The sequence below is a fragment of the Neolamprologus brichardi genome, chromosome 22 (assembly GCF_056152115.1).
Source record: "Neolamprologus brichardi isolate AB-2024 chromosome 22, ASM5615211v1, whole genome shotgun sequence".
Classification (NCBI taxonomy): domain Eukaryota; kingdom Metazoa; phylum Chordata; class Actinopteri; order Cichliformes; family Cichlidae; genus Neolamprologus; species Neolamprologus brichardi.
Window position 1 is genome coordinate 15,981,963 of NC_142124.1, and position 66,224 is coordinate 16,048,186.

The 66,224-nt window shown below is 40.2% G+C and overlaps 1 protein-coding gene across 5 annotated transcripts; it reads right to left on the reverse strand.

Moving 5' to 3' along the window:
* Positions 1–1,875: 1,875 nt before the first annotated feature.
* On the reverse strand, positions 1,876–59,859 carry syngap1a (synaptic Ras GTPase activating protein 1a). Of its 5 annotated transcripts, none has more exons than XM_006787908.3 (20): positions 58,556–59,859; positions 53,081–53,187; positions 42,310–42,398; positions 42,028–42,149; positions 37,490–37,643; positions 35,841–35,939; positions 35,461–35,721; positions 35,029–35,364; positions 30,903–31,047; positions 29,985–30,129; positions 29,362–29,598; positions 25,847–26,048; positions 24,836–25,026; positions 22,472–22,685; positions 21,498–22,076; positions 17,614–18,132; positions 17,357–17,518; positions 14,501–14,712; positions 9,885–9,957; positions 1,876–7,015 (listed from the first exon to the last, which is right to left on the reverse strand). In XM_006787908.3, the coding sequence occupies exons 2-20, from the start codon at positions 53,181–53,183 to the stop codon at positions 6,989–6,991; spliced, it is 3,870 nt and encodes a 1,289-aa protein (XP_006787971.1). In that variant the 5' UTR covers positions 53,184–53,187; positions 58,556–59,859; the 3' UTR covers positions 1,876–6,988. The 5 variants fall into 5 exon arrangements, with proteins under 5 accessions (XP_006787971.1, XP_006787973.1, XP_006787972.1 ...); XM_006787910.3 differs by having other exon boundaries at positions 35,461–35,700; positions 58,556–59,858; XM_006787909.3 differs by having other exon boundaries at positions 22,481–22,685; positions 58,556–59,858.
* Positions 59,860–66,224: the final 6,365 nt, after the last annotated feature.

Consider the following 66,224-nt stretch of genomic DNA (forward strand, 5'->3'; position numbering starts at 1 on the left):
TGGATTATGATTAGCCTAGTTGTGACACAAGGAATCTGCGAGTTTGCAGAGGACAAGTTCTGTTGTAGTGCATTTTGACTGAAAATAGTTTGGTCTTTATTCCTTTGTAATGACAAAGAAGCTGGCGAAGCTTCTGGCAGTATATCTGAAAGTTTAAAGCATTAAGAGGTATACATTTGGGAGGTATTATAGCAGCTTGAGTAGCATCACTAAATATAGATCGACTTTGAGACCAAGCTTGTCAACATTGTAAGATTTTATGACTGTGCTGAATGCAAAACTAAAATGTTGTTATTGTGGTATTGCACCAAATAAAACACCGAACTCTCATTGTAATTATCTTATACTGTGTCATACCACAGCTGCAGGCAGTTGGCTTAGCACAAAGACTGAAAATAAAAAGCAGAACTTCATTGATTGCCTGGCAGCACCAGTCTTTGTGTTGTATAAAAGCAACCAGTTTTCCCAATAACTGAATAAGTGCGCTTCCTAATTTGTAACACTTTTTCTTTAAAAGAAGCATTTGTTTATTCGTTTAGTGCCTTACTTGAGTACTTTAGGGCATCAAAACAAGATAAAACCATCTGGAATTTTATCGCCCTCTAAAGATGCCACAAAAAACATGTTTAGCACACACATTCAGCAGCATCCAAAATTATCAGGGGTTTGATATCGTTTTTCTTATGTTTATATTAATTCTCCAATTAACTCTGTGTCTGGACTCTCCTGGTGAAATATTTGGCTCTTTTTAGAAGCAACACGGCTGCTGAGAGTGAACCAAAACAGTAAAGCTGTTCAATAGAGTAGAGCTGTTGGTTGATATTCTCTGTGGGCTTGTCCTTCTGGATGACCTCTTTCACATTTCACTTAGACATTTCGCCTGTTTTTACTATGAAATATTGATTGGTACAGCTGTCAAGTTCATTTACTGAATCTTAATTTTGCTTATTTAAGACAAGAAATGGATTCAGACAGAGGACTGGCACCTCCTCCACAATGAGTGGGAGACTAAGAATGATCTGGGGCTGTGCGTGTGGATTTTTAATCAACTCTTTACTGAAAAGCTCAGAAAATGTACCCCAGGCTGTCCCCATAAAAGTCTCACCGTGACTTTTCTGTCTTTTCAAATGTGCTTTTATGGTTCTTAAATATTGAATCTTACAATTCTCCAAACTGAGCGCACAGTCAATTTCAGTATACATATCAGATGTGAATTCAGGTTTTTTTTTAATGTAGCACCAAATAACAACAACAACAGTTGCCTCAATAAATTTTCTAAAGTAAAAACTCTGCAGTTTTGGAGAGAAAACCCCAAAAATCTCCTCTGAGAAACACTTGGTGACAGTGGGAAAGAAAAACTCATCAACAGAAAGAAACTTCTGGTAGAACCAGGATCAGGGAAAAGAGAAGAGAAAAAAAAGAGCACGGGGAGACTGAATAAGACACACACAGAGAAGATACCGCTTAATGACATGCAGCAGTGGTATATAAACCACCACCATGTTTATGAAGTTTTTAGGGTCAAATACTGTAACCCCGTTTTTGTCTAAATTTAGAAGTAGGAAATTAGTGGCCATCCAGGCCTTTACATTTTTAAGACACCATAATTTAATTAACCAATTTGCGTCATCTGCCTTAACAGATAAATAAAATTGGGTATCATCTGGCTAGCAAAGAAAATATATGCAACATTTTAGATAATACTGCCTAAGGAAAGTAGGCATAAATGTAAAAAGGAGTGGTCCCAGCATAGAACCATGTGGAACTCCATGGGCAACTTTCATGTGTTAAGAAGATTCCCCATTAAGGTGGTTGGGATCAATCGTGTTACAGTTCAGTTTAAAAGTAACTTACTCAAGTACTTTAAATAACAGATTCTTGATTAGGGATTTAATAATTTATTTAAATCACTCAGAAAAATCACCTGAAAAATGAATACATTCCCTTTGTTCAAACAAAACAAATCATATCAATCAAGTATACTTACACTAATAATAATAATAATTACAAGCGCAATCATACCTACAATAACTACCATTATAAATAAAACTACCAACATTAAACATCCACCACACAACATCAGGGGACTGGAGGGTATGGCTTATCAATGGGGCATGGCTTATTTCAAAAGAAATGTCAAGTAAATTAAGGTATTACATCCACTAGGCCTAATTCAAGTCAGAAATCCCACTGACTCTATATTTGTGACACATTAGGTCAATTGTGCAGAATAATAGCTGCCAAGAAAAATATTTTGCTTCATTCTAAAATGCTATACATCCATTTTAGAAACATAAATATGTTGATGTTAAGTACCCTTATTTAAAATATACAACATATATAATCTCATTTATTATCATTTATTATCTTGCTGTAGCTGCAGCAAAGCGGCAGTTATTCTCCCTTGGGTCAACAAAGGTTCATACGACGTCTAAAATATGTCATGATTATGTAAAGATAAAGCACTTCTTCAGTAGCATCTTATATAATATTCCTCATCAAGTCTTGTTACAGTGGGGCATTTGTCACATTTTTTTTATTTGGACCAAGAAAATAAACTCCTCTTCCTCTTATGTAACAAACGCTAAAAGGGAAGGTGTAAATTAAACTATTTGTAAGAATGAGATGAGAGCAGAGAGCCAGCCCAGATAAAAGCAGAGCGGTTGCTTTAGCGTTAGCACAAACCCCTCATTTAATGCGCTCTTTGAACTTTGTGTTGCTTCGGCGTTGAAATTTGTGGTTCACTATTCTGTGCATCAAATCTCTGTGTTCCTCATAACACCTGAGAGTCAAATACCTGGAACACGCTCAATCTCATCCCACAATTCAAAAAACATTAGTATGATTGCAATGCTAATGGCACTTAAATACAATAGCAAACAGGACAGACTTTAGAAACGGTCCTGCGATGGCAACGGTTTCATACAGGAAATCCAAAAATAGAATTAAGCAATTAAACAAGCAAAATTATAACCAGTTTGTTAGCAGTAGCTTTAAAATAAAAGGAGGATTTTTAGCTTAATGGAATAAAGTACCCTCTCAGGTAACGTTACGAAACAGAAAAACAACCTTAAATTTCAAAGGGAGATGAGGGGAGGATTTCAGAGGTAGCACACTGTACCACTGCAGCTAATACAGAGAAAGTTTTCAATAATACATGGGTATACCATTTTATATATATATATTATATATATATATATATTCTTTAAAAACATTTTTCGCAGATTATGGATTGCAGCTTCTTGTAAAGTGAAAACAGAAGTGCAGTATAACATTTCAAAATACTGTATTGCAATGCAGGCCAGATAAATAAACGTATATTTCCAAAAGAAGACTGCTTAAAACTGCAATCCAGTATTTGTTGAAAGCACCACTGCTAGTTTGGTTACACAAAGTAGGCGAGCTATTAAGACGAATCTCTTGTCGTATTTCATCTGGAGCAAAAATGAACTTAACCAGCTCTCGTCCCACGAACGCAGCCGCAGCGCTGCAGTTTCTGGATTGCAGCATTAAGAGTTAGAATAATATAAGAATCAGATTCTTTTTTTAAACCACAACTTCAACATGCCTGAAGGCCTACCCTTGATTCGAATACATTTTACATATAAGAATAGATATACATGAAGCTATTTTATACAGTTCTGGTAACATAAACATTTAACTTTGTATCATTGATATTTATCTTGAAATAAAATGTCTTTTTAAAGGCAAAGAGGTTAGGATAAATGATATCAACCATGAAATTTGTAATGTAAATGTTTCTAACATACAGAGTTAACCAACACACTGCTTATTAATTCATCACCTGACTACAAAAAGAAAAAGACATTTAATATACAAAGTTTACAGCTTTTTGTATTGGCATTGTTATTTTGGGCCCTGTGGCACAGACTGTAAGGCAGTCAAATCCTATGCACATATACTACATATCCCTGCTTGTAAACGTCTTATTGTTCAGTTGGTTTCACTGTGTCCTCTCTCGTTTCTCGGATTTCTGACCATTTCTCACTATACTCCCATGTTGTATAATGCAAAAGGCTGAATGCCACACTCTTCTGGAAAAAAGCAGAAGAGTCAGCAGGTTGGATTAAAAAAGATGCCTTCCAATTAGAAAGCCGTGTCAAAGTAGTTTTCTTTTTTTTGTAAATTTTGTTTTTTGTACATCAGTATATCTGACAGCAAACCGACTTGCTCGTCCTTGCATTTAAAAAGCACATGCAGAACTGTTGCACACCTATGCTTCAGAGACATTAAACACAACAGATGAGTAACTCACTACTTGTTATATAAGATTTGCGTCCGGGTGCACGTCTCGTTTTAAGACCATGTTTGTTAAATTTTCTTTATTTATATTTCACTTTTCAAACCAGGGTTACAAAGTGTCAAGCAGCAAAATCAACACAAAAAAACACATTAAAAATAAGATACACATAAAAAAAAAAAAAACCCAGGCGTGATAGGCTGGTTTAGGCCAAGTTAGAACCACCACGCTCAATGAAATATTCCTAAAGCCTAAGGTGATGCTTTCAAATGGACATTTTGCATCGCTAAGAGCAAAAAGAAAAACCCCAAATAAATCCAGTTTACTTTGTAAGAGAAGCATCAGCCTAACACTGTTTGATAATCTCATCATGAAAACGGTTGCTGGCTAATTTTGTTAGTTCACTGAATTGCTAATTATTGCAGTTCTACTTGAAAAGAGCACACAGGCAATTAAGGTAACTAATTAAGCTCCTATGAGGTCAGGAAAACTGTGAGCTGTGTTAGTGTTATCTTTTCAAGACATTTCTGAAAACATATCATAAACAACAAGAAATTAAGTAGTAACATGAATTAGGATCTGCTGGAAGTTAGCACAACAAACGTCCCAGACCTTTAGGCTGTTTCCGACTTTATTAAACGTGGGGAGAAGTTAACCTTTGGACCATTAAGATATAGATCACTTTCTTTAAAATGGTAAACTAAGGCATCAGCCTTGGACAGGGGAGTTAGGTAGTTATTAGGAAGGAAAAACTGCCATGTCTCCAAAACTCCACAGTCCCAGTTTATAGCACAAACCCTGGGAGTCTTTAAAGACCTGTGTTTGAAAGCAGGATTTAGCCTCATCCAGGTAACTTGAGGCTTTGCCCTGGATTTCATTATTACAAAAGGCGCTAGACTTTTAACCCGTGTACATCACCTTGGCCACTTCTGCTGCTGACCTGCAGTCCAGAGCAGGTTATCTTTGAGATCAGAGATCAACAAATACAAAATCAGTAAAGTATCAACCAATTCACTATTCCTGGAAGATCCCTCAGAGCACATATTTGTACTCGTGGACTTTATACCAAATTATATTTTAATATTTGTTGCTCTTAGACCCTTGAACACCAGCTGCAGGAATAAAAGCTAAAACCATCCTGTAAGCAACAATATTGATTTAATGGCGTAACTATCAGATTTCCCTGTGACTCAGTGACAGAGCACTGATACTGCTTCAGATAGGTTAAACTTTCTAAATACAGCAGGTCTTTCCAGCCTCACTGAAAAAAGCACTTAAAGCGTACACACATTCATGCACCGCTTTTAACACTACTCTACAGCGCCTTTCTACTGTTTTGTCTGCAGCAGCTCTGTTGCTTTACATATTTTTCTAATATTATGGTTTTGCTTACTTTTGTAAAATCAGTCGCTCTGCTGCTAGTGGTCTCATGACTGCGATTGGTCAGATGCTGCTAATGCCACCCCTTTAACGTAAACGTAGCTAGACGGATAAACTCTGGGTGAACTTATTAAGTTGGTAACCACCTTGATGTGACCGCTGAGCCTGACTGCAAATGTTAGGGTAAGTGAAGCCAGATATCCTGGGTATGCTTAACTTGCTCCGTAGCACAGGACTTGGTTCAAGCACAGATGGCATCACTGACAGGATCATTTTCTCTGATCAGCCAAAGCCCCTCCAGACACACCAAGAAAGCTAACTAGTTCTCTCACACTGTATAAAACTGGTGAAGTGCATCTTTAAACCAAATGTTTACATTCTCCCATTATTTTTCTTTAATGCTGCGTTGAAACACTTTGTAGCACTGTTTTGAAATGTTAGATTTACTGTAGTTTATCACAATTATCACTATTAATAATACTATAAAGTTAATTTAAGCTTATTTTTGTAAAGTATTCTCCGTTATTGCAAAGATTTTAGTAGCTTTACGAAATAATTTTTCTGTACACTTAAAGTCAAGGCTTTACACTGCGTGCCAGGACAAAGTAAACCAACGAGAAGATTCAGATTGTACTTAAACACTTAAGGTGACTGTAGGACTTGTTTGGCATCTTTTTAGATGGAATGCATGTACTAAAAAGGATGCAAAAAAATCATGATAACCACCTTTTCTTTTCTTTTTTTGTGAAAATACTTTTGCAATGACAATATGTTACTATATGATTTCACCAGAGCCAAATAGTAAAATATGTCTTTGCTTGGGCCCTGCATCAGAGGATAACAGCTGGCAAATGATTCGACGCCGGTCGCTCGTCACAGGCGTCACCATGAAGGGATATTGTGCTTATAAAAAGCCTATTTTACATTTTGTCTGCAGCCACCTTAGCGAGAAGAAACCGTGCTGCGCGTAGGAGGGAACACCGTGAGTACATCTTTATCCCCCAGAGTTTTGCACACCTCTTCTTACTTTTTTCCCGATTAAATAAAGAAACTCAGTAGGTATAGTATTGCCATTGTTGTGGCACTGGCTCATAAGAAGATTCACTTCCCACATTGGTCCTCGTGCTAAGCTGATTGTCAAGTTCTGGTACAGGCTAAGTTTGAATATGTGCAAGATTTTTTTTTTTTTTGTCATTATTTATTTAAGAATGTGAGTTGACGCCTCCAGTAGTCCTGCTGGATCCACTGCAGAGCTTTGTCTTGATGGGGGTTGTTAGAGAAGGGTCTGAGTCAGTCTTCTTACACTGAAGTGACCATCATGAACTCTGGTCACTTTGGAACTGGCAGTCAGGATCCATATCCCTGGCTGATAGACTAAAGGGAGAGAAAAAGGGTCAAATTACTACTTTTCTTCATTTAAATCTTCATGAGGGTGGGAAATAGGATTTCCAGCTGAGAGTTAGATGACAAAACTGATACCACACATGTTTGTATAGCATATAAAAAGCTGGTTAGCTTTGTTTAGCACAAAGACTGGTAACAGCTAGTGTGGTTCTGTCAAAATCTGTTAGCTGGTAGGCAGTAGGTGCTTTCAGAGTGCAGAGACTTTTTCAGAGTCACTGTCAGTCTTTATAACTCAATGTACTCGATTATTATTAGGTCGTTACCACAAAGTAAGTACTTATATTTAATGCACAAGAGTTGCCAAAGCAAAATATAAAATGTTGGTTAGCAATTACCCCTAACTTGCTACTGGCGATCTGCTATAACAAGAGGTTATGTTACGGTATCAGCTGCTCTCAGGTCATTACAGCACTTCAGACCTCCTATTAGTGATGAGAATGCAAATACAGGGAAAAAGACTTAAAAAGGCTATTTAGTTCACAGGTTGCACTCCACAGTGGCAGTCACAGTCAGGTGCAGTACTGTGCAAACACGTCTTGAGCCACCATTCATTTCTTTATATTTTGCTAGAAAAATTGAGAAAGGGTGTAAACTTATTAAACTTATTAAATGGACATAAACCAAAAACAGAATGTACGATTCAAATGATCTTTAAAGTCAACACTTGGTAATGGCTGCCTTCATTTTTCAGCACAGCTGCCTACAAGAGTTCAGGCTATCTTGTAGTTTCTTAAGTAGTCTTCAGGAACTGTTCTCCAGCCTGCGTGAAGGACATTCAAAAATCTTTTTGGGATGTTGGCTGACTTTTGTTCTGTTCTTCAAGATGATCCCACATTGCTTCAGTGATGTTGAGGTTCAAGCTCTGTGGAGGCCAATCAGTGACTGAGGGTGTTTTATTGTCGTTCTATCCAGGTATGAATTTACTGCATTGGCAGTGTGGAAAATTAAGCCGCTGCCAATCAGATGACTTCCAGATGATATTGCATGGTAGATCAAAATTAGTATTTTTCTGCACTAATGATTCCATCAAATTTGAAAAGATCCCCAACACAACTAGCTGTAGACACAGACTGTTGTACCTCTCTTCTGACCGCCTCTGTAAACATTGATGATTACTTTCAGTCCAGTTCTTGTGTAATTTGGCATACCTCAGCCTTTTCTACCCATTTCCCTTCCTTAAGAATAGCCTCTTGGGTGGCCATCCTTCCAAAGACATCATTTCTGATAAGGCTTCAAATGCCTGATGAATCAGCTGAAGGACCAGATGCATCTCTCAGGTCTTGTCAGGTCTTTGCTGGATTTTTCCTGTTTCTTCAAGACATGACTTACTGCTCATCTGCTGTAGGTAGTTTATTTTTTAGGCCTGACACTTGTTCCCCCCCTCCACACTACACATCATGCCAAGATTTCAGCTAATAGCTCTTTGGCAATCACCTTGTTGGTATAAAAATACTGTTTTATGCCCATCAAACTGTGTTTTCATTGGCATTTTTTTTTTTTTTTGATTTAACTGAAGAAATTGGCACAAGTTGTGTATGTTAAAAAAAAAACCCATAAAGAACTGAGGGGTGACTCAAGATTTTGCACAAGACTGTAGCCACCAGAGAGGTTTGGACTGAAAGCAACTATTGCAAAGCAACCAGCAGAGGTTCCAGATCAACACATAACCTACTCTTCACTTTTAATCTAGAGTAAACCAAAACAATGCAGGGTCAGTTTCATTGATTTTTTTTAGTTTGATATTAGCTTTAATCCAAATCTGCTGTTAATACTTCAATGATGAGGCCTCTGAGGTGCATGAAAGACACCTTGGAAAAGGCCAGAGTAGCTGTTTTTCCCCCAGTTTCCAGTCTTGGTGTTAAGCTAAGCTAACGTTTGCTAGCAGCAGTTTCAAATCTTCTATAAAGATTTTTTTTCCATCTAATTCCCTTGAAGAAGGCAGACAAACATGTCTTAAACCATTTGTTTAAATTTCAGTTTCGGTCATGAGGAGGCTCATCGTAATTAGCACAACTCCCCCGATCTGAAGGAATAACATTTCTCAACACATTTATTCTTCTTCAGCGAGTATTTACCCCATGACAGCACTTTGAGCTAAAAGACTAATCCTACTTAGCGCTTAGCCCAAATGAAACTGTTTTACTAGGGTCTAAATTTGGTTGCAAGGTTTGATTGTTTTTCCTCATCACTCACTCACATTTGTTTGAGAAGTCTGGTGTAAAAACATTTACAATCTCACAGGAGGCCCATTGAAGATTTCTATGTGTGGTCTGTATTTTCCAGAGGCTATTTTTACTGTTTGCTCCTGACACCGAGAGCTTCAAAAGAAGGTGACAGTATATTTTTAAGTACAGCACATTTCGGCACTAACTCAGCAGCCGCGCGCAGCCTCTTCACCTGCGTCACCATTCAGCCCACATGGTGCATTCATGAAACCAAGCCCTGAAGGATTACTGTGATGCTGCTGGTGAGTCACAGTCAAGGTTTTCTAATGATGAATGCGTGTTTTTGTGGTAAATAACATTCGGTTACTGTGTTGAAGACGTGCTATTCCTTCACATAGACACACTCAGTACATAAACCCCAGGTGTTGATTTTGAGAATCAGCGCCATTCCCCCTTCAGGCGTGTGCAGTAAATGGTAAGATGTGATTTCAGATGTGACATATGTACTTTTGAAAGATGGGGATAAGCGGCGTGTATGACAGCTGCAAACTTTTCCCCTGCACTGGCTTTGCGGCAAATGCTCTGGATGTGATGCAAGAATGAAGCAAAAGTGTTTTAGGACATGACTGGATTAGCGAATAGGGATGATAAAAGAGGTAGACACAGGCACAAACCTGGTCTGTGAGGATTCGAGGCTTAATATCAGGAATGGCACCCCCTCTCAGCTCATCTTCCACAGCCATGAGTCTGACAACAGGGAAATAGAAACAAACATACCGGTTGACAAAAATAGAATAATGAAGCCGGTGTTCTTCAGTTTTACTGTAGGATTATGCGGCCATATGATGATATTAAGGTCTTGACATGTTTGTGGGCACATTCAGCCATCCTCAGAGCTGCCTGAAGCTGAATCAGAGCCTCCCGAGGCTCTGATTCAGCTACTGAGGAAGTTCACATTTAACTGCGGAGATAGAGAATTTGTGAAATGAGTGTGTTTAAGACGGTTAAGTGTACACCCATCTTTTCATATGGTTGCAACCCAATGAGATGACATGTTAGCTTTGTGCATTTTGTAAAAATGTAGCTTTCAGAAGGGAATTTATTGTGGTACACCAGCATCTCATTAGTTATAAACTCAACTTCATTCCAAGTAGTATTTGCCCCAAAGCTATCATCTTTGTTATTCTGGCCTGGTTTCCTCCTCCTTTTAATACTTACTACAGTAAAATCAATGAGTGTTAAATAACTTGACACATAACCACACCAGAGGTGTTTACATTGATATTCTAGTTTAATGGATGGGAAGTTTCTGGCATTAGTTATATTTAAATGTACCACATTTGGGAATTATGCCTAATTTGCTTTCTGTTCGAAGGTTTGAGATTATCTCGACTCTACTCTGTATGTAAACGGTACCCTGTGGAAACAAAAATCTGATGCCATTTAACCAATGTGGAGAAAGGAGAAAAACAAAATAAAACAAGAACAATAATGATGCTTTGTATGCGAGTCACATCTCAAATGGTGGAAAACTGCAAACACAAAATTAAAGAAAATACTGGCAGCTCCCAGTGCTTCTCCTCAGCCCCCTGGTAGATGCAATTATGATATCAATTTCAAAATCTCAGAATAATAATGAGTTTTAGTAGATGCACCTATGGTATCAGTTTTAAACTCTTATGTCACCTCGTTCTGTAGTTATGGCATTCACCAATACCCCATCAGTCTTTTACTGCTGATATATAGCAGCCGGATAGATCATAGTAGTCATACTAAGTGTTAGCAACATCAGGAAGAAGGAACATGAGAAGCCTGAGAAATACCAAGGGCTGAGAGAGGAGCTTGAGAAGATGTGGAGGGTGAAAGTAACAGTGGTCCTAGTAGTAATCGGAGCACTCGGTGTAGTGATTCCCAAACTGGGCGAGTGGCTCCAGCAGATCCCAGGAACAACATCCGAGATCTCTGTCCAGAAGAGCACAGTCCTAGGAACAGCTAAGATACTGCGCAGGCCTCTGGTAGAGGATAAAAGCTTGAAAGATAAAGACCACCCACAGGACAAGTGTGTAATTTTTACATATATACATTTTTTTTTTCTTTTTTAAGCACTACACTCTTCATACCCTTTCTTGGACTTATTAAACAGAGCCAGCTGCTGATTGGTGAATAAACCTCCGATTACAGGTTATGCACAGCCAATATGAACGGTCTCCCTCGCTGCATTAGTTTTTTTAATTTTCCTGCAGTTTTTGTGACGAATGACACATTAGGTGGGAACGGACCATTAAAGTCTAACCACTCGCACAGATGGGATGTTTTAGTCTAATGCACTAGTGGCACATCTATAATAAATCTGTTTCCTTCGTTCTTTAATGCATTTTGTTTCATGCAGTGCTCCCAAAATTTCAGCCTTGCATACTTGTGAATATACAGCATGTATGTATAAGAGTGGAGTGTACATAGGTGGACTACATCTTATGCAGAAGGTGCAATGTGAAACAGATACGACTCTGCAAGGTGGTGTCAGGGGAGCATCGGATGGCAGTGTGTAGGTTGACACACAATCGAGAAGAGGAAGTGAGTAAAGACAAAGATTAAGTGATGGAAGATGAAGAAGGAAGAATCCTGCACAGTGCTGAATGAAGAGTACAAAGGTGGTTGACATATTTGATGTGGAGATATCTAGAAGAGAGGGCAGAGCATTTATTGACCAGCGTGGTTAACTCAATTTTAGCACATGAGATGTCTAAGGAAAGTAGAAGACATGCACTAGAACCAGTTTTAAAGAACAAGGGCGATGTGAAGAGATGTAATAACTACAGGGGGTGGAATAAAGCTCATGAGCCATACCATGAAGATATGGGAAAGAGTTGTTGAAGCTAGGCTGAGAGGAGGCTTGGAGTTGGTGGCACTAACTATAAGACAAGTGGTGCAGGTGGAAGAGCTGAAGATAAAGGAAAGGACCAGAATGGACAAGATTGGAAATGACTACTTCAGAAGGATGGCTCGGGTTGAGCTTTCCAAAGAGGCAAGACTGACATGGTTGGACATGTGCAGAGGGAGGAATGTAGATCCATCGGATAGGAGACGCTGAATATGGAGATGCCAGGCAGGAGGAAAAGAGGAAGACCACAGAGGAAGTTCATGGATGTAGCTGAGGAGGACATGCAGAGTGCTGGGATGAGATGGAGGCAGATGATCCACTGTGGATAATCTTAATGGGAGCAGCTAAAAGAAGAATACTTGTGATTATACCATACTATGCATAAGGCTTGAGTGAACCCTCATTTCTTTATCTTTCGCTTTGAAGGAGGCCGACTTTGTCTTCTTTTTTTTTTTTAAAAAGTGATTTTTTTTTAAAAAGTGATCTTTATTCAAGCATAACTGAAACATAGAAACTCAAGGGATGAATGAGTGTTGTGTCTACACATCATAGACAACTTATCAAAGAACCAATTTGAAATGGTTTCTTCAGGAACGTTGTTACTAGCAGTGTGTTCTCATTTTTTTCTGTTGAATCTATGAAAAATGCCAAAGATTGCACCGTTTGAGAGGCATAGAATATTATCATTGAACCACAATGGTGATTCCAAAAAGAGCTTTGAGGAAAATCTCTCCTTGATATCTCCTTGACCAAAAAAAAGAGACATCAGGCCTAAAAAAACATCTACAGCAGATGAACAGTATCTGAAAGTCTCATCCTTAAGACATACAAAAAAAAATCCAGCAAAAAACTGACACAGGAAGTGAGAGATGCATCTGGACCTTTTGTTCACTCAAGCCTCGTCAGAAATAATCTGAATAGAAGAGTGGCTGTCAAGAAGCCATTCTTAAGGAAGGTAAGCAGGAAGAAAAGGCTGAGGTATGGCAACAGGTCTTAAGGAGTGATGAATGTAAATTTCAAATTTGAGATAAATGTCTACAGCCATCTATAAATATTCAGAATTTAAGATAGCGTTATTAGAGATTGCATGAAAACTGAGATACGTAATATTAGTTTTGAGGTGCCATGCAATACTATCTGGACATCATAACAGCAACAGCTTCATTTATTAGCATGACAATGATCCTAAACACACTGCCAATGCAGTAAAAGCCTACCTGGATAGAAAAACAAACAGTGGAATGCTGTCATAGATGGGCCTCCCCAGAGCCTGGACCTTAACATTATAAAGCAGTGTGGGATCATGTTGACAGAAAACAGAACAAAAAAAGCAGCCAACATCCAAAGAAGAGCTCTGAATGTCCTTCAAGAAGACTGTAGAACTATTCATGAAGACTACTTAAAGAAATGACATGAAAGCTGCATCAAGGGGTTCAGGAACTTAAAATTATATTAACTCTGTTAATTGCTACATCTATTTACCATTTTTCCAGGCAAAATATAAAGAAATGAGCAGCGACTGAAAACATTTGCACAGCGCAGTATCCACTGTATGTGCTGTGTAACATGCGTAAAAATAGGTGGATGAATACACAAAAGGTGACGATCAGTTGATTTTACACAAAAATTCCACAGAGTCAAAGCAGGGCGTTTAGCTTGGCGTAAAGAGTTTTCAAAAGTAAGTAAGTAAGCAAGAAATACATGATGAAATCCTCTGAATCCTATAAAAAAAAAACCCCAACAGAAATCTAAAAACTAATGCTAACGCTACGGTTAAGCTAATGCTAACTGTCTCCAATCTTCTCTCTAAACTCTCTGCAAGAAAGAAAGAGAACATGTTTCCCAAAATGCTGAACAATGATACATGTGGCATGACGCGAGCTGCATTTCAGTACTTAATGTTTAGTCATAGTTTGTGAAGGTCTTTGAGTTTAGTTTCGAATGGCATTTAATGCTGCTTCCTCCACTCAGCCGAGCGGCGTTATTCTGAGCTTCAGAACAGCTAGAGGCAATTTCTGGAAACCTAGAGAAGCTGGTGACCATCTTTTAACCACCTTTTAGAGCTTCAGTCTACAGCACGCAGTGCTTTTAAACAAAATGGACTGCTAATGACAGAAGTCTTTATCTGACCAGGTCCCATGAGTGTTGAGTGTAACCCATGCTAAAAGCACCATTTCTGTTTCATCGCACTCCACTTTACAGTTAGATATTTTATTGTGATGTTGGGCATTATTTTGAAACTTAGTGTTGACTTAAAGTTTTGGTTATTTCATGAATTTAATAACAACTTGTGCGAGCCAACTAAAAAATGTTTATCAGTGTGATAAATCTCATTAGCGCGATGAAGCCCGGCAGTAACTGGCACAGCCTCACGTCTGCCAGCCTGAGCTTGAACGCCACACTAATCACCTGTTGATGATGCCTTTGATTTGAGAGTCCTTCTCCATTTGCTGCTGCTTCAGGCGGCGCTCGCTGTCTTCCAGGCGGTTCTGATACTGCTGCAGGATCTTGCTGGTCTGTTGTTCCTGCGACAGAAGTCGCTGCTCGTATTCTTCAAGTTTGCGATGAGACATCTTCAGTCGCTCCTTTAACGAGTGAATTTCTTCTTCGTATTCTCTAACCTGAAAGAATGAATGAAATAATTGCACTTCACTCATGTCATTATTGGTATTCAGAAAAAAAAAATCCTGAATGATGAGTGATTTTATCCATGGAGACGACACTTTGTTGTTCAGTTCTCTTTTATGCTGAGCAACAAGTGGGATAAATGTGAAGTGGAGTAGTGTTGGGCTTTAATGTGCACCAGTTTCAATCTCTTAAGCACTGCATTGTTTCTAAAATAGGCGCAAGTGTGGGAGTTATTCATTATACAAAATGCTTTCTGCCAATACCCCTGCATAATTGTGCTAAAGCTCCAATCTGGAGGCAAGAGAAGCATGCATATGTATAAAAATCAGCTGCACTCTTTTTATATTTAGCCTATCTTCCATTTGAGGTCATCTCCTTGTGCACCTCTGGGCTGCTTCCAGCGTGGCTGCTATTTTTACAAGTCCTGTTCTGACCATTTGTGCATATGTGTGATTTCACAAGGGAACTCAAACTTGTGCACAGAGCAAATATCAAATTCTGCATCAGTCTGATTCAACTGATCCACACAGAAATGAAAGATCCTCGCACACCAGTTTGTCTTTTTGTTGATTTTCACTGTGTTGTACAATTTGTACCCTCAGGGCCAATCTGTCAGCGCAGTATCCTAAACATTATGAGGCATCTGAGGGAGAACATCTGGTCGACGACCTCAGCTGTGACAGGTGCCAGCATACAACAGTCCTCCCGCATGCATTGACTTTAAAAAAAAAAATGGCATTTTTGTGTTTGTTTTATTTTTTAAACGCAGCAACACAATATTCAGTCATCACCATGCTTTATAATAATAATAATAATGGATTTATATAGCGCTTTTCAAGGCACCCAAAGCACTTTACAATGCCACTATTCATTCACTCTCGCATTCACACACTGGTGGAGGCAAGCTACGGTTGTAGCCACAGCTGCCCTGGGGCAGACTGACAGAAGCAAGGCTGCCATATCGTGCCATCTGCCCCTCTGGCCAACATCAGTAGGCAGTAGGGTAAAGCGTCTTGCCCAAGGACACATCAACCAGGACAGAGAGGCCGGGGACCGAACCGGCGACCTTCCGGTTACAGATGCGCTTCCCAACCCCCTGAGCCACGGTCGCCCCAAAATTTCTTCACAAGAAATTTGAATCTGCACAGCTGCTTCTTCTAAATTAAACTTCAGTTAAAGGGTCCTGATCAGACACAATGAAGGAGATCCAACACACACCGCAGATGCACAAGTGGTCAGAATGTGACAGCAGTGATCAAAGTGATTCATGGCTACACAAGGATGACACCTTTACAGCCCTATAAAAAACTAAGTACATCTTTAAAGCTTCTATAGGAACTAAGTAGGTAAGCAGAGGGCAGGTGCTGCTAATCAAATGCACTTGATTAACTGACCTTCAACAACTGTGAGCTCTTCTAGAAAAGCAGAAGTTCTGGCAGTTTGCTGGTCTGGTGCATTCAGGTAATAGTTAACACAATGCCACAATCTTCCTCCGAGTGGACGTCCCAGTTATTTCATCCCAAGGTCAAATGGCAAAATGCTCAGTGAAATGACAAAAAACCCGAGAGATACATCTCAGACTTTACAGGCCGCAGTTAGATGTTAAAGTTTATGACAATAAAATTTGAAAACGACTGAACAAGTACGGTTTGTTTGGAAGGGTTGCCAGAAGAAAGCCTGTTTTCTCTAGAAAGAATAAACCACAATACTTTCACAACAAAACCCTTTGGACAGACCAGACCAAAGTGCAGATGTCTGGCCATAATGCCCAGCACTACGTTTTGCAGGAACCAAACACCAGCACAAAACACTTCATACCAGCTGTCAAGTACGGTGGTGGAAGGGTGATAATTTGTGCTGGTTTGCAACCACAGAGCCTAAACACATTGCATTAACTGAGTCAACCATGAACTCCTCTGTACACCAAAGTATTCTGGAGTCAAGTATGAGGTTATCTATCTGACAGCTACAGCTTGGCCCACATTGGGTCATGCAGCAGGACAATGATTGAAATGACTGAAATTTCAATAAATGACTACAGTGAGCATATGAGTGTGCTTGGTGTTTTCTTCTCTGGGGACACAGTGACCAGCATTTTATTTGTTGTGCATAAAAGCTGAAGCGGTTTTCAAGGCCAAAATGTTGTTTTCAGGATTTGGAAGTCCTTCTGAGTCCTTTAGAAAATGTGTTATGAAACAGTACACACCAGTTGTTCAAACAACCTTAAAACTAAGCTTTTATTCCCATAAGCCACACATTGAGCTAGATGTGTACTATAAAAAAAATATGAAAAACAGGGTTACGGGGCTATAGGTAAGGCACAATTTGGTGTGACGGTGCTTCCACATCACAAAACTATGACATCACTACAATGTGATCGGTCACTTGCAATGTCAAATCTGGACAAGCACTGGTTTTGGCAATGATATTAGATCAAACTCTATCAATCTATCCTTATTAAACTCCACAACACCTTAAATTTTCTTTATTTACCAAATGGAAATGAAGATTAACAAACACCAAACACTTCACAGAAAACTATGATGACCCCAGTTTCACACTTTTAGCTTCCAGTAATCAGAACATGTGAGTTATGTATATTATTTGAAGAGGAGTAGGGGGAAAAAAATTGCTAACCCTTTCCAGCCGCGACTCATCCATACTCTTTGAGTACTCTTTGAGTTGGCCCTCACGGTCCGGCCGCAGGCTCTCGATGTCAGCAGAGAGATGTGGCATGTTGGACACCCAGGCAACCGTCCGCTCATTCAGGGACGGGGTGTTCAAAGTGGACTGAGAACCCTGAAACAAGCACGTATTGGTCTAAGTAGTTAGATTCTGTCCCATGACATTTAACAGTGATTCTTGTATATATTTTTTTTCATTTTGAAACTTACCTGCTTATTGACGACTGGCTTGAGCAGATGCTGCTGTGGCGGCTGCAGCTGTGACTGCTGAGGCTTCTTGGTGCTTTTTGTGGGCGTGTCCGTTGCCTCCTCTGCGCCTGCCGGCGGGACTTGGTTCTCTTTGGCGGAGCTCGTCTGGTACGGGAGCCCAGGAGCCGGACTGTCTGTCACCGACAGCTGCCCGTCCTGCTGCGTCTGCACCGTCGGCTGCTGCGTCTGCTGCTGCTGCTGCTGTGGCTGCTGCTGAGCCTGCCGGGATTTTGGCTGACTGCCGCTCGAGTTTGTTTCAGAAGAGTTGAGGAGGAGGTTTCTGCTCTGAGGACGGACCTTTGGAGGCGTGGAAGTGGCCGGGGTGTTAATGGACCGCTGGGACTTGAGGTGCTGGGCGGCGATGGATGTCTGGCGGACAGGATGGACTGTGGTGGGAGGCGTGGCCAAAGATGCAGGCGTGCCTGTGCCTGTGGGTGTCTGAGATGTGACGCCCATCAGGTGCTGCTGTTGAAGAGACTCCTAAGAGAAAAAGAGAAATAAAGGCAAATAATTAATAATGCTCACTCAACCTTTCTGACTATTGAACAGAGGTGCATGTGAAAACACAAAAGCAGCTGATTGGACATCAGCCTGTCTTTAACCTTTACTTTGCTCTGTATTTAATGGCTACTACCTCAGTGCCACACATATTAATTGAAACCCAGGGTTTCTGGGTTCGGCCCTCAGGTGAGTATATAACCACCAAAAGCTGATGTTTCGTTCTGACACTGGAGACATAAACACACCCGCCCCAGTTAACCCGAGAGGTGTGGATGGTCACGAATAGCCATTTAGTGTTAAAACATCAGACGTATGCATATGACTAAACAGATAGATGGATAGAAGGAAAGGTAATGAATTCATAAAGCACTCTCCTGATTACACCATCTGCATTAATACGCAGGAGGCTTGTGATGTTTGTTCCATTAAAGCCCACGCATCAGGACAGAAATAGCTCAACTACATGACACCGTCATTAAACGCTATCATTTTACACAGATGTCATAGTAAACTTGTCACTGTGATGGATCAACCGCCCCAAAAAGCCAAAAAGTTCACTACAAGCCGTTTCATTTACATTTTTTGTAAAATGCGAGAATCTCTAAACTCTATTAAACAAATGGCAGTTTAACTTAATTGCTTTAACTCAAGTTTTCAATCTTACGACACAGACTGATTAATAACTACCTGCGTAGTATCTGCATTTCAACACTTTTTCCTGCCCTATTGACCGACCGCGAGTATCCAGCTCCGTCGAAATGAGGACACAGTGTGTGATGGATGTCAAGCGCTCTATAAAGTTCAGCAGAGCAGGCGAGTGAATGATACTTCAGTGCGTTGTCTGTAGCCTGTCAAGTACCCTTAGGTTTCTGTCGCATTTGCATATCATGCAGCTCAGGAAAGGGCCATTTAAAAGAAAACAACAAAAAAAACATTTGAGCTTTATATGCAATCTGACAACCAGTCTCAACACAGCGAAAACAAAAGTGCAAGGAGGACCTAATGGACTCCAACTGCTAATCTGAATTCAGTGACTCAGTCGAGGTGTTAAACTCACACTAAGAATAAATGGCAAGCCTCGAAGTATGTTAGGCAATTTGGCTGGGAATTACAAAAAAAACCCAACCAAAACAATACAGATCTTTTTTAACAGAACTTGGCTGTGGCCGTCCTCATCACAACATCCAAAAGACGCAGTAGTGATATTTTAAATCATATATTTAGGGAATTTAAAAAAAACAAAAAAAACAAACTTGTGCAACTGTTCTGAATCACCTCCTGTTGCTCTATATTTGCTAGGAAAGTGGGAAATTGGCGAAGCATTTATTCAAACATGTAAATACATGGAAATGCAATATATGAGGTAAAAACTGCTATATAAATTCTAATGACCTTAAAAGTCAGTGTTCGGTATGACCATGGTTATTCTTCAATGCAGCCTTAACTAATTGACAAAGCTTTATTATAATTTCTTTAAGTAATCGTCATGAATAGTTCTCCAGGTTTCTTGATGGACATTCACGGCTCTTTTTGGATATCTGCTGCCTTTTATTCTGTTTTATGCCCAGATCCATGACTGACAGTGTGCCATTGTGAGTTTTTCTATCCAGGTATGCTTTTACTGCATTGGCAGTGCATTTGGGATCATGCTGAAAAATAAGGCTGGTTTCCAGATAACATTGCACGTCTATCAATTTTAACCAAATCTGCAACACCAGTGGCAGAAATATAGCCTCAAACCATGACAGAGCCTCCACCATGTTTTACAGATGACTGTAGACCCTCGTGGTTGTCACTCCCCTGAGCTCGTCCATATATAATAACTTGAACCAAAAAATTACAAATCTTTTACTCAATCGGACCTGTTGTCATTGATTTTCAGTCCAGTTGTGTAATCTAGCATACCTAAGTCTTTTCTCCATGTTTCCTTTCTTTAATAATGGCTTCTTCACAGTCACCCTTCCACCGAAACTATTTCTGATGTTTCGGTGGAAGGGTGTAATATTTCCTTCAGGTACTGTGTTAACTCTCTGCTGGATATTTTCCCCGTTTCTTCAGATACTGTTCATTTTTTGCAAATAATTTTTTAGGCCTACCGCTTCTTTTTCTGTTGTCCTCTTGTTCAGTTTCCTCAGCTTTTTTAAGGACACACTGCACACCAAGCTAAGATATGCCAAGGTTACAGCTAATCAGTCTTTGGGAATCACCTTGTTGCAAAAATATTTTGCTTTTGTGCCTGATAAATTGCGTTATCTTTGGCATTTTTCACTGATTTAAATACAGAAATGGGAACAAATGATGTGTCTATAAAAACAAAGTAACAAAATGGCAAAATATAACATTTAAATTATTTTTTTGCTAAGTTATACATTGTGTGTAGAAAACACTGGTTTATCCCTTGAGTAAGGTGCCTTTTTATGCCTTAGTGATTCATAGTTTAGAGTTAAGTGAATCACAAAAACCAAACAAAACACTCCTCTGGTTTCTTTTTCACTCATTTTCAGTTCAGTCCTTGTACCTGACCATTTTCAAAGTCCAAAGAAAGCCTGGTGAAGTACTGTTCAAGACCATTTTTGAGAAAAAGTGAAAAAAAAAAAAAGTCTGGCTCCTTGGAAGCAAAATATAAAGAAACAAAGTGTTACCCCAGACATTTGCACATTGCTGTATTACAACACAAAATGATACCCGTTTTAACAAAAATAGCCAGCACAAAGGCATTGTTTATATAACTTTTATAATATATTTTTTTAAATTAATATATTCTTTTAAGAAACTAAGTGGTGCAGTACTATTTAATGCTTTAAATCTACTCTGACATCTCCAAGGAGAGCAGACGCAAAACATGCATGTAAAACAATGAAAACACTGATGACAACAGATAAACATGGCATGAAAGGAGGAGGTTGCAAAGTGGCTTGCAGATACAACTGTTGTCAGGCTAAAGCAGCTTAAATAGTAAGTCCTCTAAGAGATTTGCTTCATATGAGATCAGAAAAATCAAAAAGCATCAGATGAGACACCATATAATCTTTGAAAACTCAAAAAAAATCCTCATATTTAAAAATTTTCCAGTCTAATTTTTTTTGAGTTAATGACATACATTTGTTAAATCCCTTGAATTAAAGCCCAAACTCTGGACTTAAATCACGTATTATGGATTATTTAATTTAAAATCCACTGTAGCTGTCTTCAGAAGCAAACTGCAAAAATGTAGTCACTGTCCCTATACTTATGAGCCTAACTGTATATGTTTTGCTGTTATTTATGATAAATGATAAAGTCTTGAAAGCCAAAGAAACATCAAACTTTCTTATTCTATGTGTCAGGAAAAATTAGATTCCTACCTGAACCTGCAGCGACAGCTGGTGCCAGGCATAGTCATTGCTCTGATTCTGCCGGGTGAAATCATCACTGTAGCTGTGTGAGTGGACGATGCTCGGCTGTACCAGACTGCTCTGTGACCGCAGGGCGGACAAGTCCTCGCTGCGAGAGAAAGCACTGTTGCCAAAGGCCGGTGGGTAGTCGTGATGGCCATTCTCAGGCTCAGGGGCGAGGAGAAGAGGAGGGGGAGGCTGGGCCGACTGAGCCGGGGAGTTCTGGGCGGCCAGATGGAATAGCGGATTCTGGAAAGACAGGGGGAAGTGCATAGCCGCTGCCGCCTGCTGCTGTTGCTGAGAGATGGATTCGGTCGGGCCCCCTACATGACCCATCTGGCTTATTCTCAGACCAGAGCCCGCTGAACCACTCGGCAAATGCCCGCCCATACGAAGAGGACCGCCGAGGTTCCCAAAGCTGTGGCCGAGACCTGCGATGGAGGCCTGAGAGGAGGTGAGCATGTCTCCCACAGAGTTCAGGTTGGAAATGCTGTTCATACGAGAGTCCTGAAGGTCCATCATGGACACACTTTTGTTTACACTGTGGACCTGAGAGACAGAAGAAAACAATATAGCACCAAAGAGAAGCATAGGTACTAATAAATAGCTTTTTTTGGCTCATGGCAAAGAAAATATATGCCTATATGTTGTTTTTAGGATGACCATCTGTCAAGACCTATAGATGGGAAAAACAGCACTGGGACCAATCTGAAGCTCATAGATATGGTTACTAATGTGGACTGTCCCTTTTAAATAACGAACAACCAACCAATTTGTTGTCCGACATGGGACACCACTGTTAACAGGGTCTGATTTTCTCAGACTCTAATAGAGTCATTAGCGGTTTGTTATTTCTCCTGGGTGGTATGAACAAGTGTGGCAGTCTGGCATCCATGAAAAAAAAAAAGATTTTTGAAATTTATCACACATGCAAGGTGACTGACCCACAGTACCTTCGGATCAGGTTCTGTGATGTCCGAGCTGCTCGTGCAGTACGCAGGGCTTGATCGAGCCAGGGGTGGGCGGGTCACATAGAACACTTCCCTCGACGAGCGGAGGTCGCGTTCAGCGTGCCGCCTCATGTTCAGGTTAGACGTGAGGGATTCTACAGCTGACACTCCAGTAGTGGGGGACGGCAGGCGAGAGATGTCTATTGAACTAAAGAAAAAATAAACAGACACCTTACCAAAGCGCTCCATCAAGATATTTCTGCTCATTATCTTTGATTATCCCACTTGACTGTCAGGTGGCTTTGGCTCAGGTGGTAGAGCAGTTCAGCAGTCCAGCAACTGCAGAGCTGGCAAATTTTTTTCCTTGATACAAAGGAGGTATTTTAATATTGTAACCCCTGTTTATTGCTTGTATTGATTTAAACTGATATATATATAAAAATCGGAATAATCAGATAAATAGCTTAAATTCTTTCCAAAGTGTAGCAGTCGAATTTGAAATCTCACATTTGAAACTAAATAAAAGTGGGTTTTTCAGTAGTCAGTGATCCAGCAGGGTAGAATGGGTGACACACAAAAAGAACACTAGAATCAAAATTTCCACACCCCATCTGAAGTACAAAAAAAAAATAAATAAATAAAAACTGTATACGTAGGGAGTATTTATGGAAAAAGTCTTAGTTTTTGATTTTGGCGGACTGATTTTATTTTCCTACTAGACACTAGAGGCCTTGTAGCAAGTCATGCATTACAACTATGAGAGTACAGTATACACTATAGAAAAAAACAATTATCTAATCCGACGAATGATTTCTGTCAGTGTGATACCTTTTGGGGTTAACGCTGGCAGGTGTGTCATTCCTGATGTTGACTTTCCAGGTGTTTCATCACTGTCCTCTTAAATTTACAATGAGCAGATTTTAAATGAATTTTTACAGTTTACAGCTTCATTTTTACAGTTTTAGTTCTGGTCTCCTCCCTAACAAATAAAATGTTTGGTAAGGTGAATTTAATTGCAGTCATTGTGGAGGAATTTGGGCCCACTCTTTTTTTTTACGATGCTGCGTTGAAGTTTGCAGGCATTTCTTCATGCACGGCTCTTTTAAGGTCTCATCACAGCATTTCAGTCTGATTAAGGTCTGGACTCTCTTAGAGATTCACTGCTCTGCTTAGTGTTCATTGTTATGTTGCATGACCCAATTTCAGTCAAGCTTTAGCTGTCAGATGGTCTCGTTTTCAATTCTAGAATATTTTGGTATACAGACGAGTTCATGGTTGATTCACTGACTGCAAGGTGCCCAGGACATGTGTCTACAGGACAAACCCAAATCATCACCACTCCACTGTCGTGCTTAACAGTTGGTATGAGGTTCTTTTTGCAGAGATGCTGTGTTTGGTTTTCTCCGAATGTGGGGCTGTGCATTACATTTAAACATCTCATTCTGGTCTCATCAGTCAAAAGGACATTTTCTTGTTCTTGTTCAATCTTTTTCTAATTGTACTGTCATGAATTTTAACATTTAACATGCTAACTGAGGCCTGTAGAGACTGAGATGTAACTTTTTGTTTTGTTCTTTGTGCAGAGAAACTAAAAAAAAATCTGACTTTTGGGTGAATCTATTAACACATCCACTCCTGAGAAGTTTCCAGCATTGCGTTTAACACACACATGAATGCTCCAGACCAACAAACTGTTATAATGTCTACTTTCATAAAGCTGATCACACTTGCTGATAATCAATCAATCAGGTACCTTTGATTAGCAGCAGCTGACTGCTACTTACCCTCCTGTGTAAGCAGTAAGGGTGTACTTATTGCACAGAGTTGTGTGCAAATGTTCTTTTCACATGACTGCACTTTGCGTTTAACAAACACAAAATATGCGCCACAAAATGTAATCACTGTTATTCACGTTAAAGGGCCATTTAAACAGGCAGTCATGGCACAACAGTCTCTTGACAATCTGACAGCGCTAGCATGAATGAAAGCACACAGGGAAAAAAGCTTAGGCAGGGGAGTCTGGGAACAGATGGTGTCCACATTTACTGATTGATAAAATACTTTAAAAGCCTGAAGAGGTGCATTAGCATTAGCATTAGAGGCTCTTAGAAATACACCCGTGTTGTCCTGAGCTAATAAAACTCTCTTATTATGTATTCTTGGCCTTTTTATGTGTTGTTGCTAATTACACCCTTGTGAAACTGTCTTTATGTGGGTTGAGTGAGCATAATATATATTGTCTTGATAGAGTCACAGCGGGGATTGATCCTGCTGTGGCTTTGTTCCCTTTGGGTGTATGCAAATATATTTTCATGTCCAGAATCGCTGACAAGAAAAAACACAAACACAAGAAGGTACCTGTTTAAGTCACGCATCATAAGACTTTGGAAATCAGAGGACATAAGACGATTGAAGGACGGGCGGGAGAAGAGTCTGTCCTTCGGTCGGTCCGGTTGGTGATTTGTCGGCATGTGAAGCTGCGGGTTCCTCAGAGCGACGCTGATGTCGTTCAGCAGTCGAGGCAGGGGTCCAAGTTTGAGTATAGCATCCTGCAGAACGGACAGGTTTTCAAAATCAAGAATAGACAAAAAGCTCAAATGGTTCCAAACAGCAGTTCCCACACTCTTTTTTATTTTCCCACTGCAGGCTATTTTATTGACCATGTTTTAGCAGCACTGCCAACTGGGAAAAAGATCCAACTGGAAAAAAGATGAGATAAAAAGGTAAAAGGAATTATCTTGTGTATTGATGAGCTAGGTTTTAATTCATTATACTGCTGGTGAAGGCTTGACAGGGAGTGATTTTAGGTGCAGAGACAGGAAATTGCCATACAAATATCTTGAAGCTATAATAAATATTTATTAGAGATTCAATGAAACTGACTCATATTCTACTTTATTAAACATGCAGCCAGTCCACACATCACATCAGTCTTTTGGGGGTTTTTTAATCGTGTGTTCCAGCTTTCATTTATAACGTGCATCCTTTCACTCAGGGGTCTTATTGACAGCTCCATTCAGCTAGCTAACTATCAGGAAATTGAGCATTGCACAATTCCTGACATGTTTACGGATTCAGAGGGCCACCATAGGGAGGTGGACAGATGACAAGTCTTGTAGGGCTAACACACAAAGATAGACAACAATTCATGCTCATATTCACACATATGGCCAGTTCACTTAACCCCATGCATGTCTGTGGACTGTGGGAGGAAGTTGGAGTTTAATAATAAAACAAATTACATCTCAGTTTTTAGAAAGCTGATTGCTCTCCTGTGTTTGTCAGAAAACTATGGTTCAATTTCAACTAACAACAATTTTCAAACAGACACTAAATGTTTATTTGAACTCATCGAGTTATTCCACCTACCTTGCTAAGCTGGCCCATGACTTCCCACAGTAAGCTGTGGAGCATGGATAACTCTCTTCCGAGGTCAATGTAGCCCTCGAACCCTCCTGCGTTTCCTCCAGTGTCCAAATTGGAAATCTCATAGAGAAACTGCTGCATGGAGCCCCACTCCATTTCCAGGAACTCATTCATGAAATACATGTATTCCTCCTTGGGTCCAAATCTGCACACACATCACAGGCAACATTTGTAGGACACGTGAAGACAAGAGAAGAATTTGGAAACACGCTGCGCGCTCTGTTAGCGGATCTAAAGCGTAGGGTTTGAGCTGTTACAGTTTTATATAAAATACACTCAAAAGGCTCGTTGACTTCCTTGTTGTTCTGCAATTCTGATATTAGTGAGTGTGTTACAGCACGCTGCACCAAATAATGTGCAAATCACTTAACTCTAATGTTTAAATAAATGCAAATGTTGTATTTTATGTTAGCAACATGTGTCAAAAGAGCCAGGACAGGGGTATGTTTACCACTACATTGCATCACTTTTTCTTATAACGGCACACTGTGAGCATTTGCTAACCATTTTCCTATTCTTGCTTGATGTAGGAATTCAGCTGCTCAGCAAGTCAGAGTTCCTTTGTAGCATTTTTCATTTTGAAATGCATCAAAATGTTCTCAGCGGGTGACGAGTCTGGACTGCAATCGCCGGTTTCGCAACTGGATTCTTGTACTACAGAGCCATGCTGCTCTAATGCTCTAATACATGCTTAATGTGTTTTGTCATTGTCTTATTGTAAAAATAAATACATTAATAATATTCAAACAAACAAAAACTAGACCTTCCCTAAAAAGATTATATCTGAATGGTAGCATGGGTTTGCTCCCAAAAGCTGCATGTAGCATTCAGGAAGCTTTTACAGAAGTGTACTATTTCACCCCCATACCATCACGGATGCTGGCTTTTTAACTTTATACCAAAACCAAGACTCTCTCTTTTGGCTTCTTTCATAGTTTCCAAAAAGAAGTTTTTAATCAGACCACATGACACTTTTCTTCTTTGTCTCATTTATGTTTTCCCTTTAATTGGTGCAGTTAATGACGGATTAAGACACCTCAACATGTGTATCAATAAAGATGTGGTTTAACGAACATTGCAATTGGTTCCGAGTTTTTCGAGCGTAGCTCCAGTAAGTAAACTGGAAGTTCTGGAAGTGGGCCGGAAACAAGACGGAAACCCCTCCCTTTAGGAAAGGAAAAAAAGGGTTACCCTTAAGAGGCAACCAAGGGGGAAAGAGCTAACATGTGTTTGTGGATGCATAGATGTTTAGAGCAGGGGTATCAAACATAAGGCCTGAGGGCCAGAATTGGCCCAGCAAAGACTAAAATCCAGCCCAATGGGCACCTATGGAAAATGTCAAGGAAAGCATAAATTTTGGACTTTTACATGTATTTTAATAGGTTTTACAGCTTTATCCACTGATAGAGACCATCCCAGGTTCTCAGAGTGATTTAGTAGAGATAAAAAATTAAATGAGAGAAAAGTCCAAAAATTTAAATAAAAATTTTCCTGGAGGTCTTTTGTTATGTTTTGTATTTTACAGTGTGTCCACATTTTTTTCTTTTAAGTGATTTTTAAATTTTCTGTTTCATAATTATAGGGCAGTCTGGGGAATTAACTACTAGAGCTTTTTCTGTAATTTTTCATATTTATTTCTTACATTTTAAGCTCAAAGAGGCATACTGATTTATTTTTATTTACTACAGCATTATCTCGTTATCGTGTAGAAAAACTGAGACGTGCTGTTGAAATTGCAGTGCTTGTTCTTATATCAAGATATATCAGGGATTAAATCTGTAGTTAAACTTCATTACACTGACAGAAAGGGGAGTTTTACTGGTCTTGAATGAAAGTGCGCTGTATGTGGCGCACGATATAAAATGAATTTGACATCCCTGGTTGTTGAGTGTAGTGACAGAATCACACAGTTTTTAATGTTGTATTAGTTGGTAACCTTAAACCTGACAGAAGGAGATTTCCCTCGTTTCTCTGAACCTTTTAAAACATTTTATACAGTAGACATATTAAATACCTAAATTCTTATTTTAACTCAACAAACGCTACTGTTAAATGATTTTACTTTGTATCTTATTACAAAAGTATTCTGATCCAGCTTTGTTTATACCATGTTACTGGCATCAAATTTTAATAAGTACAAGAACTGAAGATATTCTGCTTGAGCCACAAATCGCCTGATTTTCTGTACGCTCGGTCCAGACTGGTCAGCCTTACGTATGTCGTATTACGAGCCTGCCTGTTTCATGGATGCACAACAAAGCACACCAGGCAAATAGTCGCTCACACACTCACAGCCACACGCTATAAGCAACCAGGTGTCACTACAGTTTGGCTGTAGCCATTAGCACGTTCTTCACTCTGGGCGAGGAAATAAAAGTTCAGCAAGTAAACAGCGAGGGATCATCATAAAAATGTTCAAAACAACAAACATAATTACACACCTAATCAAACCCCCGGTGAACTTAGACATCTTAAAGACACTAATGAAGGCAAAGCAGCTAAAGCTAATGCTATCCTGAGCATTAGCTTTAGCTAAGGCAGCCACAAGCTAGCACTCTCGGTATGAGCGAAGGATCAAAGCAGTTTTGAAGAAAATTATGGAGGCAGGTGAGGAGGAGAGAAGGGTGGATTTTTATTGTTATATGAATATGTTGCACACACATTTTAAAAACTTATAACAGGAAACCTAGTGTGTACTTTAAGACACTCCAAATTAATGGCCTTGGGAACACTAGCATGACAGCTCAACTGCACCTTTCTGATCAAGTTCACCTGAAAATATTTGTACTGGATTAGTTCATAACTAAGGTCTCTTCAAAGATACTTTTATATAAAATGTGACTGGCTACTTTTGATGTTTTATTATATGTACGTGTGGAATTAAAAACTCCGAGTATGACTGGAAGAAATTACTTTCATTATCTCAGTGCCACCAAAGTGAGTCCCTTTTATCAGAGTGTTGTTTTGATTTTTTTTTTCTGTAACTTGTAACGTGCCAATCCTCAAGGTTAAGTTTAATCAGTTAATTGTTTCAGGTCTGTAACTGTTAGAAGGGATAATTAAGAATAAGCCTGAGTTTCATCTTAAAAGTTATTTTTGGTATAACAGGTGTGACCTTGAGAGCACATCCTAAACAGTTCTTTAAAGCAGTCAAATAAATTACCACTGTGTGCGATTTTGATGTCTTAATCACAGGGGCCTAGTTACGCCAGGGGAATTCGTTATGATGTTCAAGACAATTCTTTAAGTGCAGAGCGGTGGCTCAGAGTTCAACGTCGGTGAGTAACAGCTTATAACCTGGCAGTCAAAACTGCAAATCTCTATTTGCGTGATGTCAGTCTGTGACTCCCATCCCACCTAGCACAAGTGTCAGACGCCTGCAGATTTAAAACTGAACTGAATCAAATGAGTGTAACGTCACAGCTGGCGTAAGAGGGCAGGTGAATACAGACACTCACTTGCTGAAGCTGGCCAGGTTCTGCATCACCTTGGCTATGAGCGTGAGCGTGCGGGACGTGCGTTCAGCGGGATACTCCTGCATTAAGTTGAACAGGGAGGGTGACATGATGGCTGGGCACATGAAGCGGAGAAACAGAGAGGAGCTGATGAGGCTGTCAGCGAGATCCTCTCTTCCGCGCTCAGCACATCTGGCTCTCCATGAGGCAAAAACTTCTTTCAGCTCCCGGGGAAATATGCTGAAACAAGAACATGATTTTATTTCCCACTGTCAGGGAGAACAGCAAGACAAAATGCTATAGCTTATGCAAAACCCTCGGGAATTCAAGGTCAGGAGACTTAAAACATACAGAAAAGAGCAGTTTTCCTTGCTCAAAACAATGTATTTGTTCAGGGTTTATTTTAATAATTCAGTTTCTTTTCCTCAGTTTAATACATGTTTAATATCCTTTTAAACTGACTTCTACTTAATTCTGCAGCTTTCAATGAAAGTGAGAACATGACTCGTCTGGGCAAAATGGACGGCAGACTGAAAGATTCAGTCCTCTGTTACTTTCAGGCACCAATTAATACGCAATGAGAACAGTTCTGCACATACAGAGCTTTCTGAGGGCACAAGACTGACCAGAGGGAGTTGATAATCTTGCAGAGTAGGAGCTCGCAGCACATTCGAAGGTTGGCTTGATGGTCAGCGAGGACTGATGGTGGGACACGCATGGGGTCCACCTCGCAGTTCTCCTCAGACTCATATAAGGCTCGAATAAAGTCACCTACAAAATGTAGATTACACAGTCTTTACCTTTATAGGAAAAAAAACCTATATACAAAAAGAAGCTGCAATGACAACTGAACCTGCACACAACTGCACATACTGTACTTTTTTTTTTTCCTTTTCCCTAGAAAATGGCGCAACTAAAGTAAATAAATGTAAAACTGTGAATATAACACTGCTTTAATAATGGCTGAATCTTAAAAACATAAATATAAAATATGCATAGTTTTTACTTTACAGATTGTTTTATAAATGCAGAGGAGTATTTCAAGGATTAATAAAAGTGGTGCTGCACGCACACACAGAGATGCACAGCTTAAATTCTCACCATTCTTCATTTAAATAATCAAAAATAGGATGAAAGTGGAGATGTCTAAATGTGTTTGATTTTAGCTAGTTTTTATAAAAAGAAAATCAGCTAGTCTAACTAGACTTGCATTAGTTACACTTGTCTTACACCAAAAAAGACATTTGCATTTAATGTTGTGCCACAGAAATCCTATTAAAATATCATTTGTCTTTGCTGATGTGACAGACTATTTTTCATAGAGACTGCATTTCTGAAATTGAGCCATGACAAACGGGAGTAATTGTGCATGTCACAAAAACAAGCACAACATCAAACAATGGCACCATCGGTTACACTAAATGCCAGATGCTACTTATGCATGAACTTGGCCTATTTTAGTAAAAAGTAAAAAGGTATTTACTTAGAGCTTCAAGCACACATACCTTCATTCAGTCAGCAGGGCACTGATATAGCAGCCTTACCTATAGCCTCCTTGAGGTATCTGTGACCTATCAGTTTGAGGTACTCTTCCACGGCCTTTGTAGCGAGTGTGTTTTCCCGAAAGATCAAGTGCTCTCGCTCCATGAATCGATCCACCTCACACATCGCCATGTCTGACAGGAACTCCTGAGAAGAGATTACACTTACAGTACAGCTGAGTACACATACAGTTAAGTCTATAAGACACTTTTGTTTCGTAGTTTTGCCTCTGTACACCACCACAGCAGATCTGAAATCAAACAATCATACTGTGCATGCATTGACCATTAAGCTTTAATTCAAGGAGTTTAACAAAAGTATTGCTTGTCAATTAATGATCTAATTACTTTTTAGGCTCTGAAAATGCCTCATATGCCAATCAGGCATAACATTATGACCACCTGCCTAATATTGTGTTGGTCCCCATTTTACTGTCAAAACTGCCTTAACCCATTGAAGCATGGATTTCGCTAGACCCCTAAAGGTGTGCTGTGATATCTGGCACCAAGATATTAGCAACAGATCCTTTCAGTCCTTTAGGTAGCGAGATGGGGCCTCCATGGATTGTCCTTGTTTCTCCAGCACACACCCACAGATCTTGGATCTTTTGGAGGCTAGGTGAACACCTCAAACCATTCCTGAACCATTGTTGCTTTGTGGCAGGGTGCACATCCTACTGAAAGAGCCATCAAGAAATACCATTTCCTTGAAAGAGTGTACATGGTCTGCAACAATGCTTAGATAGGCGGTACATCCACGTGGATGGGACGACCCAAGGTTTTCCACCAGAGCATTGCCTAAAGCGGGGGTCGGCAACCTGCGGCTCCGGAGCTGCATGCGGGTCTTTAGTCCTTACACTGCGGCTCCACATGGTTTGGGAAAATAAATTACATGTATTTAGCTGAAGTGTATTTTTTGTATTAGTTCTTTTTAAACTTGTAGTTCTAAATTGGAAGATTATTGTGATATTGAAATATAAAAATAAAATTATATTTTATTATTTTTCGTCGCTCAAAATAAGCGTCACACTCGCGGAAGCCGGTATACCCGCCAAAACGCTGTGCATTTACTGAGACTTTCAACCCCAGATAGGCCAATTATGGATCTTTGGATCCACATTATGTCAGCAGCTCCACCGCGAACTATGTTAAAAACAAACACCGCTCACGCCTCACAGATGACAGCTTACAGTCCTGCGTAAAGATGAAAGTGACTTCACTGTGCGCAGAGGTTCAGGAGCAGAAGTCCCATTGTAAACATATCACGGCAGACCCGACGATGTTTCCATGAAGATGCTTTTCAGCATCTCTTTATCGACCACTTTTCACACACGGTTGCTGTACGCATACAGCCGGCTGTAGCTTTTCAGCTCACAGCCCGACAACACAACAGCAAAGAGAGCACAGACTTTAAGGCGGCGAGGCGTGATTGCGGGTGCCGCTCAGGTGCATCCGACTCCCATGCAGTGGCACTGCAGACCAAGCCCCGCCACACACATTTACCATGTAAAATAAATATAAGTAAATAAATAAATATTTATGCAAAATTTTGCAAATATTTATTTTTCATTTTTTTAGTAGCATAGTGCTTTATTCCAATTATTTTTTTAATTCAGGTCAAGGCTCTGCTACGCTCCAAAAGCCCAAAGGCGATATAAGGGTGGCAGTACACAACAGTTTTTGTTTGCTACATGGATCATTTTAGTTCAGCTGGGTGTCTTTCCTTTTTGTTATATTTCTTTAAGAGTTCAAAATGTGTTCATTGCATAAATAAAATGTAATTTTCTCTGTAGCACTTCATGGATTTCATAAGCAACACTCTTTAGTTGTTCACACAAAGCATAAAGGTAAAAAAACAATATATACAGTGTTATCTTCATTTTAGATGTCAAAAAGTATTTGCGGCTCCCAGTGTTTTCTTTTGCGTGGAAACCGGGTCCAAATGGCTCTTTGGGTGTTAAAGGTTGCTGACCCCTGGCCTAAAGCATCACATTGCTTCAGCTGGCCAGGTAAAAGACCACACGCACCTGGTCATACACATGAGGTGAAAGAACACATGATTCATCAGACCAGGGCACGCTCTTCCATTGCTCCGTGGTTGAGTTCTGATGCTCACATGCCCATTGTTGGCGTTTCGACAGTGGACAGAGGTCAGCATGGGTACCCTGACTGGTCTGTGGCTATACAGTGTATCCTAGAAATGTATTATCAGAACCAACATCAACATTAACATTACAAATAACTGACACTTGGCTGCCCATGAACCTGCCGCTGGTTCATCACTGTTCTTTCTTGGCCCACTTCTGTAGATATTGACCACTGCAGACTATGAACACCTCACAAGTGCTGCAGCTCTGGAAATGCTCTGACCCACTCATCTAGCCAAAACAGTTTGGCCACAGTTTGTCAAACTTGCTCAAATCCTTATGCTTGCTCATTTTTGCAGCTTCTAACACACGTAACAACTAAAGTAAATAAATGTAAAAGTAACACGTAAAGTACAAAATAATCACTTGCTCTCCAATATATCACACTCACTAATGGGTGCAATTACGAAACCATAATTAGTGTTATTCATTTCACCTGTCAGTGGTCATAACAGTATGCATGATTGGTGTATAAATATATGAGAAAAAATATCGGTAATTCCTTTTTTTTTTGCCTGTCCCGTTTGGTTCTTTTGCCATCAGAATTGTTATCTAAAGGCAAAGAAAGATGCCCAACGGATTTACTTTACCAAATGGACCATCCCAGCCTTGCCGTATTGGTCTATTTGATTCACCTTTGCATTTATTGTTTATTTTATTTTCATTTGCTGAACACGGGACAGACTTGACTGGGGAAAAGGGAGAAAGAAAGAAAGAAAAAGAGGAAGAGGGACGGTGATAAAGGGCAAAAACCAACAAAACAAACAGACAAAAAATACATATATCAATCACCTGGATCACCTGTTGAGAAAGAAAAAAGAGAAAACAAGCAAAGAAAAAGAGAGCAATATAATAAACAACATCATCGCAATGATCTATGTGAATATAACAGTAAATCCTAAATATTAAATATTATTGTGCAGCACGTAAGATCGACAGCGCACAGTGTGCTTTGAGGTAGAAGCCAAAAAGGGTGTAGTTTGTGTGTGTGAGCACCCGTGTGTACACCTGTGAGCATGAGCGCGCTTGTATCTAAAAGGCTCCTTCATGTAATGATCTGCTAGAGGGTGTAGGGGGCCATAGCCCCGTCCTCCAGGGCATGAAGCAGGCATGGAGGAGATCAAGGCTCCAGACATCCAGAGGCCCCAAGAGCAAAGGAGACCAAGGAAGACCAACAGAGGGGCAGCCGCGCCACTATCCTGGAAAGAGCTGAGGAGAGCCCCAGATGAGGGGTCACTCAGCAGCCGCGGAGCAGAAGCCAGGGGGGGTTGCAGTGATGTGCCCGTGAGCTCCACCGGCAGCCAGCTGTGCTAGAGTGACCGAGCCCCAGGCCGAGAGGCCGAGGGCACCCCACCCCCGAAGGAGCCCGAGCGAGCCCCAGGCTCCAGGCCCCGATAAGCAGCCACCAGGAGTGAGCCGGTGGGTACCTGGACGCCCATCCCCGGACACAAAGAACCACCAATGCACCGATGTCTGAGGGCGTCTGCCACTGGCAGGGGGAGTGGTGGGGGGAGATAGGCCTCCATACCATGGAGGGCCTGAGATGTCCCTAGAGATACCCAACCTGACACATAGACACAAACCAACAGGCACACACAGATACAAACATCCATTCCCACCCTCACGCTCTCATATACAATTATTCAGCACTCACCCAACGTGGAGACAGACATAAATAGACACTGTACACACAATCACACTGTAATATCTGTAATTCCTAAATCGTTCATTTAAATGTTTTTTATAAAATCTCTTGAATTAAAGCTCAAAGTCTTGATTGTTGATTGGTTTAAAATCCACTGAGCTGGTGTAAAGAGGAAAAAACACAATAAAAAGTGCCACTGTCCAGAAACCTTTGGACCTAACCGTACTTCTGTAAAAATTCTTGCAAATTAAAAAATACAAATCAAACAGAAAAGAGGGAGACAAGAAAATAAATTATTTAAAATACACCAACAAGCCATAATTTGACCTCTCTTTACCTTTGTCTTCCCCGTGCTTTGAAGGATGTGCACCAGTGCAAATGCCACCTCCTCTTTGCTCTTCACACTCAACAGAGGCTCCAGAACCCCACACAGTGTTCGGTAGTTGTTGGTAATGTACTCCGCAAACTCCTTGTACAGCTCCATCGGGAGGATGTTCATTGTCTGGTAGCGAGACTTGATACGTAGTGAGGCGTTGATAACTTTGGTACTTCCAACACCGCCACTTTTGGCCAGAACACTGGACTGAATCACCGGGTACCACTGCTCGACGAACTGCCTGCCGGTGATGCTGGATATGGGGATGCTAACAAGGCCAATGTATGTGCTTTTTTCCTAGATTTTTAAGAAAAAACATGTTTATTTCACGTATTTATTGCAAATGTTTAGACGAAAAGCATTGAAAATGACTTCACGAGACACTTCTGTTACCTTGCGTCTTTTTTTGTCCGTTTCCTTGTAGAGGTGCAAACGAAGGCTACGAATGGTAGGCAAATTGTTAAATTCAAAATGCTCGCCCCAGAAGACTGTGTCGGTGCGGGGCTTGCTGGTGGTGCGTGCATACAGCATGTCATCCAGACACAGCTCACAATAATAGCGTTTCTTAGCTGGAAGGTCTCGCGCTTCGATGATCCACAACTTGAGGACATTATCCACCCGTCTGCTGTTATCCTGAAAGTGAAACGAGGAGTTCTGTTACTGCATTATAACAGTCCTTACTTAAAACTGTCTCATAATGTTGCAATGTAGTCGATCCTTTTCAGTGAGAGTGTAATACTAGGATGAAATATAATCTGTTCTACTGAATCTACCTTGTTGGGTTTGACAGCTCGTTGCAGGTTTTCGATCCATTTGTCTCTTTCTGAAGCTGAACGGCAGGCAAAACATTTTGTCCCTGAACTAGTCGTTACCTGTGGATAAAACATATCACTTTTTTGCGTTCATGATCAAGAAAGATTCCTTATAAAACTATAGTTAGCAATGATTTTTATTTTTGATCATCTTTAGTGTTTTTCAATTAACTTAGTTCAGCTCATAGGACTTTTTGTTGGAATCTGTAACAGTACTTGTCATCGAGAAAGGGGCAAAAAACATTGTCAAGGCTACCAGTTGGGCACCCTCTTTCACTGGTGTTCCACTGACAGCGCCATGACACCACCAGAAAGCTCAACTGCAATACCTGGCACCCCAGGTATATGCCCGTTCTGCTTTTACCCCCCATGGCAGACATTTTTTTAGCCCAGTTAGAGTCCTTCCTCTTCTTCCAAAGCCTTTTGCTGCTTTGCTCAGTCGCCTCTGAGTGACTTGATAACTTGTTGGAAGGCCTGTCCTTGATCCCCCTCATGCTCTTCAGGAAACTGGCTCACCTCATGGCCAGAGTTCCTCTGCATCCCACCTCTACAGGGGACACCTGAGTACGCCAGCTGTGTTGTTCTGCCTAGTTACCTCTCAGTGTTTCAGGTTTTTAGCCACATTTCTACACTAAGATTAGCCCAAAGTACATAAAAGTCTCTGCATGCGCACACACTGAGCTCTGCAACATCACAAATGGACTTTTGTGTCATTTTCTTATATTATTTTTTTTATTTCTCTCTAGTAACAGTTTTATTACATAACAAACTGAAATAAACACAACTATGTCAATCAGGTTTCACTAATTCTAATTTGGGATTTTGCAAAAACTGCCTATATTTGGCTTTTTAATACATAGCTGCACCCCCACGTGGTCTTACTTGTACATTATTAGCAGCTTTATAAACATCTAGAGTGGCCAAGACCATAAGGTAAATAATTTTATTTATACGTCTATAATAAAGCAATCTTTTCTCTGAGTACGTTCTGCTATCTAAGCTGAGGTCTAACATCTAGGCTGTCTGATTTATCCATAAACAGATGCTACATCTTACACGGTCTCCATCAGTTTCTAATAGTAAAATTAGCCCTCGTATCAAAACATATCGATTCTCCTGCAGCTGAACTGGCATGCTGTTGATGGAGAGAAAAACTTGCGCAGATCTGATCATTTCTGACTCACTAATTTGTGCTGCTCTTAAATCATATATCGCATCGGGTCACTTGTGAAAAGTATTTGCTGTCCATGCTTATAGATCACTTGCAGAACCTTACACTCCATTGGCACATTTTTGCAGCCTTGAGGTACTTAGTCCAGTTAGTAAATCTGGTCCTGTGTCTTCAAATCACTTCTTTTGTTTTTGTGCTTTCTGGTAACTCCGAACAGACCAAACTATCAATTCTGAGTTTCCAATTTTATATAATTAACTCAATTATTAAAGCACTAATTCCATAAACCACTGGGCCACCTCATTTATTTTTCAAGTGAGGTGTGAAGTGGCTTTGTAGTGGCACCTGAATTGCGACATAAATACAGTGAGATAAAACAAATCCAGCAGCAGGGAGGTGAAACCACAGAGAGGGAAAAGGTTAAACAACCGCAACGCACCTCAAAGCAGTACTCTTGTCCTAAAATGCTAGAATGGACGGGTTTGATTATGGCGTCTTCATCCAAAACTAGGTCCAAAGCCTCTGCGGCACTGCTAGGAGAAAGGAGGGACTCATGGGAGTGGGATTCTTTGAAGCTCTGCATCAAGCGAGTCCTAGAGAAGAAGAGGAAGATATTGACTTACTTTCAGAATTTAGATGTGATTATGGTGGTGTTTTCACACAATATGAGTCACTGTAGCTCAAACATCCTCATGTGTCACTCCTGCAATTTCAACACAATTATTTTAGATGTGATCCTTTTATAATGAGTTTATGGAAAAAGTAAGCCACACCAGATTTTCAGTTCTTGCGTTTTCAGTTTGGTGTATTGACTTTGCTCATGTGACTCATAATGTGTATTAGGAAACGGCCTATAGCAGCCCAGCTCGTGGTGTCGTCTGAAAATGCAGATATACCTTTAACTAAACTACAGTAACAAAAACTCAATTTAAAGGTCGATATTACCGTCTAGTAATGTAAATTCAAGTGCTGAGAAGCAGCTCAGCAGTGTGCACTCTAGTGCAGGTATAAAAACGCAGGGAGGATTATGGCTTGATCATGGAATAACCTTTGAAGAGGGCAGCTCTGTCAAAGAACAGAAAAAGTGGTGGAACTGAACGCAGAAATGTGAAAGAAGCTGTCTTTAACAGGCAACAGAACTGGGAAAAATGGAGCAAGGAAAGGGATTTTGTTGCTCACAGTAATGGGAAAAGGAGGAAACCTAAATATAAACTATTGTTTAACTTGCTGTGTGTGTTACCATCTCAACTAGTGAGTGGGCGCCTGTCCTTTTGGTTTAACTGTAGCTTTTCAGGCTGCAGCAAACAGAGACTGAATGAGAACCATTAAATTGATTTGCTGGCAGACAGACATTAGAGATGTAGAGGGCTATGGGCTGCTCTATAGTCACGACTGGAGGCTCAGTTTAGACTGAATGGTTAAACATTTTATTTTTAAATTCTGTAATTAAAAATAACACTCCTCGCTTTCTAGTTAGACGAGAACTGGAATTAACGGCTAATTCCAAAGATATGGAAATAGATTTCCCAAAATGTCAGTCTATTCCTGTAATGTTTTCCAAAACTGGCTTTGGTGAAAGAAAAAAAAAAGTAAAATACAGTGTTTATAAAATCTTATTAAGCAAACACCAAACTGCTCTCCTAACCATTGGCATTTGCATTTTGATGTGGACAGGGATCTATTTAAAAAGAATGGGGAAAAATAATGTATTTGTGAACAAACCTTAGTCAGAAAGTGACAATGGAAGCTTTTCAAAATTAACTTTAAAGTACGATTAGCAAAAAGATATGGGGTCTAATTGCACCAAAAGTATGACTCAGCATGTAGTGGTGCTTTGAATGCACATACTTAGGGCAGCATTAGTTACGCAGGTCACACACATTTCATTTGATAGCTGTTATTGCAGTTACTACACATCTGCAAGCCACTTTACAACCCACCTACATCCCAGCTTTTCCTTTCATGTTGTATCCGGCCTAATCAATGTCATATCTGCAGTAACTGATGCCTGGAGTAGCAGTAACTGGTCCATACAGGAGTCTTGCTGCACATTATATACCCTTATGGATGATCCCAGAGCAGAATCACGCTGCTATAAATATAAATTACTGCAACAGGAAGTAACAATCTTCTGACTATCCTGGTCCTGACTGAATGGATAATGATGCAGTAAAAGGAGAAGAGAAATTTAAGGCTGCATTTTAATACTGATCAGAAAAGGAGTGAATCATCGTGTTAAGGGAGCTGACGGTGCCATCGCAGAACGCAGGACATGGTAAACCGACTTGGCAGCAAAGGCCGAGCAGCTGCGTTGGAAAGCTAGAGTGTGAAGTTGAATGCTGTGGGTTTATTGCAAAGTCAACTTAACACTACTGAGTGAATTAAGCGTGTGTGGGCAGAACGCGGAGCAGGCTGTGAAGGCAGCTGTCTGAGGCAGCGGTGAACGGCTGTGGTTAGAGGGGAAAGGCAGATCGACCGAGGCAGACTTTAACCCCATCGCCATTTAGCTCCCTCCACCACCTCTTCCTTCACTGCTGCCCCCACAGAAACCCTCGGGTTAATGCAAAACTTGCTTTAACATCTGAACCGGCAATCTGAATTTTACAACAGAGGATCTCTACGCGCTTTGCAAAAACGACACACTGATTACTTCTAGGATCGGTCAGCCACACCTGCCCTAAATGCGTCTGTTACAGCATCTCCTTTAGTGAGAGCAAAGTGTAGTGTCAGCATTAGATTTTTACCTTCTCCCTCTCTACATCTTTGTACTTCCCATATGTGCATCGTGACTGGATTGTGTGAGGACTGCATAAAATTTTGATCACAATGCAAGCGAGAATCCATCGGGATGTGACCTCAGTTCAGAATGCAAAACAAGAAAAAGCTGCGGTGAAAGCCTCTAGAGCTGCAAGCTATTGCATCCCGACAAGAAAAATCACACTAGTGTCTCCACTGCAATGCCCAACGGATTTCAACACTACACTCATTTCAGCTCTATTTTCCTGACTTTGTGCTGATGAAAAGCAGTGATTCTAATTGTATATATGAGCAGGCTTCTCATAGAGACATCTCAATAAAAAATACATGAGTATGAGTACATATTTAAATAAATGTGCATCTAATTAAGCTGCTATTGTTTAATCTTTTTGTGCAGACATAAAACAAACTGAACTAACAAACCTTTTCCGTGTTGTGATAATACAAGCCTTCACCCCCTATTTATTTTCTGTTCATCTGTAATAAATCGCAGCTCAGAGAGCATCGTTGCAATGATTGGATAGACTGCTCTTCTATTAATATCACTCAAATGAAGATCTTTCGTCACTGGCTGAAACCATCTGTGAAGGTATCGCTAAAGGCAGCGTCCTTCTTTCAACGGGGCTCTGCTTTTGTGGCTGATAAGGAGCTACAGTGGGAGCGAAAGCAGTCATGAGCTCCTCGGAGATTCATACACATTCTGCTTGAGTCACTTGAGGACAAACGTGTCCCTTTAAAAGCACAAAATAGATTTGTGATGAAAGGATTAATGCATATCTCTAATCAGGGTAACACAAATCTTAATGATTGCATGTGAGCATGACATGTGAGTAATAATCCGAAGCGCAGGTATAGCTGATTTAAAGACACCGTTTAAAGAAACGCCCTAAGAGAAGAAAAGAGCATTTCAATCAGTGATAATGGATTTAATATTATCATGCATAGAGACCTATCATAGAATAGCCAAATAATGATGTCAGCATTGATGTAGCCAGTTCAGTGTTTATACACTTTTTGTCACCATTAAAGTTAAAACAGTCCCTTTTTTACCCATGTTGCCTAAGCTATATTTGGAAGCTTTAAAGCCAGCGTGCAGACCCATTACTTTTTTCTTTTATTGATCTGTTGTCCTCCATAGGCCTTTTTCACAGCAGACATCACAGCTGGAAAAGTGCAAATACAAAAAAATGAAAATGAATAAGTGGCACACTTGAATAGAAGAGAGTCAAAGTTAATCTTACTGGAAATAACACTGACTTCTCCAGCTGTGATAAGTCAGATGCTTGCTGCAAAAAAGGCCCGTATAGATTAATCATTTACAGACGAATGGTTCTGGACGAGTGTTCGGACCAGGCGCCTGACAATAAAATGTATTTTCTGTTGGTTAGAGCTTGCTAACATTTTGGCAACTGGTCATTCATACCAGAGTAAGTAGGACTGTAACAACAAAATCCCTGAGTTTACTGAAATGAATCAGCTTGTCGGTCGGCTTGTAACAGGCAATCTTAAAACCAGGTACTGACATTAGCAACTCAACGAAAAGAAGGAAAAAAAAAAAAACCCACAGCTTTCAGGAAAAAAGTTAAGAGGTTTTGCCATTGTGATGTAAAGTAGCCACTGAAATAACACACAGTGCAAAAAAACAGGATTGTCAGACACCCAAGAAAGAACAGATTCTGATTGCTGATGGTTTAGCTCCCAAGCTCAGTGCATAAATGTATCCACTATCTTAGTGATGGCTATGATACAATTGAGCTCGTTATAACCAGGACGTTACTAATTCCACACCTGCTGGCGATATCTGAAGTCTATTTTTTTCCAGATTACATCAGCTAGCAGAAAACAATGTAAATGTTTACAGCCTCTGGTTCTTTATACTCAGTTGTGGTTTGTCTGTGTATCTTCTGCATACTTTAACTTCCTTCAGCATTCAAATTCATGCTCTAATCTTTTTTTTATCTTTTGTTTTTGTCATAAAATCAGTGAAATGGCAAAGGAGTAACTTTCCAGGTACTGCGAGTGCCTTTTGTCTCTGGATTACAGACCATTGCCGTATCAAAAATTCTCTTTCAAACTGCAGCCTTGGCCTCCTCTGACTTTTCATTATGAATATTGGATGAACTGTGAGCACATCGTCGCTCTGAGGTAACAATATTTAAAATCTGGAATGGAGAGCAATGGACAGATCACAAACTGGAAATATATATTATGATTACTTACCTTTCTTGGTCAGCACTACGAAACCGGGGCAAAATCATCTGTCTGAAGCTGCTGGTCCGGTCAAGTTTGGGCTGACTTTTTGCCCTCTTGATGGAACCCTTCAACCTTCGATTGAGAAAGCTCTAAAGATTAAAACAAAAAAAGAAAAACAGGAGGAAAATAAGTTATGGTTTTACAGTGAGAAGTTTACAGAGGAGCTAGCTACCCTGTGGGGTTTTCTACACAAGCATAAAGCTTACATCACATACTTGAGCATGCATTGTATGGTTTTATTGTACTTACCGGCTGTCTGAAAGGCTGTGGGGTTGTGTTGGGAGGAGTTTCCATGCTTGACTGTCTTGCAGAGGCAAAACTTGCCCTGCGAGATTGGTCTATGAAGAAAAAGTGCCAAACAAAAGCAGCAAGAATAACAAATAAGAAATGGAAAAGACTGAAACCTTCAATAAATGCAGGAGCATAACTTGAACACAATAATTATTAAACGCTGAGACTTTGTGGGGATATCAGGGATTGAAACCAGTAAGAATTTTGTAATTTTAAACTTACATCTACTTAGTTCAAGCCATTTAAATTGATCACTTATCATGTCTTTACATTGGGTTGTATTTACATACACTTTCAGTTCAATATTTATGTCAACCAATGTTAAGGCAACTCCAGCTAGTACAATCTGGCAGCCAGCTCTGAGATAAAGAGTTGGATTATCACATTTTTACTTTTTTCCAGGCTTAAATATTTTATGTATCAAGTCTGCCAAAATAGAGGAAATTTGCTAAGAGTTAAGAGATCTCAGTGGAAATTAACTGTGTTGGCAAACTACTGTACTCAAACACGATAGTGAAATTCTGCATCAGCATGATACTGTGAAAGCAACTAAAGGAATGATGACTTTGATCCTGTAATAATGAGAAAGAAGAAACAAAACGCAACAAAACATCAGTAAAATCCTGCATAATGCTTGAATCAATCAAGCAGTTATGATTTTAATGATTTTTTTTTGTCCTTTTTTAAAACTAATTTTTATCCTTTTATTGTTACATTTTGTTTCATTCTCTCTGAGGTCACAAGACAGTCAGTTTTCCATTAGTTAGAAACGTTTTACTGCTTTCACAACAAACGTCCTACTCATAGCTTGCATCATTACCTTGCAGCTGCCACTTCAGTCCCATCAAGAAGGGAAAACATCATCAGAAAACACTGACAGAACACACATTATTAGCAGGCAAGATACCAGCACAGAGAAGTTCAAGCTGAAGAACACCAGCAACAAGAACATACATCTACAGCCCCCCGAGAAAAACACAAAAAACAACACAGTGTCTGAAAAACAACTGCATGCCCAAACAGATATTCGTCATCAGAAGGGAAAACTTTTTATATCTAATGCCAGTGGAAAATGACGCAAAAAAGGAAAAAGAAACCCTGATGTGAGAACTATATTCGGAGGAAGACCCACACTCTGATGAGTCATCTTGAAACCCATGGTCTTGGTTTGACTTTAGGCTAGTAGCAACTGAGGAAACATGGTGATGGATCTATAAAAGTATATGCATCTATCTTTGAGACTTTCTCTGCACGAGTGTGTGTGTGTCTATGTGGTGACCTGGAAGGCGATTCCAGTGCAGAGGAGCGTGAGGGTCACAGAGTACGAATATATCCATCCCACATTATCCCCATCTTTAAATATGAACGACAGAAATCTGAGCTATTCATTAACTGTTCAATTTCCTCAAACACCAAGTTAAAATAGTAACTGTGGGAAAAACTGATCTCACGATAACACTCACATAACACAGAATCAATAACCAGTTTGTTGGATTTCATCAGACCGCAAGGCCAAAATGTTTCTGTGTTTGCTGACACGGTCAGATTAAACTGGTCAAATTAAGATGCGTCAACTGTTTCCTTTACTTATGTCCAACTAATACCAGTTTACCGTTAGGACTATATGGAACTATATGATATTGGTTTTAGCACCACAAATAAATGCACTCTCTCCAGAGATTATAATTAATGATATAACACCTTACCACCCACCATAAAATGTGACGCAGCACTAAAAAAAAAAAAGCCAGTCAAGGATACAGATCGAGAATCCCAGCTGTGCACAAAAACAGCCAAGCAATGAGGCAATCAAGAACAACCAGACTTTCCAATATTTCCTCTATTTGCTCTTTCTTTGACTGCAGAATCTCAATCAAATTACATCTATAGTCTGAAAAAAGTGGGTTATTGAACAGTTTCTGATACATAAACTGGAAATAAACAACAATCCAGTGAAATTTCCATCTTTAGCCTGTGAGGATAACAGTGTGTGGATTGTGATAGACTACTGGTTTTACAATAAACCATCAGAGTTTTTAAATAAGAGGCTAAATCATTTATACATGTATTATAAGTGGCTGTCTATTTACATCGTTGCTAACCAAAATTCAAGGAATGGACACAGTCTGACATCTACGAGTTAAAAAGACTTAAATCTGTTTTTTGCATGTTAATCCAGATCAGGATTGTCAAACTCAATTTATATTGTGGGCACATACAGTCCACTAGTGTGTGTGTGGAGTCTTTAAAAACAGAAAAAGCTGTAAAACATGAAAATAGTTAAGAGTTCAAAATCTATGCACTTCTTTGCATTTTCCAAAGCCTTCAAGCATACCAGAGTCTTTGCCAGTAAAGAAAAAAACAGTTTGGACGTTAGCTGGCTTTTTCTGTGCTGCGTAACCTAGCTAGTACCTAGCTGTTCCTGTAACACATTTTATATAGTTGACATAATAATGTCACCATCTTTAATTCCATTGGCCACTGTAATCATACATAGGGCAGTCAAGACATTAGATTTTCTATCTGTAAGTTAAATATCAGGCAATGGCTTATAACTGGTTAGCTTTAGCTAAAAGAAATAAAACAAGGTCGCTCTATTCAAAGGTTACAGGCCATAGCTAGCAAAGACTCTGGAACATAAACCTCAATAGAAACCACAACATTCAGTTTTTAAAATCTAAACAAATTACTTAATCTATATTTTGTTAATCTGATCCCAAAATGCACCTTCCCCAACTTCCCTAACATCTCCAAAGCTATTTTAAGGCAGAATAAAGCTAGCATGTTTCCCTCTCTCTGAGTCAAGCAGATAAATCACCTCCTGCCTATTGCAACAATCACATCATACATATGATATCACTTTATATATATATAGTCTTCAGATAATAGGCTGCTTGTGTACCTTTATCTTATGTGCAAACCTTTGGGAGCACAATCTATATTTAGCCTTTCCTCATGTCCCCAAGAATGAAGGTTTTTCTTTAAAAAAAAAAAATAACAAAAAAGCAATCACATTTTCAGCTACACACTTTTCAGCCTTTCACAAGTGGAAATGAGCCATGTCAAAAGCTACAATACGGCCCTCAAGTGAGCCCAGGTTGTACAATACGGTCATATTCCATTTTATATGCATGCATTCTTTTAAGCTAGCTTCAGAGCGTCCATATGTTTCACAGCACATAAGGAAACGTGATCGTGTTTCATGTTCACAGTCGCTCTGCTGTTCTATTTTTGTCTCTGATTGATCTGCTGGAGCATTTTATTTATTCATTTATTTATTTATTTATTTATTTTTCCTTTAGAAGTTACCCATTACCCACGGGAGCCCTTTTTTCTTCCCTTTGCAATGCAAAATCAAGACACTCTGTCATCCTATGATTTCCTCACTCCCAAAGCCTCTAAATAGGCGACTCTCCAGGTTCTATTCTGAATCCCAGCTAATTGTTTGGTATCCATGGAAACAACTCCAAGGGCTTCTACTTGAACTGCAGAAGATACGGGCACACAACTGCACAGTAAAGATGATGAAACACACCAACACGCAGCACAACGCATCTGTTTCTCCGCGTGAGAAAAATGCTCAGACCCGTCGGCCCGACCACGAGGGATGGGCGGGAGCGGATATCTTCCTCGATCGTTGTGGGGACGAATCCCAACTCTGCCTCGTGTCTCAGCGCGAGAGCAAATGGATCAAATGACCAAGCAGACAAATATTTAGGTTGTATTGTCACCTGCCACTGAGAAAGTCACCTGCAGCATGCAGTGATCTAAGGAAACGTGACATATTAGAACACATGGATGCGTTCGCATCGGCTATTCTGAATGTAAATTGCTGTCAGGACTGAGTGTGTGGGTGGCAACAGCCTCTAGCTAACTGTGATACAGAGAGAGAAAACAGAAAGAGGAAGACTGTGAGTGGGTGTTGGAGAAACATACTCAACCTTTAGCATGTATATCTCTATTAATACATATCTGGAAACTTTGCTTTTATAGAATCATTTGAATAAAATCATTTTCAGGTAATAATCCCCCCCCCAATCAGGTGTGAAAGCTGATGTATATAATAATGAGTTATCCTTGAAACTGACTGATCACGACAGCAATTTAACAATTATGATTTTTCTGCAGATATCTACAAAAAACAAAAAACTCAAGACTCTGTTGATTCCAGAAAACACACTTGTGAAATCTAAAAAAAAAACCTAATAACCCACCAGTTCACCAAATCTACCAAATCAGCATTAGCTGAAACAATGATGCCGTCACAACAGGCAACCTCACTAATCCTGCGTCTCATGCCACCTTACATAATAGGACACTTCAAAAAACACTGGACCGTAGCATTACTGGTGCTCAACAAGACTGAGGGGCTGCAGCCATGCCAGAGCCTCTAATTCTCCACAGAAGGTGATTTGAGGTAAACACTAACATTACCACGCTTTCACTCATAATGACAATGCTATATTGTCAGATGTTTGCATCCTAGGATGATAATATTAGCTATAATGAGCACTCTAATTAGACACTAGACAACTGTTCCCCCTCACTGAATCTGTTTTCTTGCTTTTAGCCTAAATAGAGGATGGGATACACACCGACACACACACACAACTTACTCGCTGCTAATTAGAGCTAACTCCAATATACAGTGAAGCTCATTAGTTTTAAAGGTATTTGATCATAAACCTTTCTATTTCTGATGATGATACCTGCATGAAAAGTTAGGGGACTGTCAGAGTTTAGTAGTCACTTCCCTTAGATGAGGAAAAAAGAAAATTCAGAGGCTCACCAAAGGCAGCTGCAGTAATTACAGTCTGTGGAGCTCAAATCTTCACAGCAATCAGTGTAATGAGAGGCATAGTGCTAGCATGTTAGCTGAAGGCTGGTATCAGATCTGCGCAGGTACCCTGAGATGAGGTATTCAATCAGTATCAAGCAAAAAACTGAGTCTTTACCTAAAATAATACCATAATTAGTTCTTGGTTTTTGGCTGTAATCAAACAAAAAAAGAAGAAAAAAAAAAGACAGTCCTAAGACTCAACGTGAGCAGGTTTTCACACATATTATAAAAGCTGTTAATAGCCCCTTGCAGTTTCATTCGTTCATAATGTTATTTTAGAGTTTGTGTCTCTAAAGCGCACAACTATGACTCAAAAATAAATAAATAAACCAGTAAAAGTATGGCTCAAATTCCCATAGCAGAGGAAAATGTAGGTTTCAGGGTTATTTAGTCGAATGTAAACACAATGCAGAAAACATATTGTGCTCGATTTATGTAGGTTAAATAAAGTCAATAGGTTTATAAAACGACGTCCTCTTTGTTATAAACGTTTTTAAAAATCAGTTTAAGACAATTAATGTGCTTTTACTTTTAACACCTTTCCATAGTTTCTCCCTCTGACAGGAGAGAGTACATAATCACTTCTGTTCGTTTGTTTGTTAGCAGTCCCCGCAATTTCTAACTTCACAGCAATATACCAGGCCTTAGGGGACACGAGTACCTAGGTTGGCTGAGCTTGTCCTTCATTGTTAGCACCCAATGAAGGACACCTTGAAAAAAGCATTTCTTGAAACCATATCGAGTAATATGTCATATGGAAGGGCATGGAGAGAGCTGTGCAACACACTTTTTATTTTTTCAATATGACGCCCTACAACGTCACAATATCAGCATAACAGGCAACCGTGAGCATGCTGTAATAAAAACATCATAAAATAGTATAGCTCTTGGCCTTCAGGGAGAGTCTCTTGTTACTGTATCTCTATTTTCAAGCAGGTTAAAAATCCACATTCATGCTGCTATGTTAGACGGCGTCTGAGGCCTACGTCTTTCCACGATGTCAGCGTCCGGTTTGTCCCGGAGTGACAGTGTTTCCAGTTCACACGCACCAAATCTCGTTATGTGTGGTCTGAAGCATATGACAACAAGGAGGCTCCGGTGACTCACAGACCGGGCCTGCTGGGGCAGATGTTGTTTTCATGTCATATGGAAGTCTCCGTAATTGCCATATTCCAACGAGTAAATACTGCCATGTCAACAACCAACCCGTGATTATGCCATGGGAAGTTGCTCTTTTTATGACAGCTCCGAGTACCCATAAGGTAAGCCAAACTGTCAAGGTAGCCGCAGTTAATCCTACCCTAATGGTAATGTGACAATAGGCTCAGCAAACTATGGATTAAGATTTCATCACTGTCTATTAAGTTCAAGTGAATAGAAGTTTTGTACATTTAATAACTTAATATATGTTTTACAATGTCTGACAGTTAACCCTTTAGACAGGTCATGACATTCACTATCATAAGCTCTGAAATTGTTCAGATTGTCTATAATATGATACACAACTTCATAATTCAGTGAAACAGCTGGCTGGTATTTTATTACAGGGTGAGCATGCTGATTGGCTGAGGTCTTTCTGTGTGGCGTTTCTATGTTCTCCCTGCGCCTGTGTGGGTACCTCCTCCCTAAGACGTGCATGACAGGTGAACTTGTGATTCTGTACTGGCCGTAGGTGGGGATGTGAGAGCGTGCGCTTGCCTGTCATTCAGAGTTAGCCCTTCAGGGAGTATCCTGGCTCTATGACAGCTGGGACAGGCTCCAAGGAAGAAACAGTCTGGATGTCGTTGCATGTCCCGTACATTTATATGCATATTGGATTTTCCAGCTACATCAGTGATAACCGTCTTTAATCCAGGTTACAGTGAGATTTGCACATATACAAACATATTCAGTACAGTGCATAAGTCTTGAGCCATCCCTCATTTCTTTACATTTTAACTTTGTCGTAGTTTTTTTAAAGTTTTTCTTTTGACACCTGACCATTTTCAGATGAACTATTTTTTTGTTTGTTAAGCCACTTAATGCTGACCTATGAATCACTCATGCACAAAAAGACGCCTAACTCAAGAAATGAACCAGTCTTGTGTTGAAACAAGCAACTTAAAATAACCTATTTTAAATTGTATCTTTACGCACTTTGTTTTAATTAGCCTTTTTTTTCCCTTTTTTTTTTTTAAAAGGTCTTAGGCGAATATAAGAAAAATGTCAAGTTTGACAAGCATCAATTTTCACCAACAAGGTGATTCTCAAAGAGCCATTATCTGAAAACTTGGTGTATGTCAGAATGGTGTGCAGTGTGTCCATAAATCAATTCAGATAACTGGACAAAGAGGACAAAAGAAGAACTGTCAGGCCTAAAAAAAAAACCCCTAATCTCTAGCAGATCTGAGACATAGATCTGGACCTTCGATTGAGCCATGTACTGTTCCCCGAAGCCTCATCAGACATGGTCTCAGTGAAACGATGGCTGTGAAGAAGCCATTCTTAAAGAAGGGAAACCAGGAAAAAAGGCTGAGGTGTGTCAAATTTTACAACAACTGGACTGAAAATCCACGAGAACAGGTCTGATGGAGTGGTTCAAATCTACATCAATACAAACAGAAGAGCTCAGAAAAGGCGCAACAATGAGTGTCTACAGTCCTGTATAAAAAGGTGGAGGCTCTGTCATGGTTTGGGACTGCATTTAAGCCAGCGGTGTTGGGGATCTTATTAAAATTGTTGGCACCCAGAAAAGTGCTGTCAGATTTTGATCCAACATGCAGATCAAAATCTCCCCAGAGCCTGAACCTCAGGATTATTGAAGCAGTGTGGGACCATCTTGATTAAGAACAGAACAAAAGGCAGCCAACACCCAAAGAAGAGCTTTGAATGTCCATCAAGAAGTAAGAATAACTATTTCTGAAGACTACTTGAAAAAATTACAGGAAAGCTGCCTGAGAGAGTTCAGGCTGTGTTGAAGAATAAAGAAATGCAAAATATAAAGAAATGAGGGTTGGCTCAAGATCTTGTACAGCACTCTAGAACATCGCCAACCTGACTTCACAAAAAAATAATTCTTCCATTTCAATTTCGGTGGTATGATATATAAATTAGTGCTGTCAGCGTTAATCTCGTTAAAATGACGCATTAACGCGGCAAATCTCCATTAGCGAGTTAACGTGGAATCACCCCGTGCGTGGGGCTGCATGTGGCATTAACGTCATATTAACGAGATTAACGCTGACAGCACTAATATAAATAAAAATTATACATTTTTTTAAAAATGTATAAAAATGTATAAATGTTAAAAAATCTTATATCGTTACATCAATTATCCTAAAAATATAACGTGAGAAATTTTTATACCACAACGCTTAGAAATTTGTTATGAAAGATTTTAGAAATGTTTTTAAAAACACAAACTTGCATTTTAAAATGTATTCAAATGTTCAACTGGTGAAATGCATCTCCCTCTACATCACAGTTTAGGGCAAGGGCTTGTGACTCTAGTGAGAAAACAACATTCTAATACAATTATGTCAATTTTTTTTTTGTCTAGTAAAACTGGTAAAATATAAACTAAAAAGGATTAAAATCACATTTGAAACATGCAGCCTCATTAAAGTGAGTAATTTAAGAACGAGTCAAAGTGTTGATGTATCTGAGATTCTCTCTGCGCCCGTATGATGAAAGTAAATGCAACTTTGTTCATGGTGGCAGAAAAACTTCACTTTGTTTTTTTTAATCACTTCATTACACTCTTGTTTCAAGTGTCAGACTATAGTGTTTAATCCAGTAGTATTTATGGCTTTTTCCAGAACAAATAGGCAACTGAATAGGCCATGTGCATAAAGGCATTAACTATAATATATAAGAAGAAATAGAGAAATATAAGAAAACTGCTTGCACGGCTCATTAACACAAGAAGCAAGTGAGAAATGTATTTTAATGTATTTTAATTTATTTTGTGTTCATTTGTATGAACTGACTCTTCAGAGCCAGTGTTTAACATCTAAACGCCAAGTACGACCCATGGTTCATCCACCATTGTGAATTCGAGCAGCATCACAGGTGCTGAAAAGCAAACGCAGACGGTGTAATGAGTGTAAAAAGTTAAGGCCATTCATTTACAGCAAGCTGTCCAAACAATCATCCTGCATGACTGACAGGAGCAAAACCTCGCAGCATCAACTCCGTGGCTCTTTGACAGCCCGGCAGCCTTGCCCCAGGAGGTTTGACACGGTTTAAGTGTGAGCAGTGATTTACCAAACACAGAATGACACGGGAGATGGCGAGCGCAGAGAGGTACAAACTGCTGGCATTTAGAGAATCAGATACTTAAGTATTAAGTCCTGAAGTGCCCGCTGCATTTAAATGTGAAGTGAGAAAACATTAGGGCTGTTTAAGAGACTTAAAAACCCCTTTCGAGCGAAGACCCAAAGATGACGGTCTTACTAGCTCGGTTTCATGAGCCCAGCACGTACACCCAAAAGACCGAGATGCTTTAAATTCAACACGCCTCACAAAAATGTGGACAGCTGGCTTTATTCTAAGTAGAAAAGCGACACCTCTGACTCTTCGGAGCCACTCTGCTGCTAAGTTTAGAAGCAGCACTGTAATCAAGGAGAAGTAAAACGCACAGAAGAGCTGCAAGATGAGAGAGGAGAGGTGGGTGGAGGGGTTGAGGAAGTAGGGGCAGTGTGGGAGCGAGGGAGCCACGGGGAAGAACCTGCAATCGGCTTGAAAACTGGCAGATATTTCTGGAGAAACACTGAGTATTCTGCAGTGTAACCACTACTTCTGAAGGCCAAGGCAGTACTGTATAAAAATGGCCTCTGAGCGGAGGAAGACACAAGAACAGTAACCCGAATAAACAATCTAAAGTTGCTCTCCATCACGTGTGTGTTTTCTGTCTCTCTCCTGCCTTGTTCCTCCCTGTGTGCGTGTGTGTGTGTATGTGTATGTGTACTAGCCAGGGGAAGTGTGGCCTAGTTACCATAGGAACATGTTCGCAGCTTGTGCACTGCTCTCTATCCAACTACCTCCGTTTTTGCTAATGTATTTAGAAGCTTTAATGCTATGCTTGTAGATGAGGAGATCCAAATTAAAGAGCTGAGAACGAAGATCAAGAAGCAATGTGGATACCGCTCTTGATATCGGCCCCGCTAAGATATTATATTATTTCGTGAAAGCACACATCAAAAATGAGGCGATTCTCAAAAACCATCCCCCCCCTACAGTCGCCTCTGACCGCCCCTTGTTTGTTTTGTTTCTAACATGTTTTTTTGTAGGCCTTAATGTCGAAAGCAAAGACAACAGCTTTACACACTGCGCCGACTAATAAAATTATTTCTCTCCCCGTCCCTGAAGGGAGAAGAAATGACTGCTTTCATCTGGGGAGGTAAAGGGAGCACAGTGAGGAGGAAGGAGGAATGAATCAAAGCCGAGTAAAAAGGCAAATGGCGCTATCAAACCTAGAGGATGTCAAAATAAAACTCGGAGCGCGGCTCTGACGGTGAGTGACGCTCCAGTGGAGGTTCGAGTGGTTTAAAAAAATTAAAAATGAAATCATCAATGTGCTGAGGTACTTTTGTAAATCTTTATAATGCTGAAAAGGATTGGGAAACCATGGCAGAGGAGGGAAAAGGAAAAAAAAAAAAGCAGGGCGGCACATCTGAGGCTAGTGCATGTTAAACCCTTCATTAACCACTAGCAACAGCAGTGTTGATGCATTTCAGAAAGAACAGAAGACTAAGGGGGAGGAGGGGGGGACATAGAAAAACATATATAACAGATAAAAACCTTACTGGACCATGACAGACTGGAGAAGAGGCTAAGAAATGACAATACGCAAAGCTGACGACGGAGAAAAAAGGAGACTTTGACTGGGTCTCGGCTAAACTGACTCACTTGGGGTTAAAACTCCAGGTCCACCACCACAGCAAGCCTCCGCTTGACCAACCAACCCAAACTGACTCTGATGGGGCAGCCACGTCTTTGAAGATGTGTCCATGCAGCTATATGGCACAGACACAAGTAGAGTTTTCCCTTTAGTTTTTTGACATCAGTGAACTAACAATCCCCCAACCCCAAAAAACACAACAATGACAAAAAGTTTTAAAAACAACCAGAGGAAAAAACGTGAACCCGTTATTGTGCCTGAAAATAACGGTAAAGCAACGTTAATGGAGAGAATGTGTCAAACTGTACAAATCAAATAAAGAGAAATGTCATTTTATAGATAGTAGTAAACAGCGCTGAACGTGGAGTTGAAATGACTTTTTACTGTGCAGTAGGTGGAATCGTTCTTCATCTGCATGGTATGAATGTCTTTGAGGTTTCTGTAGATAAAATGTTGCTGTAGACAAACAGCAGTGGGAAATTATCTTTCAGGAAAAAAAGAAAAAGAAACAGATGTTTAGCTGTATGACTCAAATGCAGTAATATGAGAGGTACCATCTGGGGCTGCTGTGGAGCATGCGAACACACAAACTTGTCCATGTCATTAAAAAGATATCCGTTTTTGGGCTGCAAAGCACGGCATGAGCTTCTTCTTCATCCACCCCATCAAATCTGCCCTTTTTTTTTTTAGATCTGCAAGCTAAATGTCAGGATGCTGCAGAGCCACAAGCAGCTTCCATGATTAATTGATAAGCGTTTCTACAGGCATGGATCCCCTCCAGGTGTGGTGGAAGAAGTATAAAAATATCCTGCTTTGAATGATGATTTGTTTCGGATATGATTTCTCCAACAAAAAGTTCAATTTCTTGCTTTTAAATTCCCTAAAGGGACATTTACGGTAGCTGCCTCTTAAAAAAAAAAATCAAGTATCAATGAATATGCTAATGTGCTTTTTTTGTTTTGTTTAAAAGGTTAAAAAATACTGGATATAACACATCATTTTATGATTCATAAATATTTTCAGTATTTAACAAATGAAGGCTTCAGATTTTCGCATTATACTCAATTTAAGATGCTTACCGGAGCAGGGTTGACCTCCAAATTACACAGAGAAAGAAGCTTAAACACACAATTTTAGCCGAACCTTAAGCAGATGGATGTGAAAGAAAAAAACCCCTGAAGCTATACTTTTCTGTACAGTGACAGTTTGTCATCCAAGAGATTAAAAAAAAAAGTGAGTGGATGGGGTTTGCCCACATTTTTTTTAATTTATTTATTTTATTCCTGGTTCTTAAAATAAAACTCACATTACAGGTGAGATTTTTGCAGTCATTTTGAAAGGTTTAAATAAATATTCTATGACATCAGGAGAGTCCTAATCAGGGCATCTGACTGATTCCTAAAATACAGCTGTATGAGATGCTAACAAGGTAGACTGCCCACAGAAATCTGAGGTGGGTTATGGCTTTAGTCACACTAGAGCAAAAATAGAATGGCAACCAAAAAAAAATCTCTGGTTCTTTAGTGATTGCGTTGCATTTTTTCTACATTCGGCACCCAGTTGCAGGCAGTTGCAGTTACTAACGGACCACCGTGCAATACCCTCGATCCCTGGGTGACCAGGTGAGGCAACCTGTTTCTAAATAATTTTGATCTGACTGCAATCACTCTCAGATTGTCAAACATTTGCAGATAATCACCGTCTAATCTATAAGCACAGACCTTTCTCACTCACTGTGTTTATACACCTCTCTGCATTTAATTATCAGTTATTATTAATCTCTGGCTCTCTTCCACAGCACGTCCTCACCGCCAACCGGTCGCAGCAGATGGCCGGCCCTCCCTGAACCTGGTTCTGCTGGAGGTTTCTTCTTGTTAAAAAGGAGTTTTTCCTTCCCGCTGTCGCCAAAGCGCTTGCTTATAGGGGATCATATGATTGTTGGGGTTCTCTATGTTTTCTCTGTACTATTTATATGGTCTACCACACAATATAAAACACCTTAAGGGCAACTGTTGTTGTGATTTGGCGCTATATAAATAAAAATGACTTGAATAGATTGGCAATGTGTTGCAGTCAATGTGAGTCAGTGTGAGCCGATGAGCATCTGTGCAATAGGGGACAAAACTGGTTGCCAGCTGATTGTTTTTATATAGGAATATATCCAGAACACATTGTTGCTGAGCACCTGTGTCAGTTCACAGCTACTTTATGTGTTTCTACATGAATTTCTACATGTCTGTTTCAAATCTTCACCAAGTTAATTACCCCATTATCACAAACAGATTGCATTTAATTGCCAACTTGACCTTATTCAACTGCAAATTGAAAGCAGACCGAGTCCATCTCATTGCTATTTCATTCCCACCCTTGATGTAACAAAGTCACTTTGAAGACTGGTCGCAGACTGGTCAATGTCTTCAGAGCAACCATTGCAAAGGCAACAATATTGCAAGTGATTGCACGCGGTCGCAATAAGTTGTCGTGCCGCAGTTTCCAACTACTGTTTCCCCTAGTGTGACTATAGCATGCCTCCAGTGGCTGTAAGAGAAGAGATTAAGAGGAGAAAAATGTGGGGACAGAGTTGAGGGGCAGTTCTGCGAGAGCAAACTGATGAGTATTATAAGGTATTACGTTGTCAGACTGTTAAGTTGGAGGAGAGGCTCAGGATAGGAAAGAATTACCAGAACCACAAAAATATCTCCTCTTTTTTTCTGTTAGCTGACTGAAAAAAAAGAAGAGGATGAGAAATAAATCCATGGCCTGAGGCAAAAGAAAACAATTTGAGAAAATTGCAGGACAGGATCTCATTGACAAGACTCCCAACTTTTTTTTTCAGAGAACATTCAGCTAGACTGTCAAAGCCTTGCTGTCCTTGGCAGCAAGAAGAAGCCCCCTCTGTGCATTGCATTGAAGATGGCTGAAGAACAGCAGAATTATGACGGAAACTTGGTACTGGAGCACAATCAGCTCTTTGCCGGCTGTCGGGCTCCCAGCTGACAACTGTGACAGAGTGGCAAGGAGTCCAGATTCTCAACAGTTCATGAGAAATTGAGAAAGATTAATAGACGTCCGTGATTCACGCCTTTCTATTTCAGCTAAACTAACAAAATTATTTCTGGAGGAGATGTAGGAGATAGGCGTTTCTTATGATGACCCATTTCATATGGAGGAGGATGAGGAAATCCTGCGAGGGACAATGAGTCAGACTGAGCCAAACTTATCTTGTTCCATCAAGTGTGCAGCCTTAGACATTTCATTAACTGAAGCAATGCTGTCTCCACCACATTATGCTTTTTGGTTAGGATGGGGAACGGTTTAAAAAGAGCCTACTGAGTGCAGAGACGGTGTGACATAATGGACCATGAAGACGGTGGCCATTCACTGTCCCAACATCAATTCGTTGCCAGTAGAGATGGAGGAATACCAGCAATAAATAAAATCACTCATGCGTAGTTTGGCAAATCATCTATTGCTCCCAACTACACATACTGAACCCAGTACAAAGTCCAGTGAAACTGGGACACTTGCTGGCAAATGCGATTTTGGCCTAATAATAGATATTCACTAACACCAGTGCTGTTATGTAACGAAACGAAACCTTGCCAAAGTTCTTGTTGTCATAGTAAACTGACTACCTGACACGGCTAAAATAACCAAGTTTAATGATTTTGTTTTTTTCTATCTTTTAAAAAAAATAAAGACTGAGCTCTTTAAACTATCATTATGGATAACCTGCATCCTCTCCATAGTCCATGCAGGTGTTCAATGTGCAACACCCACAGATAGCTCATTAAGAAACTACAGGTGTCAGTGAAATTAGTGCAAGCAAAGTCTCGCTGCCTCTGAAGTAGCTGACTGCCAAGAGAGAGCAGCAGGTTTGTGCATTCATTAAGATGGAAGTTCCCCTTAAAATGAAGTAAATTAATGAATCTTGTTTTTCTTAGCGTGGGGCACAAAGTGTTGAATGCAGCTGAGATGCATTAGTACGTACAAAAAAAAAAAAGTGCCTCAGGGAAAAATCTCTAAAAACATGAGCTATGACATTTAAGCACTTATGAATCGTTTTTTTTTCTACATTACATGTTATGAAGGATTTTCTTTCAACCAATCAGGAGGCTTCCTGGGCAAAACTACTGTCATATTTTAGTCTTGTTCCCTACAAACAACATAGCAGACACTGAGAAGTTTGTACGTGCAAACCATAGACTGTATACAAAAGATGGACACAGTGTCTGGGTCTGTGAAGTGAAGCCAGCAGGGGGAGACTCAGCAAGAACATCTGGTTATATAGAAGTCAATGGGAATACCTTTTGTCTTTCTTGATCTTTGACTACAGTAAATATTTTTCCAATGAGCACACTGGCTCAGTTAAGACTTTTACCTATTAATGAATAAACATGATGTTCTTCTGCTCCAAACAATGCCTCTATTAGAATGGAGGATAAAGCAGCGCATGCTTTAGGGCTTGTGAATGACAAGTTGCTACCAAATTAGCATGGCGCATTTCTCTAATTTCTCAGCCAGATTCACCACTCACTCCTCGTGTTCATAACACCAGGGTGATGGCAAAAATGCTCAGCCTGAGGCATCGCGACAGATCACTAACAACCAGGAGGCAACACTGAGCTTTTATATACAGTCTGTGGTGGCACAATAAATGGCTACTAGGGATACTGACAGCGTGTTGCTAATTTAGAAGGTGGTGTACTACATGTAGCGCTTTAGCCTTAGCTTATATTTTGAGTGGTCCCTAAGCGCTGCGAATACCGGCGGTTGGGGACCACAACCGCCCTTGAATACCTGAAATACTCAAATACTAGAGACCACCCTCAAAAACACTTAAAAACACCAAACATACCTTAAACTACTGTCTTAATGAAAATAATTGGCGAATATTTTAGATAGGCTCTATGAAAAAAAATCCACAAATAGGAAAATTTTCTGCGAGTTTTCACTAATCCAAACCAGAGGATGAGGGTGGCACTTTTTTTGGGGGGGAGGGGTTTACAGTCATTTACTTTGTTTGGTGTAAAATCACCTGAACAGTTTCAATGTTTGGAGAATAATTTCTAACAATAAACTGAAAAAGCAAAAATACACACATATACAGTACTAGGTTTTGTGTAAAACTGTTTTACATCAGCGTGTGTTGATGTCACACCTTGGCTGAACCCTTCACAGGTCACGCATCCTGTAAAGCATGACCTTAAAAACGAGTTCAGTGAGACAGGCTGAACCGGGACACCTGCCTGCTGTGTGCAGGTCTGCTGAGTTTCACTTCTGTATGAACAGCTGGTGCAGACCCTCCTGTCTTTGCTGTAGATATGCAGGCTGTGAGGTGGGCTAGCATCACCATACCAGCTGTCACTAACACTAGGTGAATACTTTACAGGGAGATCAATGAAATACTGTGCACTCACACAGATCCCTAAGTTCCACAACATGACATTTTCCATCTGTCCACACTTGAGAATAACACTTACCCAAAATTATAGGACTTCCTTAAGAAGAAATCTTAGTTACATCTGTGGATGCAGACTGTATCCGGTGGGCTTTCCAGGGCACTTGGGAGTGGGGGAGCGGGAGGCTGAGGTTGCAGGTTTACTTTCTTTTTGGGATGAAGGTAGAATCAGTTTGTGCAGACCTGAGAGACGGTTTCCAAATGAAAGCCCGATGCTGTCCTCTTTGAGAGAGAGTTGTGTTTTAATCATGAGGCCAACTGGCAGAGCTCCTCTTGTCCCTCACCTGTGCTGCAATGTGTCCATACGTGCTTCTGTCCAGAGCGAAGGCTTCGGGGGGAAACGTGAAGCCGACTGTCATAGGGATCCCTTCAACTTCAGCTCAGTCCACCACTGAAGCCAAATCCTGCCCCTCAGCAGCGGCTCCGGTGTGCGGCTCGGCAGCTCTCATCTGCTTCTCCTCCCTCTCTTCTCCCTCTGCTGCTCCCTGTCCTCCAACTCTATTACAATCCAGAAACTGTGATGTGATAAGAATGCGGCTTCCTCGGCAATAAAGACAATCTCTCCTGGGGAGCGTTTTTGTCATCTTAATTGTTTGTCCCGGGCGCATGTGACTCCAAACAGCCCCTGCGTCGCGGTTTTTTCTTTTATTTAATTTTTATTTATTTATTTATTTTTCAAATCTGTGGATAACATGAACTCCTGTTAACGCATTTGTGTCTACCGATCAACACAGCCAATTATTTCATCATTTGTCGCTTGTATTTACGTTAAAAAACGGCGGATTGGTTACGGTTAAAGCCACGGAGGTCTGCGCATCACTTACATTTAAAAGAATGATTATTAAGGTTGATGTCTGTGGGGCTATGCCAACTCTAAGCAGCAGCAACAGCCACGGTGCTGCACATTGCGCGCACTAAAAGAAAAAGAAACGCACAGAAGCATTAAAATAAATATCCTGGCGTATTTACAGGCGAGATCACTAAAATGTGTAGCAGCACTGGAACAAAATCTGATTCGTGCACATTGTTTCTGGCGTGCTCCATGTTTCTAGCTAATCTTGGAAAGCGTCTGTAGTTAACCCTGCGTGGCTCAGCGACGTCCCCATAATCCAGAAATTGATTACGAGGAGGAGGAGGAAAAAATGAGGGGGAATCCGGTACCAAATTGACGCGGTGTCCTTTGCGCTCCTGCAGTCCGTCAGCCCCTAATTGTAATTTAACGCCAGTGCGCGTAAAAAGGTGCTCGGTAAACGGAGGAGTCTCTCCCCAGAGGGCGGAGATAGAGCGTAAGATAGGCATACAGCGAAACCACCGCCTCCAGAGGCAGCAGAGTCCGCCCTGCGCTGCACCATCTCTGGAGTTTGCAATCGCCACAAAACGCAACGAAACGATGACGGTCGGCAGCCCACTGTTCCGCCTGTTATCGACGAAAACGGTACGAGTTGGAAAGTTCAGCGGAGTTACTTCTTGAATATGCAGAGTGAGTGTTTGCAGTGGGGCTCACACGAGAGTAGGGATGCTGCACTTCCCAAGTTTTTGCATCTGAAAATATTTCAATGAACTTATTTTTTTATTTTTTATTTTTTGCTTTAATAACTGCTGTGACGAGTCCTGTAAAAGACATTTTACTGAATCGGTGCAGCTCAGAAGGCAAAAAGACTGAGAGAGCCCTCAGGGACTGTGGAAATTGGTTTGTGGTAACTTAATTTCACCTGTGGCATCTGGCGTAAGCACTACAACAACTGACTAGATGCTTTGGTGCATTAGTGTCCAATCTTTACACAAACCCCCCAAAAAGATGTAATTGAACAGCAATTAAACACAACACATTCCCAAATTAACCTGTAACCCAGTGTTATTCTGGCCACTGATGATTCACATAGCATGGAGGTGTCTGCTCAAAGAAGCAACATATTAAAAGGAGAGGTTTGAATTTTAAGAAGCCTTTAACAATGCTCACATGCCAGCTCAGGGACAAAGTTAGAGAGGTGAGGCTGAGATGGTTTGATCATATACAGAGGAGGGATGGTGGATATATTAGTCAAAGGATGTTGAATCTGGAGCTGCCAGGCAGGAGGAAAAGAGGAAGACCTCAAAGGATGTTCATGGATGTAGTGAAGGAGGACATGCAGAGTTAAGATATCAGGCTAAAATCTAAAATGTAGAGAATCCTGATTACAGCATTATTTTCCCAAAATTGGAAAGCTTCACAAATAGTCTCAACAAATTATGCAATAGCCTCCACAGGCTGAGTAGCACTCCACAGGACAGGTAAGCTGAGCAGCTCAGTGCCTGTTTATGCCAAATTTTAGGATTCAGTTAGCCAAATAAAGGTGGTATTTTCCAGTGTTTGATTTTTTTTAGTAGCTCAGTGTCCAGACAATGGTTCATCACTGAAATGCAGAGGAGTTTTAGCAACTCAATTCAGTCTTTTTTTTCTTCTTCGTGTACAGAGAGTGTAATTTTGGGCTGTTTAACTGCTAACCGCTGGACAGCAGAAAGATGGGGACTGGGTGAGGTTTGTTGATTTTGTCCCCAGCTTCTTAAATTTGTATTGACTTGTTTCACATCCAGAAACTTACAGTATAGACTCATTAGTTACATCTACTCAACTGCTTGTCAAAGCAAACATCTAATAAGCCAATAACATGGCAGCAATTCAAATCAATTAGTGATTAGAAAACCACTCCATGGTTTGATGAGTCTTGATTTGTGTTGCAACATTAAGATGGTAGAATCAGAATTTATGAGCACAATGGGTACGTTCTGCAGGATAACGCAAAGTGTCTCAAAACTCAGATTATCCCAAACTGGTTTCTTGAACATGACCATGAGTTCACTGTACTCAGATGGCCTCCATATTCAGTAGTGCAGCCTTCAGACCTGATGGAACAGAAAATTCACATTATGAACGTGCAGCTGACAACTCCGCAGCAACTTTGTGATGCCGTCACATCAATATGGAGAACAATCTCTGGGGAATGTTTCCAGGACCTTGTTGGATCTGTGCGATTGAAAGTACTAGCAAGATGCAACAAATAAAGTAACCAGTATATGTTTAAGACAGACATAAAAAAAAAAAAAAAAAAGTGAAACTGCCCTGTAAAGACCACCGTGATGTTTTGTTTGCCTTCACAGTGTCCAAACAACAGTAAAATCCACGTCTGCGTGTGACTCATTTGGATTTTAATAGCCTGTAATGTGGTGTTATTCTGATCACTGGGAAAGGGGGGAAAAAAGCCATTCCATCAAACCTCTCCATATAGGTCCAGACATGTGGAGGCAACAATTGTTAGGATTTTTTCTTTTGAATCTGCGATGTAAACATGTTACATAAATATGTATTGCTAATTGTTAAATCCTGAATGTGTCATAGATCATTTCGTGGGTATATATAAATACTGTGTTACATAAATCCTGAAAAAGAATTTTAACCCAGTTAGGTTTTTTTCCCCCTCTCTACACCACAAGAACGAGGCTGGTGGTAAACTGGGAATACAAAACAACAATAACTACTTTTCCTAATCATAATTAACATTTGAATGAATCAGCAAAAGTTTGATCGGCTCCAAATACGACAACAAAGATGATAAAACCTTTGCGTTAACATAGACTCGCACAGCAGGACTATGTGAAATATCTCTACATTTTTATTGGGATTTAAAGTGTAATGCATCTGTAGCAAACACAAGAAAAGACAAGTACAAGAAGCAGGAAACAAAAATCACTGACGCTGCTGAACGTCTATCTTGGGACACCGGACGGGACACACCGTCTTCCAAATTACACTAAAACAACAACCGGGGGGGAAAAGCCCTTCGAAGTGGAAGTGACACATCCTTACTCTTTCACTCTCAACCCTTCCTCGATCACTCACATGCACAAACACATCTCCATGGAAACTGTTAAAAGAATAGCTGGTGTGCAAAAAGACTGACAAAGCATAACATATACTAGAACTGGGGCGGTCAGCATGAATAACATTTATAGGTGGGGGAAAAAAAACGGGAAACTTTTGTAGGATTTGTAGGATTTGTAGGATCTAAGCAGAGAGGGTTCAGTAAATGGGAAGGAAACACAAAATTAGGCCAGCTGTAATGTATATTAATTACATAATTTAAGTAGCTTGTCCATTTCAGACTGTGTGTTTGATTTAGATGGTGGGGTGGGGTGGGGGGGGAGGCATAAAGCATCGATACACGACAAACAGCAGAAGCCTTCTGAGTAAACATGAACAAATGAAAGTTACTCGGATGTTGCGGATAGCAGAACAGAGACGGTGGGCATTAGAAGAGGGGAGAGGACAAGAGAAGCAGTACAGCAGAGTACAGCACAGTACACCACCTACACTCGTCTCCATGGCAACTACCACACTAGAACGAGTGATAATGCAGTTCCCTCTCTTCCTATTCTGAAAACTGTTCAATTGGTACCATATGCCCTGTGCAGTATGTGGGAGACAAAGCTTTCGCTCTTGCGCTGTTGCAGATGATACGAGGAGCGTTTAGAAGTGTTAAACTGCGACGCTGTAAAATTAAATATGAAACAACAACACTAAAGGCTAAAAATCTTAACTGCATAGATTACATCGGTCTATCCACCAGAGACGCTGGCTTAGCCCGACACCGAATTCATCATCATAGTCGCTTTAAGGGATAACTTGTTATTCTTGAATAAATGTGTTAGGTTGTTGTTGTTTTTTCTTTTCTTCACCAATGTAAGTGGCAGTGTGTGGGCAGACGCCGCTTTCAAAGACCAAGCATTGAGGTTGATAGAATTGGAAAAAGCACAATAAAATTACTTTTTTTTTTCCTGTCTCCCCGACTGTGTTGGTTCATGCTGTTGGTGTTAATGTGAAGTGACATTTTTCGTGCAACGTCATCGTTGAAATTTGCATCCTCAGAAAGTGCTGAATGCAGTTCGGCTCGGGGTGTTACTGCAACTTTGTGGCAACAATGTGAACATGACAATGCACAAAGCGTGCACACACATGGTGTGCTTGGTTATGATTTGGGTTTAAGCAGAAAATAACTAGGGAAATTACTTCATACACCAAATCCTCACTCTGCCTAGCTGAATATCTGGCTGGTTAACTCCCAAAGCAGCACAGTACAGCTAAAAAACATGAATCAATTTGTTGTGTTTCCTCACATCAGTCTGGAGGGATCTTTTTTTTTTTGGTTTACTCTCATGATTAATACAAGGTACTGTAAGTCTGTCAGCTCAGCATATGACAAACACAGGGCGAGTAAGCCTGGCTGTCGGATGGCCTGCTGGGAGAACTTACAGATGGCTGATCTGCTTCTGCTTCCTCACTTTGCATGCGACATTGTTTGCATCTCGACTGAGAGCATCTGAACAATGGAGGAGCTTTTATCTTTTTTGACTCGTTTCTACGGTGACTTGACTCTCCTCGCTCCTCTCTTTGTAAATGTGACATTTTGGTCTTAATGGCAACTTTAAATCAGCATTCATGTGTATGTAAATGACATTTAAGCAGTGAATTATTCACTTCAGTAGATCACTGCCTTAATAAATGCATCACCTATCAATGCAAGCATCAGGTGACGGTAATTTTAAAAAGGTCTCAGTTTACACAAGTGTTCCCGATCAGTTAACACATCCAAAGTGGGGGGGGGGAAATATTTGGAAAGGTGACATCCTTTGTCTCATTTCCAATACATACTTATGTGTATGCACAATGTACTTTTATAGGTACTCTTTTTCTTCTTGTTCGCTTTATAAACCAATTATTTATTTATTTTTCCCTCAATGGCTTTCATTTTTCCAGCTGTAAGCGGCTTCTTCTGGAGGCTGAGCAGTGTCAAAACAAAAGTGAAACTATATTTACCAGCAACTTCATTAGGTAGATCTATTCAACTGCTCGTTTACAAGTATAAGCCAACCAGTGCATTTAGACATGTAGACAGACATGTCTAGGATTTCTAGAGAGTGGTCCAAAAAGGACAAAATATCCACGTGTTGACGCCAGAGGTCAAAGCAGAATGGTCACACTGTTTTGAATCGATAGGAAGGCAGCAGTAACTCACAACCACTCGTTACATCCAAGGAATGCAGAAGAGCATCTCTGAATGCACGCTGAGGCAGCAGAAGACCACACTAGCTGCCATTTCTTTCAGCTAAAGAACAGGAAAGGCTAGAATACACAGCTTAGCAAAATCTAACAAGTCACCAGATCTCAGTCCAACAGAGAACATTTGGGATTTGGTGGAACAGGAGATTCACATCATAGATGTGCAGCCAAAAAATCTGCAGTAACTGTGTGATGTTGTCATGTCAACATGGACCAACATGTTTCCAGCATCTTGTTGAATCTATGCCAAAAAGAATTAAAGCAAAGGGGGGGCAGGATGGCGGTGGGGGTCAAACCAGCACTGGCAAGGTGTACCAAATAAAGTGTTGTTAGAGTGTGTAATATTAGAACACAGCATTTAATACTTACAGTGGTAGAATTTGGCTCTGTCACGTTATCTAGATAACTTAAGGTTCTGCATTTAGATTATTAAAATTTTGAAACATTTTTATAATGAATGTCATCAGGCGATTAAAGATTTACACATTCTTAACTATCAGTACCTCATAGGTTCACAGGTTACTCTAATGTGTCAGTACAGAAACAAATGAATGAGTTTTGTTGTCAGTGGTTTTCAACCTTACATACAAATGACCCACAGCTCGAGACTGGTAGCAGACAAACCAAGTCTAAGGGGTAGGACGCTAGTGTATTCCTAGTCCCAGCTTCAAGCCCAGATAAATGGATGTGTAGCTTTGTGAAGGGCATCTGGTGTAAAATCTACGCCAAATCAAATATGCAGTAATATCCGCTGTGGCAACCCCTTTGGAAATAAGAGAGGAGCAGCAATTGTTGCGAAAATGGACTCATTAGGTGATCTGGATGGATGACAAATGTCTTTGCCGAGTTGAGATGAGCTGAAAACAAAGAAGCCTGGTTACTTATGCACCAGAACACAGACTGTTCAGAGATGCTGTGCTCAACATCATCAGGGCTGCTTGAAACAAACAAGCTTTCCTGCAAAGGCAAAGCCTCTGTCTGAACTGACACGAAAGCAGACACTGCAGGATTTGTACCTGAAACTCCAAACGAGATCAGAGAGGGCTTCACCAGTCATCGATTCTGCTCCCAGGTGAAGGCTGAATGTAAATCGCCTATGATACAGCTAAAAAAAACCCAAAACAAATTGCTGTTTCTAATAAAATAAATGTGAAACCTTTGATTATCTGAGGCCTTGAAACTTAAATTAATTGTATTTGTGGGGGTTATGAGTGCTGGGACTATGGGACATTGTGCAGGGGAATAGTTCGGTGTAGAAGGGGTCAAAGGTTTCACACTAGTCAAGCACTCAGCTGTGTTAAGGGCTTACTCTGTCTCTCTGATTACACACAGAGAATAAATATAGAAAACCTAATTTAAGTTAAAAAAGGGATCACCAAAGCAGTATTGTTCGAGACTGAAGCTCAAGCAATTTTCTGCTATTAACAATTCAGAGAGGAGAAAAAAAAACATTTTATAACAGCCTCACGATGAACTTGAATATACTCTGAATGCTCAATGAGACAGCCCTGTCTGCATAGAGGCAGATAGAGGAAATAAAATAAAATTTAAACTATCAGACTACACATTAAGAAAGAACCAGGAGATAAATGTGGAA

Excerpts from the sequence above, each read along its gene's own strand:
- syngap1a (XM_006787908.3), bottom strand. The coding sequence starts at position 53,183 with ATGGACACATCTTCAAAGACGTGGCTGCCCCATCAGAGTCAGTTTGGG. Across the intron at positions 35,365-35,460 it reads CGGACAAAAAAAGACGCAAG|GAAAAAAGCACATACATTGG; the intron begins GTAACAGAAGTG and ends TTAAAAATCTAG. Across the intron at positions 31,048-35,028 it reads AAAGCACGGGGAAGACAAAG|GAGTTCCTGTCAGACATGGC; the intron begins GTAAAGAGAGGT and ends ATCTCTTCTCAG.